Raw genomic sequence first — 72,089 nt, forward strand, 5'->3', positions numbered from 1 at the left:
CTTTATACTGCCCTTACTGAAAGCCAAACTTTAAAAGCTTAAAGCTTTTACTATTTCAAAGTAAAAGCTTATACTATTTCAAAGTTCAGTTTGCTGCTATAAAGTGAAGGAAATACTATCCATGGTCTCGGATACTTCATCTGGAACTGGAGAGGTGACTCAAAGTGACAATGCAGAACTTTTCAACTGTCAGACCTACCTGCCTCTTTTCCCTGCCTGTTTGCTTGTGGGGTAAATTATTGCTGACAATGACTTGGTACATAAATGGCACTCAGGGGAAGTGGGCTGCACAGTATTGATGGCTATGGTAGTTGATGGCCAGATGTGTGAGGCTGTCAGAGGTGCCTTCTTACGCTGTTTAACAGTTTTATGCCTCCTTTTCAGCTTTTGCTGCTATGAAAAGAAAAGCAGGTTTTTTTCCAAAATTCAAGGTTGCACTTCATCAGTGACGAATAACTGACCATCATTGAGTAGCTTACAGTTTTGGGGCCTTTCCTTTCAAACTTGTGCCTGTATTTTCCAGAGTTTTGTTCTTATCTCATGTGTAAGCTGTAAAAAGAGGCACCTGGTACCCAGCTGTAGCTCAAACAATCAGTTCTCAGAGTAATTTCTTAAGCACAAGAGGCCAGAGTTTGGGCCTTGAGCACTGAGCGTTGAAAGCAGACCTGTTCCTAGCAGTGGCAATACTATTTTTACTGACCCACTTGATACAGAAACATACATGCACTGTTTACTAATCATGTTCTGTAAGGTTGCTTATGTTCGAGTTCATAACAGACTAATAATTAAATACAACTCAAGTTGTTGCTTTTATGGGTGCAAAAGCTTCTCTTTTGGCTACAGAAAAATAAGGTTTTATAGCTGTGTAGCTAGTGATGAACGGCACATTCAACGGATGAAAATTTTAATTCTGAGTATCCTGAGGATAGTGATGTTCGAGCCAAATTAAACAATTTAGCACGAATGGGAGAAAATACATCTAAACTCTTCAAGCCCTTAGTATTTTCAGAGAAACTAAACCAGCCTGCAAATTTGGCCATCCAGCTAACTTTGCTTTGGGATCTGCTGCCGCCTCGTGGGCTCGGGAGGAATTTTAAGTCCCGAGATAGTAGGCAGACAGAAAATTACCGGATGATAACGTTGGATTTTGGGGGGAAAGCCTGGCTACTTAACTGACATGTAAGCCCACTTATATTCCAGCATCATTTCTGTCCTGGTGTGAAAAGATTTTTGCGTAAACAGGTTACATTTGCGACTTTTCACTTTCTTGAATTCACAATTACAGCAACAACTTTAATTTGTTAAGACTTCAAATTAAAATACGAGTAAATGTACTGTTATTTCTTAGGGCTTTGCTCCATAAAGAAGTAGTGCCCTTTAATCACTCTATACTTGGTGTACAGGCAAATAGACAAAGCTTTTTCATCTCATCGGATTGTTCTCCTGTATTGCCTTGTTTGGGGTATGTTTCTGGATCATTTATGAATTTGATATTGGAACTAAAGGGTTCCTACACATTCTCCAGGCTATATAAGACCATGGAGTCATTAATAGCTCGGTAGCTTGTCTTTGGAGAAGGAGATCACTGGGATATTAGCTTGGAAAAAGGCTGGAAGCACTTTGTGGAAAAATGAATTCTCTGGGTTCTTAAAAATTTTCCTGTTTTACTACTGCCATAAAATCTGATAATGAGATGCTAAGGTGCTCATCCAAGAAGTTTGGAGCTGTCAGAAGATCCACTCACCTTGGAATGGCCAGACTTTGAGGCAAAACAGCCACTAGCTATGAAATTAGCAGTGACTTAAATTTGCTTTAACTGTATTAGATGGTTTACATTTAATTTCTGTTTAATTATTAATTTTTCTTTATAAGTCCCCTATAAGTACTGTTATTTATCAATGCTCTAAAATCAATGCTCTAAAAACGATGCGCAGAAATACGTTAATAATTCAAATACTATATATGAATAGAAATAAACTAATTCAACCGAGTCTCCGCCTCCTTCACAAAATAATAATAATAAAAAAAGTCTTTCTCCTCTCCTTAGCCCTCTTTGCAGCCCGAGCCCTCCCTGCGGGCACGCCCCTGCCGGTCCATGGGCCGGGGGTGGGGGGAAGGAAAGCTGCGGGGTGCCTGTGGCCCCGGCACCACAGAACCGGGACGAGGAGGCGGGCCCGGCCCCATCTGCCCGCCACCCTCTCCCGCCGGGCGGGCCGGGCCGAGCCGTGGCGGCCAGGACAGGGCGGGACAGCCGCGCTCTCCGCTCTCCCGCTGGAATGTCCGCGGCCGCCGGGCGGAGCGCGGGGGGGCGGGGCCTGACGGGGCGCCGCAGCCAATGGGGCGAGGCCAGCGGGTCGCCGCAGCCAATGGGCGCGGCGGGCGGTGGCAGGGGGCTGGCGGGAGGGGGCGCTGCCGGCGGCAGATCCTGCGCGTCCGTCCGTCCGTCCGTCAGTCTGTCCGTCCGTCCGTGCGGCGGGCGGGGGTCGCGGGGCGGGGCCGGCGCGGGTTCGAGACCCGGCCATGGCGGCGGCGGCGGCCGCTCGGTGGCCCTGGGCCCTGCTCTGCCTGGCGGCGGCTCCGCTGCTCAGCCCCGCGGCGGCCGGTGAGTAGCGACCCGCAGGGGGAGGGAGCGGGGGGAGGCGGCCCCGCGGGTCCCTTTCCACAACATGGCGCAGGGGCGGCGGCGCCCGCGGGGATGCAGCGCCGCGGGACGCTCCTGTCTGGCCGCGGGCGCGGTGGCTGGGGCCGGGGAGAGAGGGCACGGCGCCCCGGCACCGCCGCTCCCCCCGCACCTGCCCCGCGCCGCAGGGGAGGGGCAGCGGCGCCGTCCCGGTGCCGGTCCCGCCTGGTGCCTGCCCCGGCTCCCCGTGGAGAGCGCCCGCCTGGATCCCCGGTGCGAGGACCGGCAGCGGCGGGAAGGGACTTCCATGGCTAAGGGCGCGAGGGGTAGGAGGCAGGGGCACTCCCCGCCTTGGGGATAGACCTCCTCTTCTGTCCCAGCGGGTTCCATGGCTCGGGGCCGGGATGTGTGCCTTCGGCTGTCACACAGGCTGTGGGTAAATTCCCGAGACTGTGACTTGAAACGGTCCAAAGGGGTAAAACTTGATACCTGGATTGCCATATGTAGGTGTCGGAACAGGCTGTGTGTTCCCGGGCTCGTATTCCTTATGGTGTTGCTAACGTTTTCAGTAAGAGGAATGAGATTGATAGAGGTATTGAGTATTTTAAGAAAGTAAAGGCAAGACGCTTAATATTGAGAAGGGTAGTGGTAAAATAGTTCCCTGCACTAAAGTTGTGATGGCACATGTCCTGGCAATGTTCACTCACAGCCCAGAAAGCCAGCTGCATCAAAACCAGCGTGCCCAGCAGGTCGAGGGAGGTGATGCTGCCCCTCTACTCTGCTCTCGTGAGACCCCAGCTGGAGTACCCTGCATCCAGTTCTGGGGTCCCTGGCACAGGAAAGACATTGACCTGTTAGAGCAAGTCCAGAGGAGGACTGCTAAGCTGACCAGAGGGATGGAGCACCTCCAGTGAGGAAAGGCTGAGAGAGCTTAGGCTGTTCAGCCTGGAAAAGAGAAGGGAAGATGTTATAGCAGCCTTTCAGTTCCTGAAGGGAGCCTGCAAGAGAGATGGAGACGGACTTTTTACAAGAGCATGTAGTTACAGGACAAAGGGTAATGGCTTTAAACTGAAAGAGGTTAGGGTTGGATTTAATATTAGGAAAAAATTCTTTACTGTGAGAGTAGTGGGGCACTGACACAGGTTGCCCAGAGAATTAGTGGATGCCCCATCCCTGGCAGTGTTCCAGGCCAGGTTGGATGGTGCTCTGAGCAACCTCATCTCGTGTAAAGTGCCTATGGTGGGGGTATTGGAACAAGATTATCTTTAAGGTCCCTTCCAACCGAAACCATTCTGTGATCCCATGAGTCTTGACAGGACCAACTTCTTGACAGGACCAAAAAAAGAAGAGTGGAAAAAGAAGGCAACACAAGCACAGATATTGGCAAATTTCTTTTAATAAATAGATCACATCATTGTCACAGGAATAGAAAATACAAAACGTGTAATACTTTAAAGAAGAAGACTACAGCCATTGAGGCATTTATGGGCATTTCATTGTTGTTTAATAGTTCTGGATTCTAGTGAGGCATGGTTTTGGGAAGAAACCAGTAAAAAGCTAGTGGAATGAAATATGACATACTCTGGCCCAGATTTCTGTTGATAAACCTACTCATATTGTGAGGACTTCATGCCCAAGATCCTTCTCAATGGTTCAGTCAAAGCCTATCTAGTAAGGTATTGTGAAATAAGACTTTATATGTGTGGTATCATTGCACAGTATTGCTTTTTTCTTGTATCGGTGTGATACGTAGTTCAGATACAGTTGAGCAGAAATCTGTAATTGTTAAATGATCCTGGATATGAAGATGTGCATGATAGTAAAAGCTTTGAAGGAAACCTCTGTCTGTTTCCTGATACACTGGTTCAAATACTGGGAAGTGAGGATGAAAGTGAATATCAAGGTATCATGCAATTCATTTTATATTGGCCAAGCTTAACCGTGAATGAACAAACTATTTGTATGGTAAGGGTAACAAAGTGCACTAGAATATAATGCTCAAAATGCTACTTTACACTTTGGTGTTTTGTGGCTTCTCAGTGCTTCTCTTTTTTTTTTTTCTCTTGATGTGTTCATATCTCTCTTTGCTCTGTGACTTCCATTTAGTCAGGCAAATCCACTGTTAATCATCCATCACTATTGAAACAATTTACAGTTTTGTTCCAAGTTTTTAAGAACCCAGGGTTCAATGAGCAGCTGTGTGACAAGAGGTTCCTGCTCTGATTTCCTTTTCCACCTGTTCCTGACTGATTCTTGCACTTTTCAGATTCTGTGACATTATTCAATTTACAAAGACATGTAGTCCCTATGGAGATTTTTGGTGGGGAGTTTGTTCACTTTTTTTTTTTAAATTTACCCTCGGTTAATAAATTGCACTGTCTCATGAAGGAATTTGCCAGGTGCCAAGCTAGTGCAAGTTAAGCAACAGAAGTGTGATTGAAAGCAGAAGGGGAACGAGATCTCATTTTGGTGGCAGTGAGTGTTCAGTGGTAACTGTGAGACTCGTTGAACAGATCTGCATCAGTTTCAGAACAAAAATTTCTTGTGTTCTTTTTCTGCCTTCTGGTAAGGAAAATTTTTTACCGTCATCTGTGGACAAGGCAGATTGTCCTGATAGGACATCAGGTGTGTACGGAAGCGATGGTTAAGTGTTTCAGGTCTTCTAAATACTTTTTTCCTTTCCCCTGCTTTTCTATAGGTTTGTCGTGTTGTTATCATGCAAAGGACAATTTAATGTGCCGTGATGTCTGTGAACAGGTAAGCTCGTTTTAAATTTGGTTTTAACTCCATCAGAGTTAAAATCGTGCCTTTAGACAATGATGTAGCAACATTAAGGTTTTAAGCTAATGATCTGTCTGAATACTATATGTGAATCGTGAGATGTAATGCTACTGAAATGAGAATTAAAGGTTTAAAACTGTAGTCCTTTTTCCTTTCGTAGTGGAAAATGGGTTCTGCTGAAGGTGAGGAGAAATAGAGATGCCAACCTGAAGTCACAATTTGGTCAAGAAGTGATAAGCATGTTAGGAAATAAGAGGGGTGAAGGTATTTTACAAAATTTCTGGATCTTTTGTGTTTCCAAGTTTTTGGGAATTTAAAATAACAAACAAGATGCTGGTACTATTCTGTTGTTCTGCCAGTTCTTGTTTGTTAGCTAAGCATCTGAGATACTCATTATGATGTATGGCTTTGTGAATGCAGCCAAAATCTGCTCACCTAGTCTGTTCATAGGGTAACAACAAAGAGCTGTTTGTGCTAAATTCAAGCTTGGAAAGTATTTTTCCACAGCTTATGTTTAGATTTGTACCTTTGGGTAGAATGTTATACAGCTTTCTGTATAGTTACCTAAATTTATCTACGTAAAAATTTTACATCAGTAAGACATACATAACATGTATACACAATTTTTGTATTAAAATTGTGTCCTTACATCATACCTGTGTCCTTTTCTTGTCTTCATTACACACTTTGGGTTGTTCAAGCACTAAACCTGATTATGATTAAATTTATGTTTATCTCTGATTGTACTAACAAAGTTTTTACTTTAAATTGCACTTCTCCCTCCCTGATATATCTAGAGAATACAACCAAATCTTCTTTCAGTTTTCAAATTGTTGGGCCAAACACGGAAAAGTTTGCAGTTTCCTTGCATAAAATATTCTTCCAATCCCTATAATAATTCTTGCAGCCCTTCCAGCAGAAGTTTATCTCTTTGAATACAGGTAAGCAAAACTGTACATGGCATTATACATGAAAGTATAGCACTCAGCCTTAAAAACTGTATTTAAACTCAGACGTAAGTAAGAGAAAGAGATCCATTCCTATATATAAAAAAATTAAATGGTAGATTTAGTGTCTGCATTGATATGGTATTTGGAATAATCTGTCCAATTCTTTCTGCTGGTTCATTGGTTTGAAGTTCCTAGCTTAGCATGTGAATTCTGGTTAGCTCTTCAGCTTTTTACTGTCAAATTCCATCCCAATTCTGTTATACTGGTTCTAATTTTTGCATATTTTTCTGTGGGTTTTGTAAGATACTCTGATCTTGCCTCATCTGGATGACCCCTCTCTAGTCAGATAATCAGTATATTCAGAGTCTTTGTGGTGAGAGGTTTATAACAAGTCTAAAGCAAGACTGGTGCCTCTCAGAGTGTTCTATAAGAGCTGGCTTAGTTAACTCACATTAGGCTGGTAGCATAATTTTCTGAGTGATCCTTTGATACAGGCAAACAGCTGGCTGAAGGAGCTGTCTGCTGTTTTTTACTGATTCTCATGTTCTGTTACTTAACCATTTTGTGCAGCTCGATTCAAATGCTTTGTCTGTGTTGAATCCATTTAGGAATATATTTGATACTTACCCTCTTACCTTAAATGTAAAATTTGTAGGATGAGGGTGTGCAAACACAAGGTGTGACTGTAAGGAAACAGAGTTGGCTGAATTGCCTTTTTCCATCTTTCCAAATACCTTTTCTAAAATATTTGCCATGCAGTTGTTGCCTTGTCAGTACCACCACACTGTACTATCCTGACCTGATAATTTACTAATAATTTTTTAAAAGTGTTTTCCTCCAGGATTTGGTTGTTTAAGCCATAAAACACTGCAGTTGCTTGCCAGGATTGGCAGGGAAAGGGAATAAGCTTGTCCCCATATTTCTATTTAAGTAATGCTTAGGCAATGCCTGTGACCAGGGTACACAGACAGAAATTTGGGCATTGACACAGCCAGTTGCTGTGAAGAGTGTCATTAGCAAGTGCAGAAGTACTGAGGTACTTCTGAGGTGCCTGAGACTGGGTGCACCTGTTGTGCCCAGGAGGATAGTCCCTGGTGCTGTCTGGGCAAACACTCATGACATGGTGGAGGGCTTGACCCGGAGGGAGCTCTTGAGGAAAATGTGACCAACCACATCTTGGGCTGTGGGGAAAAGCTGGTGTCTCTCCTTGAGACGGTGACACTTCAACTGTGGGAGTCATGCCCTGGTCAGCTTCCTGAATTGTCGTATAAGTTGAGGATTGAAGCATTGCCTCAGTGTAAATGGGGAGCTAGACAAGCTCTGTGGAGAATCTGCAAGGGCAGTAGCCTGGACTATGCATCGCATAGAAAGAAGGATGGCCAGAGGCTGTGCTTAGTGGAGAATGAAAGTTTTTGTGGCTCCTCACAGCAGGAAGAAATTTCTCAGTCTGTCTTGGATATGCACTTATAGAATAGGTTTGGGGCCTTAGAACAGGTGAGGAGAAACAAGCTTCACTGGGGAGCCATCTTGGCCTAATCAACAGGTTGTAAACAACAGCACCAGGCAGAAGACTCCCTCCTGCGGGGGATGGAGGCATTCATCTGCAGATTAGACTTCCTGTCTGAGGTGTCTTGGTTTTTAGGGGCTCAGATCTAGGATGTTGCAGGAATTACGAGGCTTTTTGGACCCTCAGACTGTTATCCATTGTCTGCTCATCTACACGGACACCAGTAACTACAGGCCAGGGACTAGGGTGAAAGGCACAGGAGACCCAGTGATGTCCTTCTTGATCCTGCCGATTAAGGAAAAAGGCTTGATTAAGAGGAAGGATTTCTGCTAACTAGTAATTCAGCTACTGTGAGCCCTTTGAAAAAGAAAACTTGGATTACAGGTTTGTTTTTCAACTAACATGATTCAAACATTCTTAGTAAGTATTATTCCACTCTTAGCTTTAGTATCATCTCCTGTTCATGATTATTTGATTAAGTATGTCAGATATCGTAGCAAGAAATATGTGGTTCTCTCTTTCTTTAACTGACGTTTTTTTCGTAAGTTTATTTCTGGGAAGTTTCATAATGATAAATTTCCTGGCAGCATTCATCTCTGTACCGCTCCAGAGGTCTCTATCCGCATCCTTCTCCAAGCATAAGGACAGTCCATCCCAGTCCCCAGGAAAGCACGTTAATGTTTCAAGAATCTGATGTGGCTAAACAGAGACGTAAGTCATGAACAAGCTCGAGTGAAGAAAGGCTGCAGTATAGAGAAGATAGAAGCAGGGAAGGTTTTACAAGAAGAATTTAGAGTTTGCTGAAGCAAGTAAGGTTATGCTGGGAAAGACAAAGCTCAGCTGGAATTGAGACTTGTAGAGGATGTCAAGGGCAACTAGACTTTAACCACTATGGTAGTAGGTAAAGGCTGAAGAAGGAAAAATGTGCAACTGTTGCCGAAGGCAGCATATGATTTAGTGTCAGCAAACACAGATAGGGCAGAGGTACTGAATGCCTTCTTGCTTTGTTGACAAGATCTCCCAGTCCTCTGTGCATAGGGATGAGGTACAAGGAGATGTACTACCAGTAATAGGTGGTGGATGAATTGGGAATTACTTGACCCATACATGTCCATGGGACTAGATGGCCTGCATCTGAGGATGCTGAGAGAGCTGGCTGGTGTCACTGCAAGGTTACTTGTTCTCTGTCATCTTTGAAACATTGTGGAATTTGAGGGAAGTCCCCAGTGACTGGAGAAGGACAGTGTACCCATCTTCAAAACCAACCAATCAAACAAACAAAATACCCCAAAGGCTGGTGCCCAATCCAGTAAACTACAGGCTATTCATCTTCTCTTAAATGCCTGTGAAGATCATGGACAGAGTCCTCTCAGAACACATCTCTGAGTGTGCAAGGGGTAAATCGTGCCTGACAAACCTGATTGCCTTTGATAATAAGGCTGGATTTCTGGATGAGGGGAAAGGAGTGGATGTCATTTGTGTTGACTTTAGCAAGGCTTTCAACACTGCTTCACTCAGTATTTTTATATCCATTTTAGGATCATATGGTTTTGATGAATGGACAAATAGATGAGTAAAAAACTGGTTGTATAATCAGGCTCAGAGGTAGAGGTTAATGGGTCCTAAGTGGAATACAAAAGGTGTCTGTCCTGTTCAACATCTTTATTAACAACCTGGAGGAGGTGACAGATTTGACTGTTATTGAGTTTTTAGGCGATATGAAGCTGAAAGGAAGCATTGGTAATCTTAATGGAAGGACTGTAATCCACAGGGACTTGGATAGATGAAAGGAATTGGCCAAAAGGAACTTTATGAAATTCAACAAGAACAAATGCAAAATCCTGCACCTGGGAAGAAAGAATCATTTGCAATGAAATGAGTTGGAGATTGATTCTCTAGAGAGCTGATTTGCTGAAAAAGGACCCAGGGGTTCTGATAGACAGAAAGCAAGCTGAGCATGAGCCAGCAGTGTCCTCCAACAGTAAAGAAAGCATCCTGGGCTATAATCCCCATTTAGGCAGCACTTCCTGGCCACACTTAGAATGCTGTGTCCAGTTTTGTTCCCCCTCTTACAAGAAAGACATCCATTACCTGGAAAAAGTTAGCAGAGTCACCCAGGGGAACAGGGTGCCCCCTCTGGAGAAGCTGAGGAAGAAGGAGCACCTCAGAGCAGCCTTCTGATACCTGTAGAAAGATTGCTCAGAAGACAGAAACAGGCTCTTCACAATGGTACACAATGTGAGGACAAGAGAGAGCAGTCATAAATTGAAACCAGAGTTCCAACTGGTTATGAGGAATAACTTTTCCACTGTGAAAACAGAGAGGCTGTGCATTCTTTATCCTCAAACCTGACTGGATAGAACACTGAGCAACATGGTCTGGCCTCATAGTTGACCCTTCTTTGAGCAAGAGGGATCTTCTAAGATCCCTTCTAATCTGAATTATTTTATTGTTCTATGACCTCAGAAGACTCAAAATACTACTGCAGTTCTTTTTTTACTCTCATTTTGAAACATGTGCTTTTGCTCTCTTGGCATTCTTCGATAAATTTATCATTTTGCAAATTTAGAATAGAACTGTAATGTATTTCTCCTTCTGAAATGCATCTGTTTCAGTTTTTCGTGTAATTTCCAGTTTCATATCCCACATTAATAGATCTCTTTCCATCCCTCTTGTTGTCTAGTTTCTTGTTTTAATTTGTGTTTAATTAGACTACTAAAGGAACAACATCTTCAGCATCTTCAGTTGCATACCATCCAGTCTAATGAGCTTCTGGCTGTTCAGTTCACTTAGATGGTGCTTAAATTGTTCTTGCTGTGCTGTGGGTAGTATTCATTCCCCTGTTAGTTTTGGTAGTCTCTTTAACTAGTCTAGGTTTTGTTTATCTTTGTTCCACAAAAATTACTTGTTTCAGGTTTTTTTTGGAAGGAGTTTAGTTGCTTGATGTCACGTAATGTGTAGCAGAAGGTTAATTAAGTAAATAGAGCTGTATAGTATTTTGGTGTGTGGAGCAAAAATCCTCTATTTCATACTGGCCCTTTACATTCAGTAGAAACTTTTTGATCAAAGTGCTTGAGGAGGAAATTCTCATTCACTGTAAATATAAAAATTGCCTCTTTATAAAAAGCACAACATATCTGAAAGACTACAGATCTACAAAAGAAAATTTCAACTTTGTATCATATGGATACTAATGGTTAGCCAAAGTTCTCAGAGTTGATAGTAGAGAAACTAAAACTGGTGAAATCAGATGAAAAAAGTTTTTGATGTGCAGTTATATTCTCTATGTTTTAAGGTGTGTTTTGTTTCTAACAGATTTTGTCTTCTAAGAGTGATTCCCGTTTGAAGCACTTACTGCAGCGAGCACCTGAGTATTGCCCAGAATCAATGGTAAGGCTTGCTAGAAAAAATGTTATAATGAGATTTGATCCTCAAAGTAGGATTATTTTTTTTGTAAAGCCATCATATATTATGCTACTTGCAATAAGGTGGCTTCTATAAGCTATAAAATGCAATGAAAATCTTATCTGTGTTGTAAGAAATTGTGCTGAGTGATTGTTACTTGGATGTCGATGGCAGCAACTTGAATTAGATCATATGTTCCAGCTTGTGTATGGGACAAAGCCGTGAGGTCTTGGTTGGGCTGAGGCAAGGAGGCCCACATAGCTGCACTGAATTGTTTATGGCTTTATCTGAGAAACTGAGGTAATGCTTTTGTTGGATAAGTAAGATTATGGTTTCCTAAAAGTTCTTTAGTATTTCACTAAAAAGATGAAGAATGTAATCTGCTCCTTGTCTAAGGGGTGATCTAATTGGGGAATAGATAAGTACTATCATTCAGACTGTAAATTTTAGTGTCTTATCTCTTGGCAACATAGAATATCTGAATACATTTGCTATCTGAAAAGTCTGCTTTCTTCTTGCAGTTTTTGTTACTTCTGAACAGTATCAATTCTGTTTCCAGCTAGCCTAGAGCATATGCTCAGCTCGAATGGGCATTGTGTAGGAGTACTACGTCTGGGAATAACATTTTATAATTCACTTTGCAAGACTGTGTATGCTTATAGATCCTTTTCTTCTGTGTGTCAAAGTTCCTTCAGCTTTTTTTTTTCTGTAGATCATCAAATCTAAGGTCCTGGAAAGTTATAGACAGCTGATGTTATGAGTAAAATCTGGCATGAAAACATATTGGTGAATAGCATTTGTTTTGGTGCTGGTTTTCTTTATCTTTCATTCCTTGATAAGAAGAGTAGAATCTTGCTTATATAGTGGAGAAGTGCATTTTATAAGACAGGATTGGAGAGTATCTGAAAGGGGGAAAAATGGTTGACACGATGATTTTTTTAACTCCCAATTACTGTCTTTATAAATGGCAAGTTTGCTGCCCAGGGTGGATCTTAAATGAATATCACTGAATTGAACTAATATTTATAAACTTTTGCAAAAGACATCTAGACATCTAGATATAAAATAGTTAACAGTTCAATTTAATACCGTATTTACTGTTCTCAGATATCATTTGTCTTTGTTGGAGAGGTGTTCTGGTGCCATTACACAGATTAGCAGATAGGTTTAAATTTAATCAGATGGTCTATATTCTGGAGCACTGGTTACATTGTGTTGCGTATCTTCCTTCAAGTAAGATGATGGAAAGGATATTGCCTGGTATTAAGTAATAAAGTAACTGCCAACACAAGAAGTCATTTTTATCTGAGAATCATTTAGGTTAGAAAAGACCCTAAAGATCATTGAGTCCAATCATTAACCTGCTCATGGAATAAAGAAAGTCAACTGAATCAATGGGATGGAACTAGTAGTGCTAGAAGCTCTTTACCATATTCTTTTGATCTTGCTTTGGCTCTTGTATAAGTGGGAAACTCCCACAGATACAGAGGAGGACAGTTTTAGATCACATTTAAGGTCCCATGTGTTGGGTTGACCCTGGCTGGACACCAGTTGCCCACCAAAGCTTCTCTCATTCTTCTGCTCAGCTGGACAGGGAGGAAAAAATATAATGAAAAACTCATGGGTTGAAATAAGGAGAGGGAAGGGTCACTCACCAGGTACCATCAAGGGCAAAACAGACTTGATGTGGAGAAATTAATTTCATTTATCACCAATCAAAATTCAGAGTGGGATAATGAGAAATAAAGTGAAATCTAAAACCACCTTGCCCTCACCCTTCCCTTCTTGGGGAGGAATGTTGATCAGTTGGAAGGCAGGAGAACTCTGCAGAGGGACCTGGACAAACTGAAGAGATGGGCTGATACCAGCGGGATGAGGTTTGACAAGGCCAAGTGTGTGGTCCTACACTTTGGCCACAACAACCCCCTGCAGCGCTACAGGCTGGGCACAGAGTGGCTGGAGAGCAACCAGACAGAGAGGGACCTGGGAGTTTGGGTTGACAGGAAGCTGCTCATGAGCCAGCAGTGTGCCCAGGTGGCCAAGAAGGCCAATGGCATCCTGGCCTGGATCAGGAACAGTGTGGCCAGCAGGACCAGGGCAGTGATTCTTCCCCTGTACTCAGCGCTGGTGAGGCCACACCTGGAGTACTGTGTCCAGTTCTGGGCCCCTCAGTTCAGGAAGGATATTGAGGTCCTGGAGCAGGTCCAGAGAAGAGCAACAAGCCTGGTGAAGGGACTCAAGCACAAGTCCTGTGAGGAGGGGATGAGAGAGCTGATGTTGTTCAGCCTGGAGAAGAGAAGGCTCAGGGGAGACCTCATCACTCCCTACAACTCCCTGAAAGGAGGTTATAGCCAGGGGGATATCAGTCTCTTCTCCCAGGCAACCAGCAGTAGGACAAGAGAGCACAGTCTTAAGCTCTGCCCTCTTGGTTTAAGGGAGGTTTAGGTTGGACATTAGGAAGAAATTTTTTACAGAGAGAGTAATCAGGAATTGGAATGGGCTGCCCAGGGAGGTGGTGGATTCTCCATCCCTGGAGATTTTTAAAAAGAGACTGGATGTGGCACTTAGTGCCATGGTCTAGCAACCACAACAATGTTGGATCACAGGTTGGACTTGATGATCTCAGAGGTCTTTTCCAACCCGGTTGATTCTATGATTCTTCCTGGGCTCAACTTCACTCCTGACTTCTCTACATCCTTCCACTGAGCAGTGCAGAGCAGAGCATGGGGAATGGGGGTTATGGTCACTTCACTGGGTATTATCTCTATTGATCCTTCCTCCTTGTGCTCTTACCCTGCTCCAGCATGGGGTCCCACCCACAGGAGATGGTTCTTCAGGAACTGCTCCAACCTGAGTCCCTTCCACAGGGTGCAGCCCTTCAAGAACAGACTGTTCCAGTGTGGGACTCCCACAAGGCCACAGGACCTGTCAGAAAACTTGCTCCAATGTGGGCTGTTCTCCACAGGACCACAGGTCCGGCCAGGAGCCTGCTCCAGTGTGGGCTCTCTGCAGACTGCAGTTTCCTTCAGGGCACATCCACTTGCTCCAGCACGGGGCTGCAGGTGGATTTCTGCTCCACCGTGGACATCCCTGGTTTGCTGGGTAACAGTCTCCCTCACCGTGGTCTTCACCACAGGCTGCAGGGAGATCTGTGCTCTGGTGCCTGGAGCAGCTCCTCCCCCTCCTTCTTCACTGACCTTGTTGTCTGGAGGGCTGTCTCGCATATTCTCACTCTTCTCTCCAGCTGCAGTTGCGCAGTAGTTTGTACCCTTTCTTAAATATGCCATCCCAGAGGCACTGGTAACATCGCTGATGGGCTCAGCCCAGCTGGAGCCAGCTGGAACTGGCTCTGTCTGGCATGGGAGAAGCATGGGACATTATGTGACAGGTCGATTGTCTGACATGTAATTTCTTTTATACTAGCCCCAGTGTAAAGAGTCCCCTGTAATCAGCCTGGCTAGTAGTCTTGGTAATAACATTAATGAGAGAGATAAGGACAACAACTATTTGATAAGCTTTTCACCTTTTTTTTTTTCCCATCAAAAAAAAAAAAGGAACCATTTACAGAATTCTTCTGCCTAATATCATCAGCCTTTTAGCATGACCTGTGTTTAGAACCAGAAGTGCTTTGCAGTTGGGGTGAACCCAACAGCTCCCTGTTGTAACTTCTTATGTTAGTAAACTTTACGTATGCAACTCCTTCTTCCATGTGTCTGTCTTTCCCTGAAACTAATTTCTCTGGTCTCTGGGATACTTTAAAACCTTTTTTTTGTTAGTTTTCTGTGTGATTATTTAATTGTTTGGGGTATTTTTAAGGTGATGGAAAGGAATACTAGGGCAATAAGTTTCTTCAGAGACTTGATCTTAGATAAATCTTATTCATTGTCTAAGTTGCTATTTAGTTCTCTAAACACTGGTGGAGAAAGTTGACTAGCTAGTGTATTCCAGGTAATCACAGTATGTTCTGCATCTGCAAAAATGTTGCTATTGATTCCACAGTCTGTGGAGAACAGAAGGAAGTGGTACTCAACTTCTGTCTCATAGCACTTCTTCAAAAGATGTTTAAATGTAAGAATTCTTCCAGTCAATTATTTTAAACCCAGTGAAAAAATGCTGAAAATGGCAGTTTGAGTCTGCTAGAAACCCTCTTATTCTATTTACTTACATTTGTTTAATTGCATTTTTACTTTTCAGAGAGAAGTGTGGGGTTGTATAAATTCTTCTTTGCCAGGTAAGATATACCAATTTACAATTGAATCATGTTGCTTTTTTGCTATATACATATTTTGATTTTGTGTCCTCCAACTGCACCTATAGGTTTCATGATAATTTAACTTCCATTATGCTTCTATTATAAACTGTATTTGGTGTCTAGTTTCCTTTAGTATACACTGAGTTTCCTGTGCATTTTATTAATACTTCTTTCCTTTTACTAGTTAGAAAATATTTAATATTTTGGCCAAACTGCTGGGCTCAAAGGTTTGTGATCAGTGTCACAAAGTGCAGCTGGAGGCGAGTATCCCAAGGGTTGATGCTGGGTCTAATCCTGTTTAACATCTTCATTAATGATGGAGGCAGAGTGCACCCTCAGTGTATTTGGAGGTGATGCAAAATTGAAAGGAGAGGTTGCTAGACCAGATAATTGTGCTGCCATTCAGAGGGATGTTTATTAGCCAGAGAAACAGGCAGACAGGAACCTCTTGAAGTTCAGAAGAGGAAGTGCTAAGTCCTGCACCTGGTGAAGGCCCCATGCTCCACAGCACACAGGAGGCTGACCCAGCTGGAAAGCAGCTTTGTAGAACATACCTGGGAGTCCTGGTGGACTGCAAGTGGAATATGATCCAGCAATGTGCCTGTGTAGCACATTGGCCAACAGCACTCAGACTGCATTAGGAAAATGCTGCCAGCAGATCAAGGGAGCTCATCCTTCCCCTCTAGTTAGCATTGGTCAGACCACATCAGGGATTTTGTGTCCAGGTCTGAGCTTCTTAGTACAAGAAAGCTATGAGCACATTAATGCAAGTTCAGCAAGGAGACATTTTAAGGTGATTAAGGGGCTGGACCGTATACGAGGGCAGACTGAGAGAGCTGAGAGGCTGTGTTATGCAACTAGATGATCTTTTATAGTTCAGGAATCTGTGTTGTACAGATGAATTTGATGAATTATCAGAACTATGGACTCCAGTCAATTAATTATACACTGAAGATGTATTTTCATCTAGAAATGCACACACCTTAATTACCTTGATGACAAAATATATTTTTAAGTGGCTGTATTAAGATTGGAGTTCAGTGTTTATGAAAATGCGACCACTTGCCAAGAAAATGCTAACTACAGCTGAAACTTATCAGCCTTCTTAATTTGGCGTGTATTTGTAGTTTGCTTCATTCTTTTATCACAATTTAGTTTAGTTCCAGTATGTCTGAAAAACACAGGATCTGTATTGCACAAAATATGGGTGCCTGATTAGTCAGTGGTGATTCACTGGTGACTGTTCAGTGGTGACATTGCCCCTAAAGCTGTACAGCTATTACTAATCATGTGTTTCTCCTGGATACAGCTAGTTATTGCAGCAGAGATTTCTGGAAATCTTGTTTTCATACTGCACATGATATGCCTTACAATATCAATCCTAGTAATAAACATTCTACCAAACATTATTGTTCTGATTGAAAGGAGTCTCCAGCTGGAAATTTATGCGGAAACAGCCAATATGTTCTTTTATGCCTAAACCAGAACCTAGCGAGTAGTTGATTTGGCAATTAACTGTACATATGTAGTTAAACCCATGTGCCTGATTTCCATGTAGACAAGCATTTACTTTTGGAACTTGTGTGAAACAATGCATCAAATTCCAAATTTTTGAACAGTGATTACAAGCTGCTCATGTGTGCACAACAGCCATCTCTTTGACACTTTCAAAAAGATGCTCAACCTCTGAATAACTAATCCTGCCCCCCAGCTGTAGAAGTGAAAGGTGAGCTGAATTTGCAGTTTTCATGACCTTCACAGCTGCTTTGAACTAGTGTTAATTGGAAAGCTGAGCCAATACTCTGAATAGATGTAAAGAGGATTTCAACAGACCAATAGATTGCTGGACTACAGTGTCTGCTGAAGGTCTGTACCGTTCAGATGGTACAAGGCCACTTCAAACTGACAGAATACAGGCTACAACCAAAAGCTGTTCTACACCTTTGCTCCTCTGCTCCCTCCACCTGCTATGCAGTGCTGTTACCTTACTTATGTAAAGCATTAAGGTTTTAATTTTTATTTTAATAACTCTGTTATGTATTTTAATTTCCTAGGGAAATATGTTCATTTAGTAAAGATTTTGCTTCTCCTTTATAAATTTGCCATTTGTGCATTTTCTTAATTTGCCCATCAGAATGTCATGAAAGACGGATACTGTTAAGACTTTCTATGTTACCCATGTTTGTAAAGATGACCAGTAGTATTTTAAGGGCAATTTTCTTAATGATAAAAAACAACTTGTCATTGTTTTCCATTGATTGCAATTATTTTTATTTACTTTTTTTCCCCAGTGTTTTCTTATCATTTGAATTTAAGATCATTGGTCTTGCTCCTAGCTCTTTCAGTTCCCTTTTTTAAAGCTAAACATCCCTTGTGACTCTTCTGAATAGGCATTTCTGCTAGGCTTAAGAGCACTTTTTAAAATTAAGTTGCTCATTCTTTTACTTTCTACTTTGTATTTCTACATAAAGAATATAATTTGTGCACGTAATAAAGTACTGCTTAGATTTTAAAATATTCATAGCAAAAATGAGTGATTCATTTTAGTTAAATAATTCTACTTCCAGCCCTAAGAAAAAGAGTGTAACAAGTTTGTCACAGCTGCTGGGCAGCTGCATAGGTCAAACCTTCCCTTTAATTATTTCTGTCTTTAAAGTTACATGAGAAATAGATTCAGGAATGCGGTTTTGTTTTATTTCTGATGTCTTGAAAGTCTTAGAAAATCTGTGTCTATGAATAGATTAAGACAATGAAACAACTTAGGGCAGCAGTTTGCTTTTCTGTGTAACTTTATCATAAGAAATGAGGATAATGGCAATAGTGAAGTAAATGGATTAAGAGAGACAGGAAGATGTGAAACTTTTATAGGAGAAATTTCTGGATATGAAATCATGTTCTTGGGGAGATAAACGACAGAAGCAGCATTGTGGGTTAACGCCAGTAGGCAGCTAAATACCACACAGCTGTTTGCTCCTTCCCCCACCAGTGGCACAGTCAGAAGGGCAAAAGTGAGAAAACCCATGGTTTGAGGTAAAGACAGTTTATAATTTTAAAATGGAACAGAACAAAAGCAACAAAAAAGAAAAGGAAAAAAAAACCCCAAACCCAAGAAAAGCAAGTGATGCAAAAGAAAACAATTGCTCACCACCAAATGACTGATGCTCAGACAGTTCCCAAGGGTTGGCAGCCACCTCCAGCTTTTGTGGCTGAACATGATGCCATGTGGTATGGAATATCTCTTTGGTCAGTTGGGGTCAGCTGTCTCGGCTGGGTCCCCTGTCAACCTCCTGTGTACCACCAGCCTACTTGTGGGTCCATATGAAAACCAGAAAAGGCGCTGATGCTGTCTGTGTTAGCAGCAACTAAAACATCCCTGTGTTATTGACAGTGTTTTAGTCAGAAATCCAAAACACAGCCCCATACAAGCTCTACTGGAGAAATTTAACTCTATCCTGACCAAAACCACTACAGGAAGCTTGAAGAAAAATAAGGGATCATATTCTGCGTTGACAAAGTTGGTTGAAAAATGTGGTATTGCAACCAACAACAGGATGCATCTCTAAGAGATAATGTTGCTAATTTTAATTATTTTTTCCTGGGATTTTTTTGTCTGTTTATATTTCAGATTAGATAAATTATCCCAATCTAATACTTCCATTGAACAAAATAGAAATTGAACTATTGAAAATAGTTTACACATAAAGCATCTTTAAACTCGGTGTATGGAAGGTACTTCATTAATTGCCAGGTTCAGCACTTATGAAAGCACGTACTTGTTCTCTTCTTGCTTAAAGTTGGTTTGGAGTTCCAATAAAAATCAAATCTGTAAATAGGCTTCTTGAATGAGAACAAGATTATCAAATTTGAAAAGGAACTGACTCACATAGAGGGAAGGGAAAACAGTGGCATAGTTTCTCTTTCTACTCTAATATGTCTGTCATCTTATTTTCCAAGGAGTTTTGAAGAAGTCTGATGGGTGGGTTGGTTTAGGTTGCTGTGAGCTCGCTATTGCTGTGGAATGTCGGCAAGCGTGTAAACAGGTAAGGCTTTCTGACTTACTGATGGAATCCGTAAAGGTTCTGAAGCTCTCTTTGGTAATGCTAAACTTAATTCTTGAATTTTTTGTCATGGTATCTACATAAAAGTTGTTACTTTAAAATAATGCTGAGTGGAAGGCAATGTATGGCTCTTTCTAGGCTCTCTTTTTTTTGCAGGGTCATGTTTAGTGATGCCACGTTGTAGTTACTGCCCCAAATAGATTTTTGTGTCTCTTCAAAGAGGTTTTTGTTCATCAGATGGAAGAAAGGGTTTTTTTGGTGTTAATAGTAACAGTATTTTTGTCAAGTAAAAGTTTTAAGCATAATACATACATTTAAAAATTACCTTTTTATTAAAAAAGTGTGAATAATTTTGGGATTATTTTTTCCCCCAAAATATATACTTGTGACTTTAAGAACATCTTCAGAATCGAAGAGCATATTCTTATCTATCATCATCCTTGTATCTCAGTTGTGGAGCACATATGTACTTAAAATTCAAAGTTGTGTCTTAATCTTGACCCAGCAGCCTACTGTAAGTTGTTGTCATAAAAAAACCCAATGCTACTTTCACCTGAAAGCATAACATTAAAACTATATGACAGGAGATGAGCCATGAGTACCTAGAGTAGTGTGATAAAGAGATGAGGAGTGAGTAAACAAACTGGGTACTTTTGATCTTCTGAAAATAAGATACACGTATTTGTTGTCAAATTCATTTTCTATCAAAGTTTTCAAATTTGTCTTAATGTTTAAGTGTTTTCCAGACCCGATTAAAACACTTCTATTTATTGCAGTGTCCTATGAAATTCTATTAATTTGATTTTATGATCGTTACATCATTTCTCATTATTCTCCGAATCAGATGCTGTATCATTTGATTGCAGACTCTGCTGTCTCAGAATCTTGGCTGTATTTTGTACTTTAGCAGACCCTGGTTAAAACATTTTCTATTCTTTTCATTTATACTCATATACCAATGCTTCCCAAATATTAGGGATAATGGGAAATATTTGGATTTTAATTTTGATTCTTGAAACTTGAGGGGGTTTTGGAGGCATTTTGAAGAAGGTGATATAGGTCCAAGGTCGGACTTTACCCAGGTGTTTTAAATTATTGGAGTAACATGTTAGTAGTAATAACAGTTTTGAATATCTGCCATATGAAAAAGGAGCACGAAATACTCTATAGAACAAACTGATCTGCAGTTTGAAGGGAGAATATCTGCAATTCAGTTTGACAGTAGGAACCGTAATACTGTACATACAAGAGAAAGGAGATGGGAAAGGGACATTAGCATGCAAAATAGGGAGATCTTTATGCTCAAATTCTTCCATTTCCTAAATACTTCCTGTGTTCTGCTCTATCTGATAAACCTTTCACAAAAACAAACTTGCCTTATATCGACTAACTTGGTGCAGAAATAGGAAGTTTTGGGTTTTAATTAAATGTATTGACAGTCATGGTTTCTGCTTTCTTTAAAAAAAAGCTTTAGATGAGTTCTTTAGGTTCTTAAAGGAACATTTAAATCAACCATGAACCCATGGTTGTCACAGTTAGTGTAAAGGTAGAATTGTCTTTATTTTGCAACATGATTTTACTATTTTCTGCTACAAATGGAGAAATTTATCTGTCTTTCAGGCTTCTGCAAAAAATGATGTTTTAAAGGTCTGCAGGAAGGAATATGAGGTATGTGTTTGTGTCTGAACATATCTGACTAAAAATCAATGGTTTTATAAATTCTGTAAAAAGTATACTGTAGAAGAGGGAAAGTCCTGTCTTATTTCTTGATATGCTCATTTTCATCCAAATGTAAATCACCTCTCACTACATTTTTTTGTAAAAGTGTAAGTGTCCTCTGTAAAAAGGTCTTGGTTTTTATATCTTAATTTCAATGAAAAAGTTGCAACTTTCAAACTGGAGGCATGGCTTCCCAGAAAGTTTATTTCATAGGAGTTTTGATCAAAGACAGCATTCATTGTGGTCATTCATTCTGTCAGAAACTTTTCAGCTTCAACAGTGAGAGAGTCAGCTTAAAAGTGACCTAAAGAAATAAATTTAGGAAAGAATAGCCTTTTAAGTATCTTAATGTAAAACATTTCAAATATATAACTCTTTTGTAACATCAGTGAAACTGTTAATGCTTGCAATTATTTTTACTGTCTGCTCATAGAATTAATTATTAGGGTATCTTCAAAAATCTGCCTTTACCTGTGTTCTTTTTAACACAGTGTGTAGAATTGCTATTCTGCTAGGGCTGCTTTTCTTTTGATCTGTTTCTTAATTAAGAGTCAGATTCCTCCTGCCCCATTTCCTTCTGCCCTGAATTAGGTAGTCCTGCATCAGTTCTGCTCATAATCAACAATTCAGGATATCAGGCAATTTTCTGTTCTCTTGATTTGAGCAGAATTGGAGCAGCTTTCCTGTTTTTTTTCCAGGAAGCAGTAAATTGCTTTTTTATTTTATTTTATTTTTCCTTTGGTCCTTTTATCTAAACAATCTACAGAGTATTTTCCTAGACTCTTCATTGTTGAACTTAGCATAGACTGTTCTCTTAAAAATGAATTTTCATTTTAAGTAGTTCTGTCTCCTGTCATGCTATGATATGCTATACTCTCAACATCTGCAAGCTTCTCCTCTGTTATGCTGGTCTGTTTCCTTCTTTTTTTCTGGTTTTCTGCATTGCTGTAGGAGGTTGGCCAATATGGGTTGAAGGAGAACGTGAGAGGAAAGGTAAGAGAAAAAAGAATGACTTCAAAATGGTGATAGTCATCTTATTTATTTTACCAGTTTTTATCTGGAAGTTTGAAAAGTGGGTTCCTTGCAATTAATCAAGAGTGATCTTGCTGTTGTTGTACAGAAAACCTTAACGCTTTCTATCTCTGCAACACTAAAAGAGAAAGAGAGGGAGAAAAATTATAGTAGAAGGAATCAGTCTTCAGGCTGGTGGAGAAGGAAAGAACTTTTATAATGCGGACTAGGTGTAGTAGGTACAAATAGTGTGTCAGGGACAGAAATTAAGTATCTGATGTGGTAGATCATTAGTTATTACAGAGTTTTCTATGACAATGGGTATTACTATGTGTCCGAGCTTACTGGACAAAAAGTTGTACTTACAATGCTCTCAAGAGACTCCTTGGTTGTATAAAGTTCAAGGATGTTTTGCCCAAGATAGGAGATTCCACAAAATAGTTCTGGAGGGAACCTGCAGTTTCCCACACCCTAGACATTCTTTCTCCTTTCTTTAAAAAAAAAAAAAAAAAAAGTTCCTGGTGCTTTGGTGTGTGTGTCCTGCTCCTTCTGTAGTCTGTGAATAGCTTCTGTGTCTGTGACCAGTACCGTACTTTGCATTCGGTGGGGTCGGCTGGGGAAGACACTGAACTGGGGAAGAAGCGGCTACTTCAAACTGAAAGAGGTGACATGAGATCAGGAACAGCTTGTGAATCACATAAATACAATGCCATATATACTGTGTTTGCCTTTGTGTTTAAGAATTCGTACTTCGCTAAAAATGAGGATCCAACTTGAGAATTAGTTTACAGTATAGATCATAGTGCTTGTTCATCAGCTCTCAAGTCTGTTGCTGAGGTATTTAATATATAAGTACATGACATAAAAGTAAAAACTAGATTAATTAAGGGTGTAAAAGTGTAATTCCCTTTTTATAAACACTCTTGTAACTTCCCAGCTTTCTTAACTTTCTTATATACTCACATAATGATTTCCCAGAGGATTTTCACAAGCTGCCTAGAATAGTTGACTGAACTCTGCATAGTACTTATCTGTCATCTTTTGGGATTAGGGAAGCAACTTCATGAGTTACCCTTCATCTTCCACTGTTAGTGAGTGTGAAGAATGAGGTAAGTCTTCAAGGGCAGAACATAGGGTTCAGAGCATTGAAGAAAAACAAACTCCAAACAGGAGGCGACACCAAGTTTAGAAGTTGCTAAGCGGAGTCTCAGGTTGTATAGTAGCAGAATCACTTTAGCATTGGTGTACCAGCTTTTCACAAGATTAATTGAAGATGCTTTTTCTGCTGATCATATGTTTCTGGGTTACTTTTACTGTAAATATGTATGTTTCTTTTAATTTGGAGATTTTAGAAAACAATCGTGTTGGAATAAGCTATTAATTTTTGATCAGTGCATTGAAGATTGCATGTCCTGTTAAACAGCTTTTATTTTCAAGTAGCACTGCATACAGAAATGGATAAATTTAACACAACTTGCTGAGTATTTTTAAGTGTTACCAAAAGATATTTTATTTGCCTTCTTTTGAAGAATTTATTCTGATAGTCCTTTTTCCCATCTTCTGCCTCTCAGATACTCATTTTGTCATCTTCATTTTTCCTCTAGTTCTATGTATCTCAGCTCTCTTATCTTTCACTACTTCTTCCAGCTTTCTGCTATCCTGTTCATCTTCCTCTATAAAGAAGGTAGGTAATAGTCAAAGAAAGAAGAAAAAAAGAAGTGGAGACGGTATGGATTGTATGTAGGATTTTCTGACTTTCATATTTTAAAAGTTTCATGTAAAGTGGAGGGTCAGTTTTTTTAAAAGACTACATGGAATACGGGTAGCACTAAAATTTCCGTTAGATTGCAGCTCTTGAGTCTGTACACTGCATACTGCGAGTTCACCTCTCTGCACACTGAGAACTCCAGTTTTTACGTCATGTGTTCTGAATAAGACATTCAAACTTCTCTGGTTAATTTGGCACTAGGAGAGCTTTACTGCAGTTGAGCACTATTAACATCGGCCAAGTAGTCAAAATACAACTGGGAATTTCACCAGTTATTTGGCTTCTACTCTTAAAACTAGTTTTGATGCACAGTAGTGAATGCTTTTCATATCTCTGTCCTGTTTGAAGGTGTTTTTGCTCTCACAGATTTGAGCACTCTTTAGCCTAATCTGACTTTGGTTTTTTACAGTTTTTTAAACACAGAAACTTCAAATACAATGTCTGCAGCTTCAAGTGCTGTAATTCAGAGAAGTACTTACTGTGCTACAGTATTGGCTTGTCTTATCATTTAGGGTCATATGATCCTGCTTTATGCTGAGGTTTTAGTGAATGCTGACTACTAATTACTGCTGCTGAAAAATGCAGTCAGCAGTTTTTAGCCTGTATCTAATTGCTCAGAGACAATAGATAATAAGGAACTGTTTAGGACACTGTTTAGCTGAAGGTTCCTAAACAGTTTTAATGAACTACTAAGGCATTTGGAGTGTGTGTGGCCTCTGGAAGTACTGTTTTAGGAATTCAGGATGGACTCTGACACATTGTAGATAATGTTGTTGTCATCTGCTGGTTTCTTTTTGTCTCTCTTCTCTGTTGTTCAAAGAAGGTTGATAGAGCACTCTATCAACTCTTGCCAAAATTTAAGTTGCAGTGATTTTGTTCTACCTTGCTGTGCAAGTGTTCTCACTTCTTCACTGACTTACATAATTGAAAATCTTAGCGTTGTTAATTACTGCAAGCTTTTAAAGTTCTTAGAATGTTCATCAGCATTTGACACTTCAACTAACTCCACTAAAACTTAGTATGTCATCAGTTATTTTCTATCAATAAATTTGAAGATTAAATGAAGTCAAGGAGAGATTAGCGTGGTTTTCATTGCATAGAGTGTATTTTATTAAATTTACTAAATTACTAGTGTATTTGTTAACTGTAGATAATACTTAGAAATTAAGATGGCCTTAATTGGATAGGATCTAGATTCAAATATTTGCCGTGGTTAGGTTGCCCAAGCTGACAGTACTAAACTTATTTTTCTGCCAAAGTTAGTAGCATACAGATACCATGATACTTTTTAGGGAAGAAAATAATCTTTTTTGGGTTTTTAGCAGGATACCCTTTAATTTCTGGTATAAAAGAGCAGCTTCGCTGTCGTTTTTCATTCAAAACAGAAGAGGCAGCCATTTAGAATAAATATGCTTGTAATATGAAAGCATGTCTTACAATGCAGAGGACTTCTTCCTTCAGCAAAATGTTCTGTGCTGTTTGTGTTTGGGTGTGTGCATTTTTGTTTTTGAGCCGTTACCTGCAGCTGATGAGCTCCAAAAAGAGCGAAACCAGTTAGGTCCTGCAGTACTGGCTAAAATCTTTCTTCAAGAGGGTTCTGGTGAGGAAGACTGAACGATGTTCTCTGGTGGATAAACCTCAGTAGCCTTTTTCAATTTTCATAATACCAAAAAGAAATCTTTGAGACTTTTTTCTTTAAGGTGTACATGGTTCTGTTGCCCATGTCTGCCTGCCACTTTCCACTCCTTCTGTTTATAGTGTCGCTGACTTTAATAACCAGTTTCAGAAACATCTGTCTTTAAAAAAAAGAGAAGTCTGGAAGATGGGATTAATGCACCAGTAAAACAAATCACTATGTTTTTGTTTTAGAAATTTCAATATTGACATCTTTGTTCACTTAGTAATTTAATATTCAACACAAGTTGAAAATGGAACATGTGCACAGTATTGACTTTTTACCCTCATTTTCCTAAATCTTGATGACTTGGTTGTTCTTTTAAAAAGAACATCCTTTTCTCTTCTTTTGGTGTTTGTGTTTGGTTGGTTGATTTAGGTTTGATTTTCCTTACCTATATCTCTCTTTTATCTTTTGCTTTGTTTTCTCTCTCTCTTTCTGTTCTGACAGTTCAATAGCAGAAGGATGCTTGAATGGGAAAAAAAGCTTGTGATTTCTTAAATATGAGAACTACTTTATTAGAGATAGGCATCAACCTTGTGTTCTAAAATGAAATTATGGTTAGTAATTCAAATCAGACTGTCTAATGCTGTTACCAGCTTTATTTACAAACAGATGATTAGACATTAATTCTTGTTTTATATTCCCTCATGTCTCTATAGCTACATTCCTCACATGTGTACCTGTACTTTTTGGGTAACTGAACAGTTATCCAGACCTACACAAAAAGCAAAGTCATCACCCTCACATGCACTGTATTCTGTGGTGGCTACAGGCACTTATGGTTTTGTGAAATATGGTGAGTTGCTGTAATAACTCAGTGCAGCTGAAGTTCTTCCTGTGCCTTTCTGCAACTGCAATTTTTCCACACATGTTCCCTCCCAATGCTAGCCCTACAAATATACTTCTTACCTCTGGCATCTGGCAGGTCCTTCTAAAAATGGTATCTAAAAAAAGATTGTTCTATTCTATTCTAGCTTAGTGTTGCCTGTTGAAATTGGTAAATTAAAACACTAGGAGATGAGAAACATGAGTTTTCAGCAGGGCTACGGAGAAAGATCAGGTCATGAGAAGATGATGTAAAGGTGATGTAAAGGCATACACAAGACTGTACAACTGGGAACAGGGACAGAAGAGTTGTAAACAAGGTAGAAAAGAGAAGTAAGACCACCTCCTCCTAATAGAAATACAAGGACAATTACAGCAATTCAGCAGTCTGTGGAACTACAGTTTTAAAATACTTCTAAAATAAAAAGAATACTTACTATCTGGTTAGGGCATCCTGCCTAAATGAAATTGGTGTGTAAAATTGCTGTGAGAAGATAATTTTGTCTCAACTCAAACCCTTCCTTAGAGTAGGAACATTAGTAAACACCTTAATCTCCTCAACATTCTCCTCTCTTCTGTGTCCCTTGAGCTAACAAGGCCACTGACACTGGCCTGAACTGCTTTTTAATCACTTTTTTGTATCATTCAACTTTTAAGTATCATGACAGTTTTTATCTGAGTTTATAGCAGCATTACAGTATAAATCTAAGTATTGTTTCTGCTAACAGTGTGATCAACTACTTGGGTGTAACCATGACAGACAGACTTCAGACTTTCCAGCAGCCTTTACAGTCCCAGTGCATTAAGTAGTAAAGTTGCGATGTTGCTTTCTACCTGGCTGGTTTGTATGCCACCTTCTAGTGCTTGATACAGGGTGGGTGTGGAGAAGTCTAATTCCAGCAGCTTCTGAGGACAGTCAGTTTTGGGTCAGAGAGATGTTGTGCCTGGCAACTCCTATCTGAGAGTTGTTTCTCTTTTCATATATGAAAGGTCTCAAAGAAACCAGGTGGCCGCATCAAAACAGTGCCTTTCTGATGACTGGTACCTGGCATCCATAGAGAAGGATGTGTGGTGCTGTAAAAATTACATGAGCCTTTAGGCAACAGTATGAATCTATTCTTTGCAGATGTAGGATGGTGACTCTGTCTACATGTTCTTTTTCCCTTAATTCTCTTGTCCCTCATCTACATTAAACAGATGGAAGTATTACACAATTTGCTTTGTGTGTTGTAAAGAGGGAAAATCTAAAGTTAATCGGATGAGGAATGTTGCTGCAAATTCATTCTTAGTCTCATAGAAATTATGCAGTATCCATGCTTTTGGGAGAAAAGATCTAAAATTTGGTAGGGGATATTCTTGGAATGAAAATAAAATGTCTGAATTGTTCCTTTGTGAGGTTTGGGTTTTGGGGTTTTTTTATGTAAGGCAGATTTTTCAATTTTTGTGTGAAGTGTACTCAATAGACCTGTTCCTTTTTTCATGATCACTAAAATTATAAGTAGTTGCTGTTCATGGAAAAATAACTTAAGTTTTCAAGTTAGATTTGTGTTTATTCTCTTAGGGTCATTATTTCAGTGCCACATCTACCATGACTCATCCAAGGTTTAAATTAATTTCTGACTGTTAATAGAAGAAATTTTATGCTGATCGTTACAGAATTGGGACTGTCCTCTTCAAAATCTTGTGTTTAACTGTTATTTCACTATCTAAAAAGATATTATCCAAAAGGTGATGTAATAGAGACTATAGAAAACAGGATGGTAGCAATATGATTTACGTGGCATAAAAAGTAATTGGCAAGTTGGAACTTGGGATTTAAATTACAGCATAAAATAAAATCATTAATGGCATGATACAAACTGAAACATCAAGGCTTGAAGTTTTTCAAATCTAATATAAAGTGTGAGTCTTCAATCTTTTGGTGCAGTAAATAATTCTTTTAGCTCTTCAGATTTTCATCAGAACTATCTATGCAGGAAAGTTAATTCATTTGAATGCTAATTCATGCATAGAAAACCAGTCTGTGTTCTGAAGTGTTTACTCTTAAATGAACAACAGAAAAGAGAATGAAGATAGCTATGAAAATAAAGAAGATTTTAAAAAGAATCATGTTTTTCCTGAGGTAGTCAGAAAACTTTCATGAACAAAATTAAAAAAGGGAAAGCAAGATTGTCAAATTCTCTGATTCTCTAGTGGAATACACTTGCTTACTGAGTAGCGCTTCAATGGAATAAGAAGTTCAGACTTTACTGTATTTACTGATTCTGGTGCCAGGCTGTAAGATGCCTCTGAAGGTAAGGGAAAGGGAAGGTGTGAATTGTGTACTGAAGCTTCCTTGTAGACATGAGACTGCCTGTTTGTGCTGCTGCTGAGAAGAGAGATACATTCCGTATTTGCCCTTCTATACTCAGCATGACTGAACGTGAGCGAGCTGGTGGAGAGGAAATCCTCAGCATTCTGATGCTGCAGTGACTGGTATTCTTATGAGTTAGCCACTGGGAGATTTGATCACTTTGATATTCGCTTTTCTCTGTAACCCTACCTAGTCTGCAGTGGGGAAAATAAGGATGCTCAATGTCCCATCCAACCTGGTCTTGAACCCTGCCCATCCCTGGCAGATTTTCACAAAAATACCCCAAAGATTATTTGGGATAGCCACTTCTCTGCAATGCGGTAAATACTAGTAACTAACATACATGCATAATCTAATGAACTACAGAGCTTAAACTAGGTCTGCATTTTGAGCTCTCTTCCTTGTCTTAGGTAGAGGTAGTAGCATATCTGGTACTTCCGTGTACTGAAGCAAGACATGATGTCTGTGGATTAATCTGACGCTGTTTCTGTTTTCTTCTCTAGATTCTCTCTTCTATGTAAACCACAATTTTGTTTAATGATAGGGATAGGGGAAATGGGGATCAGAAACTTTATGAAGATGGGGATTGCATTTTGTCACTTAATATACCTTAATGTATTTGATCACTTTTTATAATCTGGTGTTCTGACAAGTGTAGAGATCAGGTGTGAAGGTAGTTCAAATATCTCTTCTATTTCACAATCATGTAATTTTAAAGTCTTTGATAATTGGCAACTACATTTTGGAATTTCAAGCTCGTGACTTCATCTTTTCATAGAGGTACAGAAAGCTTATATGCAGTATCTGATATTTTTAAGAAATGTACCTTTTCAGTGAGGCAAAGGCTGGTTGTTTTGGGCAAGAGTTCACTAGTCTTGAGGGAGGTGATTTTACCACTCTGCTCTGCTCTAGTGAAGACCCCACCTGGAGTACTGCATCCTGGTCTGGAGTTCTTAGCAGAGGAAGGTTGTGGACCTGTTAGAACAGGTCCAGAAGAGGGCCACGAAGATAAGAGAGGTGGAACACCTCTCCTATGAGGACAGGCTGAGAGAACTGGGGTTATTCTCCCTGAAGAGAAGGCTTCAGGGAGACCTTATGACAACTTCCAGTGCCTAAAGGGGCCTACAAGAAAGCTGGGGACAAACTTCTTGGCAGGGCTTGTTGTGACAAGGGTTAATGATTATAAAATAAGAGAGGGTAGATTCAGACTAGGTATAAAGAAGACATTTTTTTATGATGAAGGTGATGAGGCACTGGAACAGGTTTCCCAGAGAGGTGTGGGTGCCCCATCCCTGTAAGTGTTCTAGGCCCCATTGGATGGGTGTTTGAGCAACCTGGTCTAGTGGAAAGTGTTCCTGACCATGTCAGGGGGTTGGACTAGATGACGTTTAAAGGTCCCTTCCGACCCAAACCATTCTATGATTGCTCTGTGGATTAGAGACCTATGAAACAAACCAGCAGGGTGTGTGCATTTCCCTTCTTCTGTCATTTAATATGTATGTTCCCCCAGCTGTGCCTTTTGGCTGCAGTTTGAGGGAGTTGACTGCATGCTTTAGCATTTAAGGTGTATTGTTGTGGAGTTGTTGTGCTGAGATTTTCTATTTGCATGCATGCATCTGTGCAGAGTTCTTTTTTTTTACATAGAATCTTTAAAATTATTGTCCTTAAAAAAACCCCAAACCAACCAACCAAACATATTGGGACACCCTAATATAGCATTCTGTTTCTAAGTTAGTCCAGGAAAGTCTTCCAATTTATTTGCTTGCTTGACTATTTATCTTGAGTATTTATTTATTATGAGTACACACAGAACTCAAGTGACCCCTGATCTTTTGATTTCCTGGTTTCACTGTTTGTATAGTGTTTTTGTTTTAATCCAATCCAATTGGAGCAAATAATACAAAAGATTTATTTGCTCATTATCAAAAATGACTGGACACTTAAGTATTTATTCAAAGTTTTCTGGCTTGTAACACTGTTTTTGTTTTGATTTCAGAATGCTCTCTTTAGTTGTATTAACAGAAATGAAAGTAAGTATATAATAGTTTGTTTTGTTTATCTTTTATATCATTCTATCCTTTTTTCTCTAAAATGTAAGAAATTGTGGAGGTGTACATTTACACAAACACATGGATTCAGTTCCATAGAAGGACAAACCACATACATAAATTGTCTTAGTCAAGTGATTAAGGGAGGAGTTGGGCTCAATGATCCTTGTGGGTCCCTTCCAACTCTGCATATTCTGGGATATCATTTACATCAGTTTTTAATTTCTGTATTTGTATTTGTCTTTTCTGTCTTTTTTTCTTTCTGCTTTGTTCATTTGATGAGTGCTAAGTAGCAAAATTAAATGCAGAGTTGAAATTGTGAAGAACCATGCAAGTGTTTTGTTGCCTGATATCTGTCTATATAAAATTAAATCAGTGTCTCAGAATTCAATCTAGTAGCAATGGTTCTCAAGAACTATTATGTATATTTAACATACCAAAAATGGGTGAATCATAATACCATCTCTCTGGCTTTTTTGAATGATACTACTTTCATATTTATTTGTTTATTAGTAGTATTTCTCTAATAATTCAATTGTAGGACAAGTCTGATTACTTTAAATAAGAACAGAATAGCTGAAGATAAGATTCAGCTGGCTTGCTGGTCTCTTGAACTTGAGTTCAAGGCGGCTTTAGTGACTTTTTTCTTCTGCCAAACAAGGAAATGTAATTTGGCTAGTGACAGATATTTCCAATCATTTTGTAGACAAAGGTATTTTAATAGAGCATAGCATTTTTATTTTTTTTTTCCCCACGGTACTAGCTTGAGCATCATTGTGTGTTGTACAGACATGCTCGCTTCTTCATTTCTCTGCTTAGGAACCCATACATTTTCTATGTTTGTTTGCTTCCCCAGTGGGGTCAGTCTGTTGCAGTTACGCAGGTCATCACACAAACTGCCGGGAATATTGTCAAGCAATTTTTCGGACAGACTCTTCTCCTGGTCCTTCACAAATTAAAGCAGTTGAAAATTACTGTGCATCTATTAGCCCTCAGCTTATACACTGTGTGAACAACTATACACAGTCATATCCAATGAGAAATCCTACAGATAGTAAGTATAAAAAAATCCTACTTTACTGAAACTTATAAAAGATACTAAAAATGAGGATTGTATGTATGTTTTATATAAAATGTGTTATTGTATAAGACTATTGTATTAATTGTATTAATGCATTTCTGTGTTATAACTGTAATTATATGAATTTCTATACTGATAACTTTTGGGTTTAGGTGCATTGTTGATTTTTATTTATTTTTACATATTGATTTTGTGTTCTTTTTTTTTTTCATAGTTGGTCTGTATGCATTTTAGAGAAGCAATGTTATTTGAGATTCTTTGGAGGGGAAGAAGCCCCCTTCAAGCACTTTTTCTCTGAGGGCTGTTATGCCATGCATCTTGAATGTTGTTGTATGCTTGACCATTATTTATTTAAATTTTTAACAGGTTTGTATTGCTGTGATAGAGCAGAAGACTATGCATGTCAAACTGCTTGTAAAAGAATTTTAATGTCAATGAAAACAGAGCTTGAAATTGTTGATGGACTTATAGAAGGCTGTAAAACAATGCCCCTCCCTCAGGATCCACTTTGGCAATGTTTTCTTGAGAGTTCAAGATCTGTTCACCCAGGAGTCACTGTGCACCCTCCACCTTCAACAGGCCTTGATGGAGCCAAGCTCCATTGCTGTTCTAAAGCAAATTCTTCCACATGTAGGTCAGTATCTCCCTACCCTCATTTCCAATTGTGAAAGTCCTTCAGAATTTGTCTCATTTCAGACCTTTGCCTGAATCTTGCTATGCATGTCAGATAGAAATTTCTAGAATTCTGAGAAAAAATACAGGTTTAGATAGTAGTTGTTCTGTCCAATACTTTATATCTCAAAACATACTTTCTGTAAGAGGGTTCAACTCTTTCTCACATTTAGCACTGGCTTATTACAGGAGACACAGTAAGTTAACAAAACCTATACTATACTTGCGGTCATAATAACCAATATTGCAACCTCTGGTCAAGAGGTCTTAACCAGAACTCAAGAGAGCCAAGGGGACAATGAACTGCACAAACTCTCAAGTGTCTGGTTACTTCATGTTAAAACCTTAGCAGTGTTCCTTACTAGATGCTCTTTTCTTTTTTTGTCAATGAAAAATAACTTAGGTTATTTAGTAATTAAATAAGGGAACTAGCTATCCCAACACTGAAAAAACCCGAAAGGTTTTCGGCAAATAGTTGCATGCTTGCAAAAAACTGTTATTGAAGCATTTTTAGTTTAGCATGATTTTCTGTCTCCGTTAAAAACAGACAATGATTGCATTTTAAATGCATCAATATATCTAAATAAGTTGCAAACTTTGATTTCTGAGCTGTTGCTTCCTTTGATAAAAAAGTTTCCAGTAACAAAACAGCAGATCCTGAATTAGCAGGATCAATAATGAGTTTAGTAGTAGGGCCCTGGAGCTGTTATTTCTTAGAACGTTGTGGCATAGGCAGTTGATACAGTATCTTCTACTTGCTTGCTTTGACAATGAGTTCTAAAAATGGATCCTTCCTTCAAGTTTTCAACACAAAGGAGATCTAATAGCACAATGAAGTTTCATACCTTCAGCTGGGATGGGAACAGTGGCAACTTGTAGGATATTGCTGTGAATAAAGTGAGTTGATTGTTGCTGACACCGGAAACATCTCAAACAAAAGCAACAAACAGTACCCCTGTTTCAAACATCTCTGCAAAAGAAGGAATGTATTTTGTTTGACAGTCATTTCTGTAGGAGAAGAAAGTGTTATTTGAAGCTGAAGGAGGGGATTACAAGTTGCTCATTATGATGTCAACCTAGATTTATTACAAGTAAAATTAGCTGGGCTAGTTCTCACCTCAAAGTTATAAGTTCGGTTTCCAGCTATTACAGTTTTATTGGATATTATGGTTTTATATTCTGAAGTCTTTCAGTCTTACTAGCTCAAAGATTTGCTCACATTCTTAGGCAAAATGGAAACTTAGAAAACACAAAGAGGGGTTATTTTCTTTGAGCACAACGTTAGGATGCCCTTGCAGACTTTCTGGGCTCTAAAACAGTCTTCTATGGCAAGTATAGGCTGTTGTGACCAGCAAAGAAATGATGGGCTCTGCTATATCTGAGTGCCTGCTGTTCTTTTCATTTTATTTTCTTCATCTCTATGTTTTTTTCAGAGAGCTCTGCACTAAGCTTTATAGCACGAGCTGGGGCAATTCACAGAGCTGGCAAGAATTTGATCGCTTTTGTGAGTATAATGCAGTTGAAGTTTCCATGTTGACCTGTTTAGCAGATGTACGAGAACCTTGTCAGCTGGGCTGTAGAAATCTTACTTACTGCACTAATTTTAATAACAGGTAGGAGAGAGACACTGAATATTTTATAAAGGAATTCCTGTGCTTTGATTTAAAAAATAAAGTTAAATGTTTTTCAGACTTATTTTGAAATTGTATGGAGCTGTGTTTCTGCAAATATGTTTGTAGTTAATTTAAAAATAAATAATTTTTTCTAGAATGAACATTTAGAAATGTTCATTTAGATATAACAAAACTTACAAGAATAAAAGCTAACCCATGAAGTTGTAAAATGTTACTATGTATTAGCAGCATATTCCTCTGTCTTTCTGTATAGACAAGTAAGCCATGATTACTGAAATGTTGTGTATTATAAATAAGGTTAAACTGCTTGTTAAATTTACATGTTACTCATTCTCAAAATTCCTTTTATTGGAGACATATTTTTGTAGGTTTATACTCTCTAGGACAAAATGCATGACTTAAAAGTGGTGTCTGAATTAGTAATTGCAAGGTTACAAATTAAATAGCTAGACTTTAAAAAAATTAGATTTTGTTAGCTATTAGAGATCACTGGCTTTTTTTTTTTAATAATATGCAGTGGCATGAGCATTATATAAGTAGTAGAATCACAAGCCTGAGTAAATATAAATGATAAATCAACTTGCATTAGTGATTCACCAGGAAACATACACATAGATATTTGGGGTATCTGGGATATTTGCTCTTAAGTCGACTTCATGTAAGAAATATTTAAGATCTAAGAGATAGAGGTGAGAAGGGAGTTTCAACCTTGAGTCCTAAAGAGCTTGTTTTCCTTAAAGACAGATTTCAGATTGATTTTAATCTTGCTTAATTATGGAAGGGATTAATTTCTTGTATATCATAAAAAGCAAGCCATATCAAGGTTTAGAATTCATATGGTGAAAGGTAAAATGTGTGGTATTTTCTCTTTTTTTTTTTCTGTGTACATACCATATCTTATCTTCTTTTTTTTTAAGGCCAACAGAACTTTTTAGGAGCTGCAATACTCAGTCAGACCAGGGAGCCATGAATGACATGAAGCTATGGGAAAAAGGAAGTATTAAGATGCCATTTATAAGTATTCCTGTGCTTGATATTAAAAAATGCCAGCCAGAAATGTGGAAGGCAATTGCCTGCTCGCTGCAGATTAAACCTTGCCACAGCAAATCTAGAGGAAGTATTATCTGCAAGTAAGTACTGGGTGGGGAGGGAACAGTTTATAGGTTCTACTAAGGATTTTAATGAGAACTGAAAAGCTGCTGTAGAACTGTGTTTGATCTCTGTTGAGAAAACATGGCAAGGCAAACATGGAAGGAATATTAAGTTTCATAGTTGCCACTGCTTAAATCTCCATCACTGTAAATGCCTGTTAATGAGGGGCGTTCATTGGAAAGTGGATTTATCGTTTGGGGGTTTTTGGCTTTCCATGGTGTCTGAAACCTTTCCTCCTTTTTCTGTTTTGAGACCTACTGGTGGTTTTCAGCTGACAGAAAGGTTGGAAAAAAGAAGTTTATTTTTAAAAAAAAAATTTTGAAAGTAGGTGATTGGGTAGAAAAGAGAGCAATTAATAGTACAGGTAGTAAGGCAGAGTTCAACTCATATTAGACATTAGTAAATTAAGGAAATCCTTGATCTTGGAAGATACATGCCTATGATAGCATAGAAAATGAAGATCATCCAGCCCAAAGTACTATAAGCAGTAGTTTCTGTCTTTGTGTCACAAATTTGTTCCTTGCCACTGTGTAAAATGTAGCATATATCTAAACACTGTTGTGAGGCAGAAGGGGAAAGTTGTGGATTCAGGAAAGGGAATAATGTAGAAAGAAGTCTTTTTCATACAAGATCTTTTTTCTCCAAATAGTGTTGATGAAATTCTGTTTTCTTTATTTATCTGAAGATCAGATTGTGTGGAAATACTGAAGAAGTGTGGAGATCATCATAAATTCCCTGAAGGTCACTCAGCTGAGAGTATTTGTGAGCTTTTATCTCCAACAGATGACTTGGAGAACTGTATACCATTGGATACTTACCTGAGTAAGTATCAACATGCCTATGCAGCAATATTAGAAACCAAGACACTTTGAATGCTTATCATTACTTTTACTAGTTTTCATTATTTCTTTAAAATAAAATTGTATTGGATTTGAGACATTTTATTTAATGTATTGGGAAATTGGAATTTTCAAGTTGCCGTAGCTCATTATCTTTATTCTTTTTTGTATTGGGTGTATGTGGCAAGGTTGTTTTGGTAGCAGTGGAGGCTGCAGGGGCTGTATGGGAAATATCAGGGCTGCACTGTGCCAGACACAATGAGCCCACCACAGGCCAAAGCTGAGCCAGTTAGCCAAGTTTGTGGTGCCCCTGTGAAAAAAATTTTTAAAAAATGCAGAAAGTGCCAGACAGTTGGAGGGGAAGGGAACAGGCAGAGTAGGAAAAAACAGAGGTTAGCACCAAGGTCAGAGTAGTTGGCTGAGCAGATATCCATAAGACAACCCTGGGGGACCTCTGGCCCCATGTATTCCCTGGAGGAAGCTGCAGGCCATGGAGAGCCCATGCTGGAGCAGAGGAAAGGTATGAGAAGGAGTGAACAGCTGAAGAAACTGCTGTGTGCTGACCGTAGTCACCATCATTCCTCCTGCTTCCAAACCCTACTGCATTACTTGGGGCAGGGGCAGAGAAATCTAGAGTAAGGAAGTGAAGGTGAGCCTGGGAAAGGGAGGAAGAAAGGAGTTGCTTTAATATTTGTTGGGTTTTTCCCCCCGTTATCTACTATGTAATTAGATATTTATTTTAGTTAGTGATACATTTAACTAATTATCCCCAAGTCAAGTTTTGCCTGCAATGGTAATTCTTAGGCAATCTCTCTATTATTTCAGCCCATGATCTTTTCTGTTCCTGTGCTACCTATTTTCTACACCCATCTGCTTTGGGGTGAGGGACTGGTGGGAGTTTGGCTGTTAGCCAAGGCTAACCCACCACACTTCTCTTTTGGGGACATCATATGTTCAGTACAAGCACACTAACATGTATTATCTAATATTAATGATTTTTAACTGCTTGAAAATAGACATGATTTAAAGCACATCTTCTTGATGTACAGAATTACACTTTGCCCAGTAGATAAGCTCCGTTCTTTAGCTGTGCAATTAGAATAACCAAAAAAAAACAAATTAACCCTTGGGGCAATAGAACACAAGTTTAGTAACTATATGGAAGAATTAAGGTTTTGTGACTCTTGTTTTCTTCTAACATGTCTTCTCCCTCAGTGTGGGACACCATTCTATTAATAAAATTTCATTTTGATTCTAGGCTTCATTTAAATGCATCTTTTTACATTTTTTTCCAAAACTGCTCTACCCTATTACTACTTCCTATTACATATTAATCTCTGTAGGATTTAGACCTTTTTTAGCTTTATAGGATTTGTCTGTTTTAGACCTTCTTCCAAATTAAATTTTGATATTTCTTTCTCAGAATCCCAGCAACTCTGAAAATAGTAACATTTTGGTTAGTGAAAGCATGCCTCAATAAATAAATTGTTACCAGAGAGACAAAGTATTGAAGCTTTGGTTCCTTCTTTCCATTTAGCTGCTGCTTTCCAGTGTTGTCTTCCCTATAATCTTGTAACAGGAGAGGATAAATAATGAGTTTAAAGGAAAACAGAAACAAATGTTTATCAATGATAGATAAACTTGATAGGACTTGGTCAAACTTCAGGTGTGCTGGAAACCTCTAATTTGTTAATCACTGACTATGGAACTGCCAGTCCTTGTCAGTTTGTATTTGTCATATAGAGAAAATGAGTAGAGAAACAAGATAGAGGAAATATATTTTGCATGTGAAGAATCATCTGGGTCATTATTTCCAGGGCTGAGGTCTAAGCTACTGAAATAAGTTAACTATCTTGACATGCCAAGCTCCTACAACTATAATTTAAAAAAAAATAAGACTTCACAGAATTGTAAGAAGTATGATTTCACTGGATGTAAGAAATTCCATGCCTTACTGAAGGAAAATAAACCTCATTTAAATCAATACAGATGCTGTACATTCTGTTTTCAGGCCCAAGTTCTTTAGGTAACATTGTAGAAGATGTTACACATCCATGTAATCCAAATCCATGTGCAGCTAATCAGTTATGTGAAGTAAATAGAAAAGGATGTCAATCTGGAGAGCTGTGTCTTCCATATTTGTGCGTGCCAGGTAAGCGTTTTTGGAATTCTATTTACCTGAATTTTACTGATAAACATATGTTACTGAAATTCTCTTGAAGGTTTTAGAGTGAATTGCTGTGCCATGGTTTAACCACAGTCAGCAGCTAAGTACCTTGCAGCTATTTTACTTTCCCCTCCAGCGACCCCCAACTTGGAGAGGAGAATCAGGAAAAAGGTAAAACTCATGGGTTGAGAAAAGAACAGTTTAATACTTGAAATAAAGTTAATAATAATTGTCACGATGAAAACACTGGTGGTGTCTTAACTTCTGCACCATGTGTAATTGTGAGCTGACTGGGGAGAAAACCTCATGTAAAAATGAGTTTCAGCTGCCTAACTTTGGAATGTCAGGCTTGGATGGTGTTCATAACAAGGGTCAAATCTACAAAAGGGAGTGTGAGACTCTGCAATGTCCAACTCCTACAGCCTTTTCATTGTTCCACCTTAAATCTGGTAGCACTTGCCACAATTTTTCCCCTTTCTTTAAAGCAAAAGGTATCATTCAGTGACATGAGAGATCACCTGTAGTTCTTGAAGCAGAAAGTTTGTATTTGGTGACCACTTGAACGCGTGTATTGGGAGAGACTGAGCGAGTGAGAACGACACTAATTGGTAAACTGAATTGCATGAAGCAGCCTCCTTTCTAGAGGAGGTGCTAGAGAACTTTGCCATAACTGTCTCACGTCAGTTTTCCAAGCCTCTTTTGTTCCAGCAGTTCTGTGGCTGATCAGCAGTTTCTCCAGTGGTTTTTAATTACAGGTGAAAGCTGGATTTTGCTTCACTTGTACATCTGCAATACTTGTGCTCTTTTAAAAGTGAGGATAGACTTAAGTTCATTCTTCATGTGAACCCAGGGACATTGGTTTGGTTTGGTTTCTATAACCCTTACAAAATAATTTTACTTTCCTGAAAAACTGAGCATTATTACTGTAGAGGTTGTATTGTTTTCACTTGCTGCAAATGTCATTCAAAGTCATCTGAAAAAAGCTCACATAGAGCTGTTGAAGAGACAATTTGCTTCTTCTAAAGGTTGGACAGTGACTTTTATGTTTGAATTCAGTCTTTTTATTGGCTGAAAGTTGCAGTATTTTAACCTACTATTTATGTTATTATTTTTCTTTGCAATTTTTAAAACCACTTTTCCATTCTTTCTCTTTAAAATCCACTTTTCCTGCTTTTTCTCCGTTTCTCCCCACTTCACATCTACTTGTAAGCCCTTCAGTGTTCACTTAAGAGGTACAAGGAGGGAGGAAAGGCAGAGTAAAATATGTGAGAGAGGGGAAATGATTGGGCTTTGCTTGCGAGACCCTTTAATTCAGATTCTGTATTGGAGAGAGTGAAGCATATGTGGCATTTATCATATAACCTATGTTTCATACTACTACAGAACTGTGGAAAAAAGTCTAAAATACTTGAGAATTATTGGAATAACAAGTCTGTTTCTCTAAAGTATCATTTTCACAGGTACTTCAGAGCACTGTCTCAAGCAAGTATCCTCCTCCTACTTGTTGCCTCTGTGAAATGAATTTGTTTAAAGAGCAAGAGCAAGGCTGCTCTAGGAACACCTTATGTTTTTCACAAGTCATAGAATAGTAGCAGTAGTGGCACTTGTCGAAGTATTTACTAAATATGAGCTAAAATTTCTCCTTGTATACAGGCTGCAAACTGGGAGAAGCCTCAGATTTTATTGTCCGCCAAGGTACGCTTATCCAAGTGCCATCCTCAGCTGGTGATGTTGGTTGTTACAAGATTTGTACCTGTGGACACAGCGGATTGCTAGAAAACTGCATGGAAATGCGTTGTGTTGATCTACAAAAATCATGCATTGTTGGAGGACAAAGAAAAAGTAAGTATTGGAGAAGTAATGTATATAGCACACACTCCTTGAGTTACGAATTTTGAGCTATATGAGAAGACACAAAGGATCTGAATGCAGAGTTTATCATAAAATATAAAATTTAATGTTTGCTTCCCTATATATAATACTTGGTTAATTTCTGCATATGCTGGAGGGTTCCATTGTTGAAATCAAAACTGAACTGTTTCTGTCTCAACCAATCCAAGTCCTGTGTGAAGAGTGTTCTTAATACACCATTTCCTTTTAGCATGGGGTGGTTTCTTTACTAGCTCCAAATGGTTTGGAGGTTTTGGGTTTGGTTTGGGTTTGTGGGGGTTTTTTTCTTCCACGTGGTTTAAATACATGCATGAGCTCCAAAGGTTTGTGTTTCCACTCCAGTGGCTGGCACACAGACCTCTTATCCTACTTATTGATTCATCCAGCTTAAGGTTTGTTAGTGCTTATGCACATATTCAGAGTAGGAAGCACACACATTAAATGGGTAAAAATAGGATTGGATTAAAAATACAGGATAGATTGTGGTGATCAAGTGCAGGGTATAGTGAGAGAGGCAAACTGTCCAGCTACCTGTCTACACTCAAATCATTCCATTTTTCCCCTTTTTCCTCCGCTTTCTCACACATTTTCCTGCTTGACTCATCTTAATTCCTCCTTTTCCTTGTCTTTACTCCTTCCACTAAACATCTTATAATAAATTTTGCACAGTCTTAAAATTCGCCTCCCTTGGCATCGCATAATAAATCTGATATCCCTTTAGGGAATGATGCTGGTTTAGGTTTTGTGTGGTATTCTGGACATGACATTGGTAGGTTTCACACCGAAGACATTGGTTTGAAAATAGTATTTAAAATGCTGTTCTGCTAATGTGTACAAACATGTCAGAAATACATACCTGTCATAGTCTGTCCTCTGCACTTGGTTTTCTTTGAAACTACAGGCTATGAAGGTTAAGTATCACAAGGCAGCCTATGCCTTTCAGAAGAATAAACTTAACTGCATTTTTTGTAATTAAATTAATATTAAATAAGAATTATAGTTTAACATATTAATTAACATATGCCAAAAAATTGAAGATGTAAGCAAATACCTTATGATGATAAAAGTATATTGAACACTGTGGTTCTTTAAAGGCTTCCTCAGCATGGTGGCTCTAGACCTCCTGCCAGATAACTGTAAGATGAACAGCTTTTTATTTTAACAATAAAAGCATACTAACTATCTCTTTCTTGACTTCGGTTTAAGTTACTAATTTTCAAGATAACTTTACTCTTACTGTTTAGAGATTAAATTGGCACAGCTAACAAGGATGAGTGGGATTCTACCTAACCTGACAGTCAAAGGAGTTAAAAGAGATGTGACAAGTGATGCATCTTAAAAGACTGTAATGATTTATTCTCAGATTTATTCTTTACTTGAGAGCTTTAAATGTGTATTTTTGTCATGCAAGCTGGCACTGTAATCTTGGGAAAAGAAAACAAAATAAAAAAGCTTCTACTACAATAGGGGAAATATTAAAAATGTCTTGAACATAAAATGGAGTCTGTGCCAAACTGTGACTTGTATGAAGTTGATGTCTTTGAATCAGTCAGCAAGCAAAAGATTTTCTGCTAGTGAACAGTTACATATTTCAGCACTGGACACTGTTTGGTTTCTGTAAATCAGCCAGCCCTTTTAAAATACCATCAGACTGACATCCAAGCATAATTAAAACAAGTTAAAGGTACCTAGTGAGTCCAAAATAACGGAATTACTTTTTTTTTACCATGTGATAAGAAAGAGTTATTTTCACATTAAGTAATTAAGCAGAGCTAAATAATCAATTCTACAACTATTTTCATCACACAGGAAAATGCCTGCTATGTTCCATGGAATGGAACAGGGTTTTTTTGAATCTGGAGGGCTTTTGTTGGTCATCCAAAGAAGATAAAAGTCAGCCAAACATACTTAGAACTTATTTTTTGTTGTAAGATCTGTACTATTTGTTCATGGAAACAACACTGAAAACATCTTAAACCTTAATGATATATTTAATGGGCAGTTATAGAAAGTGTCTGTTGAAAGTAGATACTTTCAAAATACAGCAGTTAGCAAATACAGTATTTAAATGGTGACTGTAACCTTTTTATGGACCATTCTGTCCAAAGAAACTAGCAGTTTTTCAGATGATTGGTGAAAATAATCACAAAAAATGTCTGAAGCTATATTTGTATTTTAGCAGAGTATACAGCTCTCATTTGTTCTGGTAACTGTTACAACAATATGTGTAGCTGGTAGGTATTCAGTAAGTGCTGTCCATTTAAAAAACAAACAAACAAACTACCACAAACCCAAAGCCAGGCAGCTTCCTTTCTTTTGCCATAGTGACTCATTAGGTGTACGTGGTGATCAAGACTTGGTATTATGTAATAAAAGATAAAAATTACTAGATTCCAAAGTCATTAGATGATGTATTGAAAACAAAGAATTAAAAGTTTATGGTCACCACATAAACTTTTTTTTGTGACTATATATTTAATTGGGTTTTATTGGTAAAAAGCCAGGGTTTAGTCATAAAATTTGAACTGTGGTTTTTAAAACCATTCTCTATAAAGCAGACAACACTGGAATCCTTTAACTGACCCAGAAGTTTTTTGTGCTGTCCATTGACTCCAGGTAATGAAATGACTGCTGCTGATGAGAAAACATGTGTGCACTCTTTGATAGTGAAAGCCAATAATCTTGCACAGTTTTCAAGTGATCCTAAGTCAGTTACTCTGAAGAATCACCTAAGAGATCCAGTGTTTGGTGTTACCCTCAAACCTTGGGAACTTTTCTTCCCTCCTGACAAATACCTTCATCCTTGAGTAGTACTATGGTTTAAACAGAACTTTTTGTGCTACAGAGGCTTTCTCTCCCATCCCCTCTTGTTCTGCTCTCCTTTACCTAGGAGCATCTCTTCTGAATTGCTCCAATGCTGAGGATTTTCCTTATGCCCCTGTAATATTTTTCGAAAATTCTTATTCTCAATCTCAGCCCTTTGAAAAGAGATTAGAGGGAACTGCCTTATTTTGTAAGGCACGATTACTGTTATATTTTCCTGAAGAGCTGTGTATTTGTTGACCAGTTTGGTTATGGATAGATCAGCTGTTATCAACATGAATTGATTTTACATAAAACATACATCACAGTGAAGGGCAGCCATATGGACAGTTCAGAAAACCAAACTGGAACTGCTAAACTGAAGAAAAACTCCCTAAATTTGCAGTTTTATTCTTGGATTCAGGTATGAAAAAATTACTGAGCTATAAAATGCATTCCAGTCCAGTGAAGACTGGCACTTTTACCTCTTGACAAATGTACACACAAAGGAGAGAAACGAGCACTACAGAGGAGTTGTGCTTTGTGTGAGACTATGGCTAAAAGTTCAGCAGTCCTATGTAAATTTAATTTAGCAGAAGAAAGTGTTTTTACAAAAGCTTTACCTTTAAAAAACCATGGAGCTTGCTAGCCAGAATTTATCGTTCTTAAAAAAAACCTAACTTATATAGGCTTTGAAAGGACTGCTTGCTTCCCTGGTTAACTAATTAATCACAACCACATGTGAACAGACTTTTCCTTTAAAAGAAAAAAGCAAAACTTGAAATCTGAAAAAAAAGGTTAGAAATTTCAGTGGGAAAGTAAACTGAATAAGGGAAATTACAGAAACAATTAATAATGAAAATGTAATACTGATGTTGTACATATGAATATGTAATCTTCTGGTATATTTTCATTAATTGTATGTATTTACTTTAATTTATTTTAAGGCCACGGAACATCCTTTAATATAGATTGCAATGTCTGTTCATGTTTTGCTGGAAACTTGATTTGTTCTACTCGTCAGTGCCTAACTGAGCATAGTTCAGAGGACGAACGTCAGAAGTTTACAGGTAACTTCCAAGCCATGAAAACTGTAAGCTTAATATTTTTTAGAGCAACGATTATCAGCTTAATTCCTTTTACAGTATTAATGTAAAATACCTGATAATTTGTTATTAGTATGTTTTTTTAACTTTTTTCTCATGTCCGACCCACACTGCAGAAAAATCACATACCTTTAAAAAAAAAAACCAACACTGAAAAATAAAACGTCAAATAATATGTAAAAATAAATAGAGACAGGGTATTGCCACTGGGTCAAGAGATAAGGAGTTTGGAGGAAAAAATGGAGAAAGCTGAGTGGAATCAGCAAGGAGACAGGGCCCAAACTTTGCTTCCAGCTACTTGTAAGTGCCTGTGATCTACAGCATTGCTAAAGGACAGGAGGGATGAAGGGGCTGAAGACACTTTGCTGGAAGGCAAAGATACCTTAGTGACCCCTTGTGTATCTTCTGTCACAGCAAACGAGTGTACACCAAGTTCCTGTTCTGTGTGTTGCTTTTCCAGGTTTGCCATGTAACTGTGTGGATCAGTTTGTGCCAGTGTGTGGTCAAAATGGACGCACGTACCCAAGCGCATGTATAGCTCGTTGTGTTGGGCTCCAGGACAATCAGTTTGAATTTGGATCGTGTATTTCCAAGGATCCTTGTAACCCTAACCCTTGTAATAAAAATCAGAGGTAAAAACAGAATATGTTTTTAAGCTTTTCTTTGGAATCTTCTACTTATTAAGTAGATTTATGTTTTCTTTGAATGTGTTGTGTATTGTAGGAACATTGTATTTTTGGGATACTCCAATAAAAATAACTTTTGAAGTAGCTACTTTTTTTATCATAGCAATAACTGCCAGTTTTTGGTTCTACTTATGTAGTGCTATGTCAATTAAATTCATTGTGCAGATCTCATTTTTAGCGATAAAAGAGACTTGATGCATACTGTCAAAAGTGGAAGAATCAGATTTTGTTGGAATGGCAATAAGTGTCATATTACTACTTTGTTTCACACCTTCTTTTAGTAGTTTACGAAGAAAACCTGCATCTGAATTCCAGACTTGGAGTCAGTCTTACTTATTCAGTCAATAAAGCAAAATCTGCATAGACAAATATACTAAAACAAAAATATGCTTTGTACTAGTTTCAGGCAAAAAAAAAATCTGACCTTTCTTACAGAGATCAAAGGCTGTGGCTTATAATATTGGCCTCTGTCTTCAATTTTCTCAGTGTTGTGCAATACTGCAGTCTCCTTTGAATTTGTGCATTTTTCTGTTTTGAAATAAAGCCGTCATAAAAAGTTGTGTAATACTGTGCTTTCATGAAAGCTGATTGTAGCAATTTTATTTTTTTTCCTTTTTCTGCACTTAAAATGCCTTGATGCAGAAAACTACTGAGAAAACACTGTAGTTTTGTAGCTGTAATACCCATTACGGCGTTCAAAAATGGAATTTCAAAGCTGCATTGTGGATAAACACTCTTTAATTTTTATATTTGAAATTTGGAGGATACATAGAGGTTTTGTTTTTCCAGTTTTTCAAAATACCATTATGCTTAGAATTTCAACTTGTCGTATAAGTAAAGGACTGTGCGCAGTACATTTTTCTGGGTCAGTTTGACAATGCAGCATAAACTAGACATGGTCATCTTAAAATGCTCCTGATGTGCTTTACTATTTTATTATCTATTTAAGATCTTATATCCACTTGTGAAGTGTTTAAATCTCAGAATTTCTAAGTCTTCCCTAATGTAAAAGACATACATGTAATGCACAGGATCAGCAGCACTCAGGGAGAATAAAGACATATTGTACATAATCCAGTGGTAGCAGCATTGCTGTCCCTTATAGAAGGAATTGGTTGCTTAAAAAAGCCATTAGAGCTTTTATCAGTCTGTTCAGCAGGCTTTATTGGCTGGCATTTCTCTAGCAGAGGAATGTCTTGCAGGGTCTATGGCAAATCTTTTGCAGATAAGACCATGGAAGGTACATACTTAATACAAAGGGGAAAGAATTTCTGCTGTTTACTGGTCTGTGGAGGCTTCAGAGGAATGGCATGCAAAAAAGTGTTAATACTGGGGTTTTCCCTTTGTTTGCAGTCATTCCCAAGATTGGATGTGATACAATACTCTGAACCTACAAAGCTAGCATCTAATTAGATATTTGTAATTGAAACCATTTAATCTTCTTGTAGGTCTTGTTTTTACTCCTTTCTCAGGGATGGGAGAGACAAGACCTTTGCAACAGAATCTTTTTCTCTTGCACTATTTTCTTGTTTTCTCTAGTTTTTCTTAAATATTCATTTACAAAATGAAGCATGGGAGTAGATAAGAAGTTTATCCAAGCCTTTATTGAGAATCCATTGGAAAAAACGTGGTAAAAGATAAATGTTGGTGGGAACACATTGACTAAACGTGGTGTGAAATTGTTCCAGGTTTGTGATGAGATCTGAAATTGGCTATTCAGAATGTTTTATCACTGGTATTTCCTGCAGCTCTGCTGAACTACAGTTAGCTCTAAAGTACTGGAGATATTTCACTGAAAGTATTTTCCCTGAATATTTTGAGACTAAAAAAAAAAAATAATCCTATGACATGATAAGAAATTACTATTATTTTCGGCAGGTGCATACCGAAGAAACAAGTTTGCTTGACTAGTTTTGAAAAGTTCGAATGTAGCCAACATGAATGTGTGCCAAGGCAGTTAAATTGTGACCAGACACGAGATCCTGTTTGTGACACAGACAATGTGGAATACAGTAACTTGTGTACTCTGTACCAAAAGGGAAAAAGTTTAGCATACCGAGGACCATGCCAGGTAGGACGTAGCAATAAATATCAAATCTTCTTTGTCCTTTGATGTTGCAGTTTGGGGTTGGTTTTGGTTTTGTTGGGTTTTTTTGCAATATTGGTTTTTTTGCAGTATTCTGGTTTTTGTAGCTTAATCATTTAAAAATTTAATTGTAGCTAGTATAAAAATACTCTCACAAACTTAGATTCAGAATTTTGTCAAGTGTTTCTCTGCTTTAGATAACAGTTGTTTCTCTGCTTTAGTTAACAGTTGTCTCAAAACCAGTCAAAAGCTTTGCTTATACGTTCTTGGGGTAATGCTCTGATATTTATATTAAGTCTTCTCTTCCTATTTTTTTTGCTACTAAAGCTTGCACTGAGGTATGTTTGCATTAATTTGTGCAGTTCCTAGTGCTAGTTTATACCAATTTGAAGTTGTCTTAAATATATAAATGTCTTAATGCCTTAAATGTCTTAATGCCCAATCATAGAAAGTCTTTGTGTGATTTTGCCCCAGCGCTGTTCAGGATTTATTTACAGAATAGGCAATCTGTAATACTTTTTTAGTTAGTCTGGATTGGATTAGTCTTCATATTAATTCTTGAGAAAGATTAGGATTAGGTTTAGTTTTTCCATCCCACTGCTCCCTACAAAGGTGGTAGACAAGCTATTTCTGTTGCTTTACAACAGGAGCTGCTCTGTTCCAAGTCACTGGCTTTACCAGTGGCTGTTCATCTCCAGGTTTTTCTCAAATCATGAATATTTATTTGAGACCTTCTCTTGGTCTCAACTGATGGGTATGCCTAGAAGTACAAAACATATTTTCAGGGGTTTTCTGTATTACAAGTGCTATTACTCTTTTAACCCACTCTTAGTTTCTGCCTTCTGTCTTTATACCTTCTTTTTTCAGCAACCTCATTAAGTACAGGTAATTCTTGTTGCACACCAGATACTTCATGAGATACTCAGAAAATGTTCAGTCCTTGAACAGTAAGAATCAAAGGAATATTGCATGGCTGTTGTTTTTCTCCAGCAGTTATCTATGTCTACTATGCACATTCACGAAGTTTTTGACACTGGTGCCTCTAAGTTTTCACTCTTGCTTTTATAGGGAAGATGATTGCAAGATAAACTGTTTAGGGTGCTCACATTTACTTGTTCTCTGTTTTGTTGTTAACTTAGATGTGTACCATAGGAACTGGGATTGCCTTGGTTTTTTAGAGGTTATACTGTGATCCTGCAGCTATGATGACTGAGTTGAAATATGGTGTAACAAAATATCTAACCTAAGCAAGAGATTATGGAATGAGTTGTGTCATTTCACAAGACTTTGGACAAAAGCATTAATCATACCTTGTTTGCAGAGGTTCAGCAATTCTATTTGCTTCTGTTCAACTTCAGAAGCTTAAGTTTATTGCCATTTCACAAAGTGTCTAGTAACAGATTTTATTCTTTTGAAGTAAGTGTATGCATTTATCTTTATATAATAAGAATAAATAATGCATACATACAAATAAATAAAATGTGTAAATAACTAATATATAAAAATATACAATGTGTTAGAAATACATGCACAATAAATTTTAGGAACACAACTCCACACTAAGATGAATTAATAAATAAATTACCAATGAGTTGTTAAGATATTAATACTAAAATAGAAAATGTTTATTAACAAATCAACTTTATTAAAAAATATTTTAAAATTTAATGAAATTGTAGTAATTTTAATTGATTTAATAAACAAGTTAATCTGTATATGGTAATTTTATTTAAATGTTAGCACAGAACAAAAGTTGTTCTTTTCCAAAACATGATTTATTGTACATTTCTCAGATTCCACCTTACATTTCTCTGTACCTTCCTTACATACTTACCCTTTTCATTTATGACTCCCAACTTCCTACTTTTTCAATGTTTGACAATATTAGCAGTGAATTCCCTTTAGCTTTTGTTTTCCTCATGTTAAAACTACTCTGAAGCTTCTGTAGCATGACTGAATGGACCTTGGAAACATTCCTGTGTGTTTCAGCCATTTTGCAAGTCAGTGGAGCCTGTGTGTGGACACAATGGAGAAACCTACAGCAGTGTCTGTGCTGCCTATTCCGACCGCGTGGCTGTGGATTATCATGGACACTGCCAGGCTGTGGGGGTGCTCTCAGACTACGGCTTCCATATGGAGTGTGCCTTTGTGAAGTGTCCCCAGCTTTCTGCCACTGGCTGCAAACCAGTCATTGCACCAGGTATGTTAATTTGCTGGGGAAGTTTAATGCAGAGAGGAGAGAATCTGCGTATAAATAGGGGGATATTTAGAACAAAACTTATGCTTTGAAATGTTATATTCCATAATGTCTTTGAGACTTCAAAGAGAAAGGATGAAGTAGAGATCTCTCTCTACTTAAGGCTAGAACAAGCCAGTATCAGGACCCAGATGGTAACCCTGGAGTGGAAAGCTTTGGCTTTAGGAGTCAAGCTCTTTCAGTCTTGAGAAACTTGCAGCTCTGCCCAGGAGATGGGTTTGGGAGAAATGAATGAGGTTTGTGGTATCTTGAGCAGGACGTCTCTAGGAATCTGATGAGCAATTTTTCGGAAGTGGCAGTGCAGATACCACAGTGGGATACCAAGCTGTCATCAACACAGCGTTCCCAGAAGAGCAAAGATGATATTTAATTAGAAGACAGAGAAAAATACCACATGTATTTACAATACTGTGAAAGAGGAAGACAGTAGGAATAGTTTTGCAGTTATGCTGTTTTGAACTGGATTTTTATTGTTTTTACAAATACCTCCTTTATAAAACAACAACTACTCATAGGTAATACACAGAGCAAGGAAAGCTTCATTTTTAAAAAGAAACAGCTTTATTCATCTTTCTCATTCCCTTTGAAAAAGGGTCTTTTTGCTTTGGTATTACTTTTAGTATTGTAAAAGTCACTCTGTGAATGTGAATTATATATAATAAGTTGAGGAGTGCATTTAATACACAGTCATATCCTAGCTATATCAGCTCTTGAAATTCATAATTTCTGTAGTTGTATATGCATGCATCCATACAAAATCTTAGCTTGTGATACACAAAGTGCCTTCAGTTTTTAGCTTAAAATAATGATTGATCTTGAAGTGAATGAAAATTTGACTTGTTTCTTCATGTTGGTAATAGTAAAGGTGTGTTGAAAGGTGACTGCTTTTGCATTATAACTGTTTTTAGTATGAAAAAATATTAGAAATGTGCAATTCTGCTATCAAATTGAAACAGGTTGCTTTGGTAGTTCTGCTATTTTCATTCTCAGTTAATATTCAAATTCTGACTCCTGTTTACTTAAAAGTGAAAACACTACTTGCTTTTATTTCTGAGATTCTTCTGTATTCACATAGGAGCCTGCTGTCCACTATGTGCCGGAATGCTGAGAATCTTATATGACAAAGACAAGCTGGATAATTTTGCAAGGGTAAACAGTTTAATCATGCCTAATGTTAAATGGTACAAAATTCAAGTTACTGTTTAATTTCTCCTGGAAGGTTAACACATCATAAAACCCGTTATTTTTCAGTAGTTAGTGAGGCATATAAATTGAATTACAATGCAAACCAAAACAGAATTAGAATAGGCATAAACATGCAGACTCAGGTTTGCAGTTTATATGTCTTGTAATAGTGTGGACAAATGATATGGGAACAGCATCTATCTCACGGTAGTAATACGGTTTATATTTGTTATCTATGGCCTTTTTGTTAAGTTTATTCTGCTAGTTCACTATTTTCTAATGTAGGTAACTTAATTCTGACATTTTCTTATGTTTAAATGTGATTGTTTACATTCTTTGGTTACCTAGATAGTTGTCACTCAGTTTGCTGCTCATCAGCTAAACTGCTGGATTTTAATTAAACATCTCCATAAGTTAGGCTCCGGCATTCTTTATTGCTGCTCTTAGAAAAGCTTCAGCACAAGACTGATCTGATGTTTATTGTCTGTCACTGGATACACCATAGTGGGCCCAGACACTCCCCATGTGGTGTATAAAAGGATTGCACTTTATTGACCCCTGCTTTTATTCTTCAGTGTACAGAACATAGCAGAACAATTGACTTGTGTCACGACATCATAACAGAATAATATGATGATTTACCAAGAAGAACGAGAATTTTTCCAGAACAGTATAGAATTGCATTAACCCACTTATATGTTTGCAACAGAGATAATTAGCTATTACTGTAAAATCAGAGAAAAATTTAGTTTGAACATTGATTTTATTCTTCTTTTTCCCCCTCTTTTTTACTTCCCTTTGTCACCACAGTCTTGCTGACTCTTTTCTCTTGCTCACCTCTTGCCACCATACACACTCTTCAAGTTTTCACAGCTCATATATTTAAAATGTATACCTGTATCTTTACATTTAAAATATGTGATCTCTCAAACATGCAAGTGATCATTCAAGAGTCAAGAGAATCTTAGCACTGACTAAAAATTACGTAAGTTTGGCTGAAGCTCTTTCCTTTGGAAAAAGTAGTCATGCATGCCTCTTTTAGTTCAGACATCTGGTTCATGTGAGAAAAAAATGCTTCAAATACTAAAGAGTTATGTAAATTTGACTATTTTTTTCCTTCCCCACCCCTCTGGCTGTTTTTTGTAAAGATATCAAGAAACAAAATCATGATCACAGAGCAAAGAAACATTAGAGATCTACTAAAATTCTAATCTACTAGACTTCTAAACTAAGACAGTAAAATACAAGTTTGACACCATCAGTCACTCTTAAAGTATCTCTGTGCTTCTGTTTGAAGACTGTTTGAACAAGGTTTGCTGATTAATCAGCATGTCAGACAGGATTTTAATGGACAAGGAGACCCCTCAAAGATCTGGTAAAAGAAGTGTTGTATGACACCTTAAAAATTTGATTCATATAATCTACTTGGATTTCCCAGATTTCCACTTGTTAAGGTCCTGCACCAGTAATCTCAAAAGAAAGAAAGCTACAGTAGGATAAGAAAGATTGAGTTCTTGCAGCTAAAGCTAGAAAGCAAAACACAACAGAATGACCAGTGACAAGGGAAGTGTTTGTATTGGTGTCTATATACACATCTGTAAAACACATTCATAAGTGATCTGGAAAAAAGCTGAAAAACCTTTAAGGTGTAGCAGTCCTTAGACTGAGCATCTACAACCAAATTATTGTTTGTCAGATACAGACAACAGAACAGAGAAAAAAATTTTAAGAGAAAAATACATTTACCTGGTAGTTAAGTACTGAACTTAAAATGTCACAGGTTCCCATATGTACAGACATATATCTGTCCTCACAAAGCTCTCCATTTCTGGTGACTCTTGGAACAGGCTGTAAAGCAGTGCCAGCTGGCAGGGCTGCTCTGCTTCTTGTTTCTCAGCATGGGAGCACAAGTTACTGTAACAGATAACCATTTATATTTTTTATATAATTTATATTATTTTGAGGTACACGATACATAGACACACTAACCATGAAGGTGGAGAACAACACATACCAAAACAATGGTTAATTTAAGATGTAAATATTTTTCCCCTTTCTTCCTTTTAACTTTTTCTTTTAATGTTTTCAAGTGGTTTGGTTTTGGAGGGTTTTTTTTAGAATCAGAATAATTTTCTAGAATTATATTTTAGAATCATTGAATTGTTTTGCTTTTTGGTAGCATTTAGGGTAGAGTTTAGAACTGAGTATAATGGCTGAAACAAATTTTCTGGCATGACATCAAGTTGTTGAAACTGAGGAGGAGAATTTTCCATAATATCACATCATCCACAGAGTTCTTTCTTTTCTTCCAGGTAACAAACAAAAAGCCGATAACAGTACTTGACATTCTTGAAAAAATCCGCCTGCATGTGTCAGTGCCACAGTGTGATGTGTTCGGATATTTAAGCATAGAATCCGAAATTGTGATTCTCATCATTCCTGTGGATCAGAACCCCAAACCCTTGCAGGTAGAATACATTATTACTTTGTTTAGTCAGCGTGGATTTACTTCATTTTTGCACATATACAATGGTGCTCATTTCTCAGGAAGATACATTGTGTGTGTTTTGATTGCCCATGTTACCAGAGCAACCCTGTTATATCCAACTCAACTACAATTTCTGTCTCCTCCTTTAGCAGAAATAGCCCAAAATGTTAGCAGGACTTACCAGCATGGACAACTCTCACTCCAACTGTAGCAGGTGCTGTCAGATTCCTGGGGTGAGGACTCTGAAATCAGAGATGCCACCTGAAAGCAGGGAGGAGCTGCTCATTTCACTGGTGGTACCCATTGCTGAGCCAGACATTCCTCAACTTTCAAAGCTTTGGACTTCCAGATACTAAGTTTGTCAAGTTTAAACTTCACCAGAGGTGGCTTCCAAAGCTGTTGAAGAGCCTTAGTACTAAATTCATTCCTGGGGTGCAGTAGAAAGTAGTGGAAAAAAATGAATTTATGTTAGAAAATTCATTATCATCATGTCAGTGGGGGAATGGAAACCTGAGGTTTCTCAGGTTTTCATATTACTTCCATTCTTCTCTTCCCTTCCCATAAAAGAAATCAGTTTTCCCTGATTTGGAAGAAAAAGCCTAATAAGGAGAAAATCCAGATTTTCCCACTGTTGCAGACTTCAAGGCACTATCTTGGTCTATCAGGAAGGAAGTCCTCAGTTTTAGAGGTACTTACCTTAGTTATAATTTACTGTGAGTTTTTTGGCATCAACATTCAACACACATCACCCACGATAACTTGTATATGGCTTTGTTCCTTTCCTTTGCTGCTACTCAGGGCTTCCACAGAAGTTTTCATCACACCAAGGACTATGATAAGAGCTCCACTATGTTTTCTAATAAATACTCCCCAAAATAATGTAAATCTTATATGCTGATGGGAATAACTCAGATTTTCTTTCCTGAATTTTGCTATCTAGCAACATTTTCACACTGGCATTTTACATGGTAAGAAGAGAAATAGCAACTTTTTTTTTCCCCCACAGATTGAAGCCTGCAATAAAGAAGCAGAAAAGATAGAGTCACTGATAAATTCAGACAGTCCAACATTAGCATCACACGTGCCGCTGTCAGCTCTAATTGCATCTCAAGTACAAGTTTCGTTTAGCATTTCTTCTCCATCTGTTCAAGTGGTGCCTGTTCTGCACTCCCTGTTCCTAAGCCTTTTATTTACCTTGTCAGCATTAATATATTATATATAACTGCTTGGAAAATATGCATGAATATTGTGGTGTTTATATTGTGAAGGACATTCAGAATTGTTGATCACTGAACCAGAAAACAAAAATCGTAGAAGATCTGATGAACTTGTGTTTTTCAGTGAAGAACTAGAAGTATTTGAATAATGTGAAAAGATGATTCTCTTATTCATTACTAGTCAGATGACTGTTTCAGCACAATTAGATTGTTTTCCATTGATCTTGGAAACAAATATAGTCTGGAACGTTCTGACATTATGGATTTATGGTTTTTGTGAGAAGGAATCTCATAGGGCTTTTTCAACAATGAACAAAACAGTGTTTTGAGTTTACTAAAGAATGTTAATTTTATATTATTCACATGCATACCAGTGACAACGAAAAGCGTGCACCTATTTTAAACATCATTTTTGGAAGAAACAGATTGCTGCTACTTAATTACCTTACCAAAAATTTAAGAGTTTATTCTCATGTAAATATGCTTTCATATTTTATTATGAAGGAAACTAACTAGCCCTGGGCCTATTTCAGTAGATGTCTTTACTTGGACTAGTGAAGACTTGCAAGACATTGGGCTCACTGCTTGTAAAATGACAATCAAGCTCTATGCTAGTACCTGACTTCAGTGAAGAGATATGTTCTTTTTATAGTTTTGTACATTTCAGAATCTCATATTGGATGCAAAATTATAAAGAATCTCAGTATCTATATTTAAGTGCCATTTAAAATATTGCAGTATTTGCATGTTATCTAATTAAATTTATACTTTAAATGTTTATACAAACAGTATGTTTTATTACGTATTGTATTTTATGCACCTGACCTTAGTCTACATGAAGTATTTTATATCAGTATTATGATAGCCAACTTTTGAAGTATATACAGAAAAACTTATTTTTGCCAAAATGCTGAACTTTGAAAGAAAGCACTGAAAACTTTTTGAACATGTATGTTGTAGCATGTTTGTAGCAATTATTTCTGCTAAATCTTTTAAATGCAAAAGTATTAAAGCTTTTTATTTTAATAAACACTTTGTCCTGTGTCCTTGTGTAGAATGCAAGTCATTCTGTAGAATTCGGCAACGCAGCGTATATTTTCCCTTCTCTCTCAGCTCAGCACTTAACACTAACTCCAGTTACGTACATTTGTGACTCACACAGATAACGTTTCCAAATAGATTTCAAGGGGGTTTCAAGGGTGCAGGCTTTTTACCAAATCTGTGCTATGTGCATGTGAGTTTATGCTGTGAGTTCCAGACACAATTAACTATTGAAGAAGAATGTAGATCTTTCTATGGGACCCTCTTGGGTACAGTCATCCTCAGTTTTGATTTGAAAGACTTCTCTCACCTACAACTGGAAATATGCACAAATGTAAAGGACAGAAATACTCCCTCAATTGTACCTAAACTTCAAATCTCAACCTTTTGCACAGCAAAACAAGTTACTAGATGTCCATACTCACAAGGCAACAGAGGGAGTTTCTTTGGAAACTCCATCACTTTCTTTTTTAAGTATATCTCTGTTGTTTGTTTTCTCTTAATGAGTGAAGAGCACTTTTATTTCAAGTGCAGTTGTACTACATATATAGTTTATGAGTCCTTTTGGTAGATGATTACAAATGATCATAATCTTTGGAAGTGTTTTTGCCAAATAACTTGAGGAAGACTCATGCACATAATCATCCAAGTCTTGAAACAAAAAACCTGTTAAACATGTTGATAATCCATCTGTTTCTGAATTTTTTTCTGTGGATTCTTTAGACTTGGACACAGGAATATAATGAATGTTTTTGAAAAGCTTTTTGAACTGAAATGGCTCAGATGATCTCCACAGAAACTGCAAACAATTCAGATGGTTTATTGAATTCCTTATTTTTTCCAAATCATTAGCTAGTATCTCTTCAACATGTAGCCTGTTAGCTTGCTTAGTATTTACTAAAGCAAATCTAAGGGCTACTAAAATGAAAGGAATTATAAATGTTTTAAGGAAATATATACACATGTATATATATATGCACCACACTGAAAAACTTAGTTAAGAGTTTAAAAACATACCCTTTGTGGAAAAGAACATAGAGTGAATTTATTTTTATACACGGGCGAAAATTTTCTTCAATAAAAAACAATACCAAAAAAGTTGCCTCACTCAATTTGTATGAAGAATCCAGAACAAAGCAGACTTTAAGCCTAGAGATTCTTTAATTCATATATGAGTGTCCAGTATTTGCCAAAAAACAGTGAAGATTTTGAGGATTTGTGTTAAATATGTACAGAATCAATGAGATTTCATAGAATCCTAAATTCTTAAACAGAAGCCAAGCATCCAAAGTGTACAGGGCTTAGGTTCTTTTTGCTGGATGAACAAAAGTATTTTCAAGGTTTTCTCAAGACCTTGGACTACCTCAAAGGAATGAAGAAACTATTTGCTTACAAGTTTCAAATTCAGTTCAACTGGAATAAAATATGGAAGAAACCAAGCAATGTCTTACTTGCAAGTTAAAAATGAGAACCTAATAGGGACAAATTTGATACAGGTTTCAGAGGAGTTTTCCATAAAAGTGCTAATGATTTTCTGTCACCATCTGTGTGGAAATCTGGGTTCACTTAAGAAGGAATGGGGACAGCACAAGGGCACTTCAAAGCAGCATAAGCCTGTTTGTTTCTTTTATAACAGGACCCAGATGAAATGTTTGCCAAACATTATTTGCTTCTCTGCTGACAACCAGAGTTAATGGCAATAACTGGCTCCAGAGAGATGCTTCAGTTCTCTTTCAGTTTGCTTAGTTTGGCTCTTCCCAGCAGGGTGGCAGGGAAATGGAGGTGCCAGGGGTGCCTGTCTGTACACTCTGAAGAGAGGATCAGCCACAGGGGCAAATACCAGAGCAAGCAAAAGCAAGACATTTCTGGCTGAGTTTTGAGTCCAGCAGGACCTTTCAGAGAAGGTGAGAGGCAGTTCTGTGAGAGGGCATGAAATCAGCACTTAGAACTGCAGTGTCACTGCATAACCTCGCTCTTCTCTCATGCTCTAATTTTATGCTACTTTAGCCAGTGTCATAACTTGGAGATTTGCACATATGTTTCTCAATTCAAAGCTAAAGTGCTATTTATACATCTGTTTCTGACACTTTTTCAGCTCTTCCTTTTACACATAACAAACAATACTTCAAAATTTTTCCTCACCATCTCTATTCCTAGGAAGCCCTGGAAGCATTTATGTGGGTAAATAAAAATATGTGAGTGCTTTGTAAGATTGTGGCCTAGGTGTTTCATATCTGAAGTCTGGACTGTAAGGTGACCCTCCAGTCAAATGAATCCCAAAAAGCAAAAAGGAGCATTGAGGGGGGAAAAAAGATTTATCTGCCAGGGTTATGCAAGACCTGATAGCAACTTCCTGCAAGTTCTTTCAACTGGTGCTTTTATGCAGTGAGACCAGTAGCTCCAGCTGCTCCATGTGGAGTACAAATGAAGGTGACAACTGTAGATAACTCCTTCACCTCCTAACAGTGGCTGCATCTGCCGCTAAGGCATTCTGCCTTCCATGTACATATTTGTGCACTGCTTGTTTTGTGCTCTCTCCCAGTCCTCTCTGGGCTGTAAACTTTTGCAGAGCCCGTTGCAAAAGAGACTCTTAGCTCATAAACAAATAAAAACTCCCTGAGAAGAATGTTTCCAAGCCCTAGCAGGTTTGTTTGTCTCAAGTTACCACACTACGGTCAAAAGGATACACTTTTGGCATTAAGTAGAACATCAACTTTTGCTAATTAATACCATGAAGCTGAAGCTTTTAGTTATATTTGAAGCTATAACCTTCTACAAATTCAATGCTACCAACATTATGCATTTGCATAACATTATTATTTGCATTATATAAGACCAACTGTGTATGACCAATATGGTATTTAAAGCAAATTTTGAAAATTTGAAAATTGAGGAAACATCCATTGTCCAAAACCTTTCATAATTTTAATGGGCTTTATACACACAATGCTAAATGGAAAAAAAGTGTGCACATTTCATCTCCATATAAGAAAGATATTTTTTACAGTGAGAACAATCAGTCACTGGAAAAACATCCCCAGGGATGTGGTGGGGTGTGCACAACTGGAGGTCTTCCAGATGTGACTAGACATGGTGCTAAATGGAGCACTAGAAAGTTGGACCGGGTGAGATGCCTTCCAACCAGTGCTATTCTATGGTTCTGTGATTAAACCGATGCTTTTAGTTGCAATACATGGAAATTTTTGGCTTATGAATTAATTTTCAGATATTATGAACACTGATGGAATTAATTTATTGTTGTTTTCAAAGTGACATATAAAATAACCTGTATTTCCCACTTTAGACAGCCTTTTTCACAATATATCAGAGCCTTTAGAGTATATTTAAATAATTTACACTGATGTAAGTTTTATTTAGATGATGAACAATAAAATAGACTTCTGCAAGCATAACATAGAAACAGCTCTGAGGATCAATATGTTCTTTGTCTTCTGGGCAATCAACAAGGGCAAATGCAGATTCTGCACTTGGGATGGGGCAATCCCAGATGTTTGTACAGACTGGGGAATGAGATGATGGAAAGCAGTGCCACGAAAAGGGACCTGGTGGTCCTGGTCGACGGCAAGTTGAACATGAGTCAGCAGTGCTCTGGCAGCCAGGAGGGCTAACCCTGTCCTGGGGGGCATCAGGCAAAGCATCGCCAGCTGGTTGAGGGAGGGGATTGTCCCACTCTGCCACTAGTGCAGCCTCACCTTGAATATTGTGGCAATTTTGGGCACCACAATATAGGAAAGACACTAAGCTATCAGAGAGTGTCCAAAGGAGGGCAACAAAGATGGTGAAGGGCCTTGAGGGGAAGCTGGATGAGGAGCGAGTGAGATCACTTGGTCTGTTCAGCCTGGAGGAGACTGAGGGGAGACCTCATTGCAGTCACAACTTCCTTGTGAGGGGAGAAGGAGGGGCAGGCACTGATCTCTTCTCTGTGATAACCAGTGACAGGACCCGAGGGAATGGCCTGAAATTGTGTCAGGGGAGGTTTAGTTTGGATAACAGAAAAAGGTGCTTCACCCAAAGGGTGGCTGGGCACTGGAACAGGCTCCTCAGGGAAGTGGTCACAGCACCAAGCCTGCCAGAGTTCAAAAGGCATTTAGACAATACTCTCAGGTACATGGTGTGACTCTTGGGGACGGTCCCGTACAGGGATAAGGGTTGGATTCAATGATCCTTGTGGGTTCCTTCCAACTTGGCATATTCTGTGATTCTTTGATACTTGGACTCCCCAGTGGTTTTATGGCAGAGGAAAAAAATCAAATCTTTATATTAGTCCATTATTCTCAAACTACTGGCTACTGTTATTTAGAAATTGGTCCATGTATTTTAAGTATATTGAGTTTTAACGCATCGCTACTACAAAATCCTATGCACTGACACCCCCCTTCCCCTTCTGTATTCCTCAACATGAACAAAGTTACAGTCAAAAACATACTCATGCTAGTTATTTTGAAGAAGACTTACCCAAAGGGCAACAGTGAAATGTCTAAGTAAAAGCTTTTGTAAAAGGATGCTTTTTTTGCCTTGCAGTTCCTAGGACATAAAGAACATAAAATAAAGGACAGCCTTCCCTGAGGATGCAAGCACTCACAAAATAATGCAGTAACTTTATCATCACTTACATAAAGAAAGGTTAAGGAAAGGTTGTCAAATTTTTCATTAGATTATCATATATATCATATATATAAGAGCACAATTCTGAGTATTTTACATAGGGGAGTGTATATATATATATGTATGTATGTATATATATATACAAAACATCTATGAACTTATAAATTACTTTCAAATGTTGTATTAACAGATACCTGTTAATTAGATCTTAGTCCTTTCTTAAAACAGACTAAATCCCTTCTTTTCTGTAAATTATTCTCTGATTTGCCTTTCTCAAAGCTGGCTTCTGCTTCATTTGGCCAGGTCCAGTAAGAAGAGTAACCTGAGCCAAAGGGTGTTGGTGGTTCTGTGACTGTGACAGTATTTAATAATCCCATAGATTCTTGCTGTAAAGAGCCACTCTTGTGTTTTTGCAAATGCTTTCTGTTTTATTTGGCAAGGTTTCTCAGTTTGCTTCTTTGTGCTCGGATCTCAGCATCAGCTGCAATATATGGAAAGGTTTTCAATCTGTTTTATCCAGTTCTGATTCTCTTTCTAAGCCAGTATTCTTCTACAGCACTGCTGGATAATCCTAGGGGGTTAAATGATTTAATCAGCAGGTTATGATATACAGCAGAACAGGAGTTTTTTTGCAAAGCCACCTTACCAGTGCTAGTGTGGCAGGTTTCAGACTAAAGCCTGCTCTTCACTTTGGTGTTCTACAATTCTGCACTGTTTGCTGACAGTGGAACAAGTGGATGGGTTACTCTATTGTTATATTATGCGTTTATAAACATATTTTTAACCAAAGTTTTAAATGCAGCAGCAGCAGCAGTAACATGCAGTTAAGTATAAATAAAGATATATGCACATGTATGCATACATACACATATATACACACAGATATATGTACATATACATGCGTATAAATACACTGATCTCACAGTGCCCTGTACCAGGCTCCATACCACCCTCTGCAAGAAGAGCACATCTGGCCATTGTAGAGAATTTAGCATTTTATTCTAGTAAAGAATCCAAATTTGGGGAATTAATATTTTTAAGTTTGAATTTCAAGTACAAATGTCAATCCAAGATGGAGGATCAAGTTGACATATTTTGTAATTTATGCATGGTGTTGTCTGGCTATAAGTATGCAAAAAGGTTAAAAAGATAGCTCTGGATGGTTTCATTCTCAAGTGCACCCACCAGCAGCAGTTCATTTTCCTCTTTGTTAGCAACACTGGTTCCTCCTCCTCAGGGCAATAAGAGCAGCTTCTGAGTACCCCTGCAATTGCTGGCATGAGTCAGGAGCAGCCATCAGCCTCAGCTGCCGGCCACTACATGAAATTCAGTTCCTCTGGCATAAGAAAGTAAGTTTAAATATTTGCAGCCATTAATTCTGTGAAACTGAGCTGTTGCCAGCAAGGCTGAAGCTGTAGTGTCATTAGCACTGGCTGAGGGCACCACCAGCTCATCTGAGTGCTGGCTCCATCCAGATCAGAAGCAGGGACATGTCTTGGCCAGAAAACAAGACACTGAGAGCAGCCCGTCTGGTTTTTATGCTGGAAAACAAATGCTGTCATGCACACATTCTCTGTGCATGTGTTAAATCTGTCAGGTTGTGCATTTTGCTTCTTTAACAGGTTTGAAGTGGCAATGTAAACTCTGAATCAGCATCTCATGGCTTTCTTTAGTGCTGCTCATACCCATAATGCTGCATTTACTATGTCACTGTACCACAGCTGTAAGGCCTCACTCAAGACCCAGATGAGTCACAGAAGATGTGAGAAATGCACATACACATTTCCAAAATAGAAAAAATTAAGGTTGTCATATTTTTATCTCAGTTTAGCTACATCAGGTTAGAACAGTCACGAAGACAGTCTCTGAAGTTTTAACTTTTCCAAACAATGTGCAGAAAATGCATGTCTGATCTCCAAATGCTTCTAGTATAGTCTAAGGCAATGTGTGCCCCTAATTTCAGTGCTGTGCTAGACAGGTGTTATAAATAGCAACACACTTTTTAGTTCTCGGCATGGAAATTGTCATTGTTTGGTCCAGTAACTTTGCTGTTGAATGGAATATTGTACTAAAAATATACATCAGTTGCAGCCTTCTCTGTGCAATGGAAAACCAGTAAGTTTAGATTCCCTGTTTTCATAAATCTCACTTGACTGAAATTTGATTTTCCTAAAGGTATGGGATACCACCCCAAAACCATGAGTTAGCATTTACAAAGCTTTTATATTTTAATTTTCTAGGGGAGTTTGTCAGGTTCTTTAACCTCTCAAAAGTAGAGCGTTATTTGGAACTGCTGATCATTTCTTCAGCTTTTGGCCTTGTTGATGTGTGATTTGTTACAGCATAGTGAAAACTATGGGCAGAGCTGGAAAAGTTTGGGGAGTTGCTCACAGGGTTAGTTACAGTCATTTTAAGAATATGAAACTAGATGATATCTCTTTTTCAGTATTCTTAAGCTTTTGACAATTCTTATCATCAGGTAGCTTCCCACCATCATTTTGTTTATTTTTGGGTTTTCCATTAGTTGCAGTAGCTGTGACTTGAACATTTACTTGCCAGTAGAAACAAACCTTTCTTACACAGCACTTAAATTTACAAAATTTTGGGCTCTGTGGTTTTTACAGCAATTTAGAGAAACCTGTTCTTTAATAACAGAAGTAAGTTTGTGATCTCCTCTTCAGTGAAACACACTTCTCTAATGAAAATACAGCTGTGTGTGCTCCATGACTTTGTCTTACACAAGTTTACTAACCTGATGTTACAGTATAAATAATGAATGTCCCTATCTATCTGGCATGTATGAGTGCTACCTTTTTAACTGGGTCCACACTAGTGTGTACAGAAATGTTTTAGTACCACAGCAGCTCTTTTTTCTGTGTCTCATTAAATGAATTTAAAAATTGCAGAATATCTAACTAGGAGCAAAATACCTATCTTACCTCACAACAGAAATGCAAGCTCATGTATTAACACTGTTGGTGTATCTGTAGTTGTGTGGCACAGCATATTCCACAGTTGAATGACAAGTCATGAATTAAGTTCTCCAAGTTTGAGGGTTCTTTTCTTCTTCTTCTTTTTCTTTTTTTTTTTTTTTTTTTTTTGCTACTCCCAGTGAAACAACTGCTGTGGTTTCACAACTTTGTTTGAATTCTTATGCCAGATATAGACTTTACCTACACTGTAAAAAAAAGGAATTCAGTTAGCTACCCAAACTCTCTTCCAGTGTTTACCTCAACCCAGTTAGAAATTCATAATGTATTTTAGACATGGTATGCCCATAACAGATACTATGTCTTCTGCACAGTACGAGGTTTGCTCTCGCTATTTTACAACTAATGACCAGCATGGTATTATCAGGGTATATGGACTTGGGACTCTGCCTCAGCACCCCAATCACAATCTTGCCCATGTTTAGCTCTTCAGTTAAAGCCAGCTGGTCTCTAATCACATCACGAAATGCATCCATTCTGAAACATTGCCTTCCTGGGTTTAGAAGGTTGCAACAGGAGACAGGAAAACCTGTACAGGCAGAAAGAGTCAGAGGAATTAAATCATATAACAGAATTACTATTATCATCATCATCATCATCATCATCTGTTAGAAAAGGCAAGCAGAAAAGATAGATGGAAACTATTTCCATCCATAAGTGATGTAACGGGGATGCACCATCACCAACAACCTCAAGCACAGATTTTCTAGCGCTGCTCTGGGAGATGGCACAGTGAGGTAGAGCTAGTGACAACAGCAGAAGTTTGTAGCTTTAGTAGCAGAGCAGGCAAGTTATGGCATGTGATGTGGAGCTGAGCTGCCTGTCTCCTGGGCCCATTACTTGTGTTGTCAAAGCATCTAACACAGTCCAGATTGCAACAACACCTAATTATGTTACTCCATTATTTTATCTTTACTTTTCTTTATTAACAGGTGCCATTTTGCAAATCTGATTTAAATTTCTATGTTTAATCACCAAATGCTTTCTAGCAGCACAGCTGAGCCTGAAGCTGATTTACTGCCTCCTGTTTAGCTATTCAGATCATATAGCTGGTCTGAACCAGCTATCTGTGGCTGCTATATTGCCTATGGAGAGAAATAAACATTTTCAGGATGAGTCATATGTGTTTTAAATATATGTTGCAGGGTAAGAAAAACTGTGCTCTGAGGAGATTATTCCCTTGGCTGCTTGTTCTCATGGTAAAAAAAATTTCCTCTTGTGTCTAATCATAATGTCAAGTATCTTCGAAATGTTTTACTCTGTGCATCCAACCCACCTGCAGCCATTCCACAGCACTGTGCTGCATCACCACACAGGTATCTGAGGCCCTTAAAAAAAAGTGGCACCGAGCCAGCAAGAAGGTTGAATTTGTTCAGTCCTTACCTATTAGAACTAGCTAAACATCCAACAGCCCTCCTGGCTTGAACAACCCTCTTGGTTTGTATTATTTGGGGAATTCAACCCACAATCTAGTGACAATAGTTCTGCATTTGAAAAGAATCAGGTGAGTTGAAAATGCATTCTATACATATTATTTATTTCTCAAATGTACACCTTTCCTCATATGTTATGGCCTTTCCTGTGTTGTGAAATGAAAGGTCTTGCCCAAAATACACAGGTTAGTGACAGACTCATAGCCATAACCCAGATGACTTGACTTTGTATGTTTAACACTAAGATCACTTGTCTAGAGTTTAGGACTACTTGTGTTAAAGCTTCAGACCTATTTTTTGAACTTTGTATTTATTCGTGGCTTCAAAATGCTAATCTTTTAATACATAAATCCTCTACTCTCCAAAACACATATCAATTTCATGGGTTCAAAATCACTGCTGTGATGTCTTCAGTAACTCATAGATTGTATTACTGTGATTATTTTTTTACAAGGCAGAAACAGTATGCACTAAGCATTTTAGAAATGCTTCTGTGGACAGGAACTGAAAGAAGTTCATAAGTTGTATGAGGTGTTGGGTTCAGATCTGTATTTGCTGACAGCAGTGTACTAAAGCTGCTGAGAAGGAATTTAACTTTCCAGAAATTCAATACAGAAATAGCTAGGTACAGTGTGGGAAGCATTTATTTTGATAGACTCAGGGGGACATCATGTTCTTGTGGTTTTAAAACAAACCTTCAAACGTAAGATTAAAAATCTAAATACTGTGGCCAGGGTTGTGTTCCCCACAGAAATCCCATAGGTGGCATCACAGCACAAGGGGAATTACATTTCAGCTGCTTTTGATTTAGAAGGAATGCAGCCCATCTTGGGACTTTTATTTTTGTGTTGTTTTTATTTAAAGATAGCATTTTCTACAGCTTCAACTCAACTTTTTGTGCCACTTCATTCTCAATATCAAATCTGCACAGGTCTGATAAGTCTCTCTGGCTTTATGCAAATTTATTTCTTCCTACAGATACCCATCAAAAGGGGTTGTCCCAAGAATGTAATTCTCCAGTACCTAAAGTGGAATGTCACTTTTGAGTGCTTTTGAGAAGGATACCTGACATCAAGGACATGTATGGATCCATTAAATTGTTGGGATGGAGTTATTTTTGTGGTTATTTTTGTCACCAGGAATCTAAAAAGTTCATTAACTGGGTACTTAAGAGGCAAATCAGACACAGGCACATACAAACACACACTCTCAAGGTTTCAGCCTTTGAGAGCAAAGAAGTGAGTATTTTCTAAGATTTTTTAAGACAGCCCTGGTTGTTCAAAGAACTCGTGTGCAGACGTGAAATTTTCATGAGTAATAGTAAATTCAGTATTATTGCCTTAATTCAGAAGAGGGGAAAAAAGTAAACGAAGAAACCAAGTTGTAGCTGGAGATGTCACCAGAGAAGACCAGACAGGACAAGAGGATCTTAAACCTTCCACAGTGTTTGGCAGTGCCGTGAGCCGCTGGATAGTGTGACTGTTTCTCAGAAAGAGCAGGATTACTGCCATTAACATCTCAACAATAACCAGTAGATGTCAGCACCATTTTTTGTCTGATTTCAGGGGCCTCCACAAGGGGAAGACTGGGAAGACTTGTGAGGAGCCAAGGTGCACGGAATGCATCCACCCCCAGCTCACCACAGGACCATTCTGCCCCTGCTGATCGCCCTCAGGGCACAGTGCCCCTCACTCCAGTTACAGCAACGTTATTTGTTTGAAGTGCAACCACCTGGGCACAACATATATAATCTCCGACTGGAAAGAAAAAGGATGTAAATTGGGCTGTGCCTTGACTGGATGCCTAACCCCAACACTCTGCTTCTCCCTTGCAGCCCTCCATGTGGATTCTGGGATTCCCTGCACTGGCTGCAGCATGAGCAGATTGTGCTTGCTCTGAACCCCCCCCAGCTACATACACAGAGTCTAAGATTAAAACTGAGTTTGTACTGCTCCCACCCATTCTCCAGGCATGTTCCTCCAGGGGATACCCTAACTTCTGGAGGCCTCAGACTGCACGTCCAGCATTACAGAATGCAGCTCAGACTGCTCAAGGATATGGGGTAGGTCAGGGAAAGCTGACTTATCATACAAGCAGAATAAAAAAAATAGTATATTTTTATTTAGTGGTATGGAAGGAAGGAAGGAAAAAAATAGAAAAGGGAAAAAACTCCCTTGCAGGATTTACCACCTTCCTCAGGACTTGTCACCAACATAGTATTTCCACCACAACTTACCCCTCCTAACTTGGCTGGGTCTGCTTATAGGATTTGTGAATTCTTTTGTCTAAAACTGCCTGTGTAAATTTTTGCCCTCCTAATTCCTTTAAAAATCCACCTCCTTTCACCCACAGAGAGGGAACACAGTTGACCCCACCATCTAAACATCTTCCAACAGTAAAGTCACTGTAATCAGAAGTTTTTATAGCTGCAGATTTCCCAAAGTCTGTATTTCTCAGCATGATGCAAATACTCCAGCAAAACCACAAGTAGATCTAACAATGTTCAATCACAAAGTAGTACAAAGCAAAAGTTATGCAAGTAACAGAGATCTGGCAGACCTCTTCTCTTTCCACCTACTCCAAAACCAGACAGAAAGGGGATAATAAAGTGCAGAACCTATGCCAAGACTTTCAGGTAGTTCTATGAGCAGTTGACCTCATTGCCCCAAAGGGACAGGTGGCTTAGGGCAACAGAACCAGTAGGAAGCATCTGCTCTCAGAAAATGTCTTTTTTTTTTTTTTTAAATGCAACTTTTTGCTAAACTCTGTTCCCCCAGGAACCTTGAACTATTAAGAGGATTTTACTGCTGCTGTTGTTGTTCTGGGTCACCCCCTCCCCCCCAGATTAAAGCATTCAGAATTGTATGAGCAATTTTTAAAATATTTTATTAGATTATTTAAAAAATATTTTATTTTATAAATATTTCACATTTTATTTCTTAGAAAGCCTCTGCTCCAAGCTTTCTAATATAGCTAGTAAAGAACAGAAATGGTATAAGAAGAATCCAGTGGCAAAAGTCTCACTTGTGGAAGGACCTTTGCTCTGCCCAAGATTACCTGGGCCCCTGGCAGCCCCAACCCCTTTGGTGCAGCAGCACCAGCCAGCCTGGTCTCGTGCTCAGAGGGGCTCTGGAGAGGGTCCCCCATGGCACTGCCTGTTCCCATAGCTCCCCAGCATCCAGGGACCACGGCTCCTCTTCACATTCCTTACTTTCTGCAGGGACCTGCTCAGACCTGCTGCCAGTCAAGGTTTGGCTTAAGTAATGCCCTTGTAACCCTAATTCTCTGACCAGATCAGGAGAGGAGACTGAGAGCTCTGAAAAACTTGTAACTCAGTCCTTGGTCTCTAGAATAGTGTATGATGTCAGTCCTGTGGCAGATGGATGACACCGTGTCTATTTGATATGCAAATTACTTAATGAATTGTTAAGGGCACTTGTCCTTCATGACCTGGAAACGATTTCACAACACAGGAAAACATTTCCTTACATGCCAAAGGCAGTATGTCACAGAGGCTCCAACAGCATCCTTTCTGCATCATCTTTTCTAAGAGGTGATGCTGCTGGCAAACCACGTGTGTGACAGCACAGCCAATAAACCCAGACCACAGGGGACTGTCCTCTATATCTCAGTAGAGGCTAGAAACTGCCAGGGTAAATTCTCACCCCTTTGACTGTTTTTCTGCAAAAACAACTAAAAATCTACAGTGCTTCTTTGTAATCTCTCTTCTGCTACATTTATTAAAAGTAATTGACTGTGCTCGAGTTGGTGTCTTGGCATTTTTCCACCTATCCACAACTGTGGATTCTTCAGCTATTCATACAGTAGCTGTCAGTTAGATGTCAGCCAGATGAGAATCAGTGAGGAGCAGAGACAACGGCAGTCCCACTAGGAAGACTGCCCCCCTCCCAAAACCTTGCCCTTTAATTCTCATGGATCTATGCATGACATCATCATGCTGAGTGTAGCAGCGTTACCTAAAGCCACAGAGACATTCCTCAGCCTCACCCATGCAGCACATGGACAGCAACTCTGCTTTAGACTTCTTGCTTTGTCCATAACTTAGTAACAGATTATAAACCAAACTGACACTGACTCTGACAATACAATTAAGCAGATCTTTCTCCAGAAATCTCCATGCCTGATGGTTTTCCATCACATACATGCACTGCCAGCTGTCCCATACTCAGTTTGCTTAGTGCAGCTTGAGGCATAAAACACCTACCAGTCTCAGTCTTCAAGGATGGCAAGAACTGCCAGCACTCCTGTTTAATGGACAAGCAGCCAAAATAAAATAAGAACAATACCTGCAAAGATACTTGAGGTCTCTTCTCCTTATTACAACACACTACTAGGTAAAACACTGTGTTAATAAACAGTAGTTTATGTGGAATTCGAGGATGGGCACACGACCCACTTTTGCGTGTTCCTGATACCTTCTCACACACACAGACCAGCACTGTAGGCACACACACACACCACAGATGCCCCCTCTAACTCAGTATGTTAAACTGGACAAATGCAAAGTAAAAAGAACTACATAAAACATGTTTTGGGATCTGCTACCCAAGTAAAAAAGAGAAATGGTCACAGCTGCAGTCTGCTTGTCAGATCTGAACAGACAAAATGAGATACCTAGGGACTAAGGCAAGGTCTTAAGACTTTAAATGCAGTACCACAAAATTCTGCTTCATAGAATCATAGAATCAGCTGGGTTGGAAAGGACCTCTGAGATCATCAAGTCCAATCCTTGATCCAACACCCGAGTATTGAAAACTCTGTTATTTCACGGTCACTGTGCCCCAGACGGCCTCCGACCACCACATCTCCCACCAGCCCCTCTCCGTTTGTGAACAGCAGGTCTAGCAGGGCCACATTCCTGGTAGGCTTATTTACCAGTTGGAGTAGGAAATTATCCTCTATACTCTCTAGGAAACTCCTAGACTGCCTCTTCTCTGCCATGTGGAGTTCCCAGCAGACATCTGGCAGGTTAAAGTCACCCACGAGAACAAGGGCTGGTGATTTTGAGACATCTGCCAGCTGCTTGTAATAATTCATCACCCTCATCATCCTGGTTGGGTGGTCTGTAACAGACTCCCAGCAGGATGTCAGCCTTGTTGGCCTTCCCCTTGATTCTGATCCACAGGCACTCAACCTTATTGTTACTGACTTCAAGTTCTACAGAGTCAAGAGACTCTCTAACATACAGAGCCACCCCTCCACCTCTCCTACCTTGTCTGCCCCTTCTGAAGAGCCTGTAGCCATCCATGGTGCACTCCAGTCATGTGAGCCATCCCATCATGTTTCCGTGATGGTGACTACATCATAGTTCATGAATACCCTCAATTTATCCTTTTCACATACATTTTGCACAGGAATGAGCGAAAATTCTCCTGACCTTTAAATAATGCCATGAATAATTTCCATTAAGCTTTTTTTTGGTCTCTTTTTTTTTCCTCTTGCTATTAGATTGCAACTTTTTCCTCCATGTATCTGTACTTAGCAAGTATCAAGTACTTTGCTACTTAACAAGTATCTTTCACAAAAGCATATCCAGGGTCAAATCTGACAAATCAAGCTGCAGTAGACTTAATACTTTTATAGATACTTTTGTTGAGAATTGCACACCCAAAATTATACCCAATACCTATTTAAATAAGCCCCGGAGCTTTCTTGAACTTTAAGTAATGAAGGGGAAAAATGCTGGATGCAATGGTGAAGGTAGGCACACTCTACACAAGCATACAATACAGAAAACCAATCACAAAGGTGTTTCGGTTACTGGCCCCTTCCAAAACGACAGTTTACCAAACAATATTAACTCCCAGCACACAGGTGTATACAGCAGAAACATGACCAAGTCACATTATAATAATAAACCTTCCTACTACATATTGAAATAATAGGTCATCATGCTATTTCACAAGAACAAAACTCATGCCACAACAAAATGTTTCTCAGACATGGACGACTCTCCAGACCAATACATTTCACAAGCAGAATATACGTAGGTGTATTTGGTGTTCTTTCAGTCCCATAAGGAACAACTACTTGCTACAATCATCCTGCAAACCAATCAGTATTCTTCCCAACTGGGCTTCTTTTACAGTGTACCAGAGAGCTTCATCCATATGCTTCAAGGGTTTGTATTCCCAAAGTCTGTTGCAGAGGGCTGCTCCTTTGTTTTCCATTCCCAACAGCATATTCCAGAAATATGAGGCCCTGTCCTTAGAAAAGTGCCAGACAGTACCTACCACACTGCTGACGTGGAGCCCCACACAGCGGCAATAGTATCTTCCCAGAGTAACACTTTCTAACCTAGTTACTTCACACATGAGAAGCCTACAGCCTAATTTAGTTAAAGCCACTGCTTTGTATCTTGGCTGATTTCAAGATCCTTGGCTTTCCTGAAAAACATGACCACACTGTGTTCTCAGTCACCATTTTCAAAATTCATCTGTTTTTTCTTTATTTCTACAGTGCTCACTCAATGAGAGCAGGAGTATTTAGTGATAGCAAATTAGTACCAAGATTTAAGAGAATCAGTCTCTAGGAAAATATGCAGCTATCAGGATATGACATAATAAAAGATACTACTATCATGCATTTAGGTCTACCTAAAGCGTCTGGATCTAAGTTCTACGTCTTACTTTCCTTTTGTCTCTTTTAACAGCCTTTTGCACCAAAAGAAACGTTCACATTAAGTTCTCTGAATGTATTAAAAGGGGGAAGGGAGAGGAGAGGTAGTCATTTGCACACATACCTAAGAGAAAGTTAGAAATCTGATTTATTCAAAATTGTGAAATCAAAGTACAATAAATAAAATGCTTAACATCAATACTGGATACTATGTAGAAAAACTCTGGTAAGACTGGACTGTTCCCTTAGTGCCTTGAGCATGGATGAACCCTGAAATAACTTCTTAGCTCCCCACAGCCACGCTGCTACAGCTAGAATCTTTCATCATTCATGGTAAGCCTTCCCCAGATGCACGCTGCCAAATTCCTCCACTGGAGTTTCACCAATACCAGCAGAACTACCCCAAAGATGACAGGGCTCACAGGACCAAGGCTATAAGAGTGAGAATGAGTGCCTACATTTCAGAACTTCTACGGAGTATCTCTCTTCCTCACTCAAAGCCCCTTTGGAAGGTTTCATGAACTGTCCTATGGTCAAATACAATTTTTTAAACTTTTTTAATGAGCTATTATTAGACTGTAAGAACACATTGTTTCTTAATCATTGTCAGTTTTTGGGGTGGGGCATGTGGATGATCCCATTAATGGGATTATACTTGTTTAACCCTGCTATTAAAGCACCACATTTTTCCAAACAGCAGATCCTCTCTAAGTAACCATACTTTAAATACATTAAATACATTAAAACTCTCTGAACTAGTCGATATGAAAATATTAAGATTTTATCCAAAATATAATTCCGAACAGCTTACAGAACCTCAGGGAGAAAGTTCTGCTAAAAATGTCACACCTGTTCAGAACAGCAGCAAAAACATTCAGCATCTGCTTTAAAAAACTATTGCACTGGGCAAAAGTATGATCACTACTTTAAAAAACAGAAATAAGCTTGGGCATATCACCCCTTTCTTGTAACAAACACTGGCACCAAGTAAATTCTTCTATTTTCTTCTGAGAAAGAAGGGTGGGGAGAGGAGGATGAAGAGGAGGAAGAAAAAATAATTCATCTTACAGGTCATTTATTATGTAACTGGCTGTTAATTAAGATTGGAGGCACTCTTTGACAA

At 38.5% G+C, this 72,089-nt stretch overlaps 2 protein-coding genes across 5 annotated transcripts in view; one reads left to right on the forward strand and one right to left on the reverse strand.

The window, feature by feature from the left end:
* Positions 1-6,325: 6,325 nt before the first annotated feature.
* Positions 6,326-55,267, forward strand: RECK (reversion inducing cysteine rich protein with kazal motifs). Its single transcript, XM_027662846.1, has 21 exons — positions 6,326-6,342; positions 11,174-11,248; positions 15,458-15,494; positions 19,470-19,555; positions 21,194-21,241; positions 22,244-22,285; positions 30,924-30,957; positions 31,832-32,029; positions 32,423-32,690; positions 34,162-34,341; positions 35,280-35,492; positions 36,200-36,336; positions 38,365-38,505; positions 40,174-40,362; positions 44,160-44,282; positions 44,779-44,950; positions 46,883-47,075; positions 49,080-49,290; positions 50,423-50,496; positions 52,845-53,000; positions 54,027-55,267. The coding sequence occupies exons 2-21, from the start codon at positions 11,246-11,248 to the stop codon at positions 54,240-54,242; spliced, it is 2,721 nt and encodes a 906-aa protein (XP_027518647.1). The 5' UTR covers positions 6,326-6,342; positions 11,174-11,245; the 3' UTR covers positions 54,243-55,267.
* A 15,829-nt stretch (positions 55,268-71,096) lies between these two features.
* ADNP2 (ADNP homeobox 2) overlaps positions 71,097-72,089 on the reverse strand; it is a 20,999-nt gene continuing 20,006 nt past the window's right edge. For all 4 annotated transcript variants that reach the window (XM_027662761.1, XM_027662760.1, XM_027662759.1 and 1 more), the window contains one exon: positions 71,097-72,089. This exon is cut by the window's right edge and continues 4,328 nt beyond it. The gene's annotated coding sequence lies outside the window, so the exon portion shown is untranslated.

This window comes from Corapipo altera, unplaced genomic scaffold (assembly GCF_003945725.1).
Source record: "Corapipo altera isolate COAL_440 unplaced genomic scaffold, ASM394572v1 359, whole genome shotgun sequence".
Lineage (NCBI taxonomy): Eukaryota > Metazoa > Chordata > Aves > Passeriformes > Pipridae > Corapipo > Corapipo altera.

Coding starts and splice junctions, on each gene's coding strand:
- RECK (XM_027662846.1), top strand. Junction 44,951..46,882: donor CCTTGTAATAAAAATCAGAG/GTAAAAACAGAA, acceptor TATTTTCGGCAG/GTGCATACCGAAGAAACAAG. Junction 47,076..49,079: donor CATACCGAGGACCATGCCAG/GTAGGACGTAGC, acceptor TGTGTGTTTCAG/CCATTTTGCAAGTCAGTGGA.